At 45.2% G+C, this 68233-nt stretch overlaps 1 protein-coding gene across 1 annotated transcript; it reads right to left on the bottom strand.

Annotated features, from left to right (window-relative positions):
* Nucleotides 1–7700: 7700 nt before the first annotated feature.
* On the bottom strand, nucleotides 7701–45301 carry GALNT12 (polypeptide N-acetylgalactosaminyltransferase 12). Its single transcript, XM_049784146.1, has 10 exons — nucleotides 44916–45301; nucleotides 32355–32524; nucleotides 26860–27049; nucleotides 23633–23818; nucleotides 21467–21584; nucleotides 18871–19047; nucleotides 17383–17514; nucleotides 12361–12474; nucleotides 9701–9847; nucleotides 7701–8126 (listed from the first exon to the last, which is right to left on the bottom strand). The coding sequence occupies exons 1-10, from the start codon at nucleotides 45299–45301 to the stop codon at nucleotides 7989–7991; spliced, it is 1758 nt and encodes a 585-aa protein (XP_049640103.1). The 3' UTR covers nucleotides 7701–7988.
* Between the last annotated feature and the right edge of the window lie 22932 nt (nucleotides 45302–68233).

The raw sequence follows: 68233 nt of genomic DNA on the forward strand, positions 1-68233 counted from the left end.
GTGTGTGTGTGTGTGTGTGTGTGTGTGTGTGTGTGTGTGTGTGTGTGTGTGTGTGGTTTTTGGGTCAGACCCAGCAGTGCTCAGAGTTTATTCCTGGCTCCAGACTCAGAAATTGCTCCTGGCAGGCACGGGGGACCATATGGGACACCAGGATTCGAACCGATGACCTCCTGCATGAAAAGCAAACACCTTACCTCCATGCTATCTCTCTGGCCCCAAGGAAGTGTCTTTTTTGTTGGTTTCCTTTTGGGCCACACTTGGTGATGCTCAGGGTTTACTCCTGGTGCTGCACTTAGGAATCACTCCTGGCTGGCTCAGGGCACCATATGGGATACCAGGAATTGAGCCTGGGTTGGCTGCACATGCAAAGCAAATGCCCTCTCCTCTGTGCTATCTCTCCAGGACCTAAAGGGAGCATCTTCAATGAGTTGGGAAAAAAGAAAATAGATAGGGCCGGGCGGTGGCGCTGGAGGTAAGGTGCCTGCCTTACCTGCGCTAGCCTAGGAGACGGACCGCGGTTCGATCCCCCGGCGTCCCATATGGCCCCCCAAGCCAGGAGCGACTTCTGAGCGCATAGCCAGGAGTAACCCCTGAGCGTTACCGGGTGTGGCCAAAAAACAAAAAAAAAAAAAAAAAAAAAAAAAAAAAAAAAAGAAAATAGATCTATGTTTGGAGAACAAATTATAAACATGGGAAAAATAATATGTGGTACCAAATTTCAAAGTTATATATTTCACAAAATTAAATATAATTTGAGTGATTTCTGAGCACAGAGCCAGGAATAACCTCTGAGCATCACTGGTTATGGCCAAAATTATAAAAATAAATAAAAATTAAATAAATAGGGGCCGGGAAGGTGGCGCTAGAGCTAAGGTGTCTGCCTTACAAGCGCTAGCCAAGGAACGGACCGCGGTTCGATCCCCCGGCGTCCCATATGGTCCCCCCAAGCCAGGGGCGATTTCTGAGCACATAGCCAGGAGTAACCCCTGAGCGTCAAACGGGTGTGGCCCAAAAAAAAATTAAATAAATAAAACATTTTTTTTTTTGGTGTTTGGGCCACACCCGGCAGCGTTCAGGGGTTACTCCTGGCTCTATGCTCAGAAATCGCTCCTGGCAGGCTCAGGAGACCAGATGGGATGCCGGGATTCGAACCACCTTCCTTCTGCATGCAAGGCAAATGTCATACCTCCATGCTATCTCCCCGGCCCCTGGTGGCCAGCAACTTTATATATATATGTGTGTGTATATATATCTTTATTTAAACACCATGATTACAAATATGATTGTAGTTGTATAATTTCATGTCATGTGAAGAACACCCCCCTTCACCACTACAACATCCCCATGACCAATATCCCAAATCTCCCTCCTCCCCACTCCACCCCTGCCTGTACTCTAGACAGGCTTTCTACTTCCCTCATTCATTCACAATGTTAGGATAGTTCTCAATGTAGTTATTTCTCTAACAGCACTCATCACTCTTTGTGGTGAGCTTCATGTCATGAGCTGGACCTTCCAGCCCTCCTCTCTTTTGTCTCTGAAAATTATTGCAAAAATGTCTTTCATTTTTCTTAAAATCCATAGATGAATGAAACCATTCTGCATCTTTTTCTCTCCCTCTGACTTACTTCACTCAGCATAATAGATTCCATGTACATCCATCTATAGGAAAATTTCATGACTTCATCTCTCCTGATGGCTGCATAGTATTCCATTGTGTATATGTACTACAGTTTCTTTAGCCACTCATCTGTTGAAGGGCATCTTGGTTGTTTCCAGAGTCTTGCTATGGTAAATAGTGCTGCAATGAATATAGGTGTAAGGAAAGGGTTTTTGTATTGTATTATTGTGTTCCTAGGGTATATTCCTAGGAGTGGTATAGCTGGATCGTATGGGAGCTCGATTTCCAGTTTTTGGAGGAATCTCCATATCACTTTCCATAAAGGTTGAACTAGACGGCATTCCCACCAGCAGTGGATAAGAGTTTCTTTCTCTCCACATTCCCGCCAACACTGTTTATTCTCATTCTTTGTGTGCCAATCTCTGGGGTGTGAGGTGGTACCTCATAGCTGTTTAGATTTGCATCTCCCTGTGATTAGTGATGTGGAGCATTTTTTCATGTGTCTTTTGGCCATTTGTATTTCTTCTTTGTCTAAGTGTCTGTCCATTTCTTCTCCCCATTTTTCGATGGGATTAGATGTTTTTTTCTTGTAAATTTCTGTCAGTACCTTGTATATTTTGGAGATTAGCCCCTTATCTGATGGGTATTGGGTGAATAGTTTCTCCCACTCAGTGGGTGGCTCTTGTATCCTGGGCGCTATTTCCTATGAGGTGCAAAAGCTTCTCAGCTTAATATATTCCCATCTGTTAATCTCTGCTTTCACTTGCTTGAAGAGTGCAGTTTTCTTCTTGAATATGCCTGTAGTCTCAATGTCCTGAAGTGTTTTGCCTATGTGTTGTTCTATATATCTTATGGTTTCGGGTCTGATATCGAGGTCTTTAAGCCATTTGGATTTTATCTTCGTACATGATGTTAGCTGGGGGTCTAAGTTCAATTTTTTGCAAGTTGCTAGCCAGTTGTGCCAGCACCACTTGTTGAAGAGGCTTTCTTTGCTCCATTTAGGATTTCTTGCTTCTTTATCAAAAATTAGGTATTGTATGTCTGGGGAACATTTTCTAAGTATTCAAGCCTATTCCACTGATCTGAGGGTCTGTCCTTATTCCAATACCATGCTGTTTTGATAACTATTGCTTTGTAGTACAGTTTAAAGTTGGGGAAAGTAATTCCTCCCATATTCTTTTTCCCAATGATTGCTTTAGCTATTCTAGGGTGTTTATTGTTCCAAATGAATTTCAAAAGTGCCTGATCCACTTCTTTGAAGAATGTCATGGGTATCTTTAGAGGGATCTCATTAAATCTGTATAATGCCTTGGGGAGTATTGCCATTTTGATGATGTTAATCCTGCCAATCCATGAGCAGGGTATGTGTTTCCATTTCCGCGTGTCCTATCTTATTTCTTGGAGCAGAGTTTTTATAGTTTTCTTTGTATAGGTCCTTCACATTTTTAGTCAAGTTGATTCCAAGATATTTGAGTTTGTGTGGCACTATTGTGAATGGGGTTGTTTTCTTAATGTCCATTTCTTCCCTATCATTATTCTGACATCCCAAATGGTCCCCTAAGGTTCACCAAGAATGATTCCAGAGTACAAAGCCAGAAGAAACTCCTAAGCACACTGGGTGTAGTTCAAAACCAAACAGACAAAAGAGGTCTCTTCCCCAAGATGGATGCCAACAAGGACACAAAGCTTAAAAGGTGAAGCAGTCTGCCACCAGGCCTGGACCTGGACCCAACTCACCCCAGAGGATTGGGTTGTACTTAACTAAGGCTGACTCTGCCTATCAATAAAGGGAAAGGTTCTCAAAATACTGCTCATTGCTTTTCAGTTCATGAAAAAAGAAATAGAAGAAAAAAATAATAATGCATTTTAAAAAGGCATTAAAGAAAAATGCTGTTTACGAGGCTAACTTACTTTTGGGAATAAACAGACTAGGAGGTATTATTATGGAGGTATTAAACACATAAAGGAAATATAGGATTGAGTCTTTTGCAGGGGGTGAACTCCAGGGCAGTTTTTCATCACACATCATGTCTTGTTGAGTTTGAGGAATGTTTTGCAGCCATAAAGGATCAGGTAGTGTCCTTGGGCTGGGGGTCCTTCTGGGACTGGGTCAGTAGCATGCGACAGTTCACGATTAGGAGGGTAAGAAAAAGGGCCATAAAGCATGAGTCAGCAGGTGTGTTGACTGTAGTTTCTTGCCAAGGCATGTGATGTGGGGCTGGAAGGGTGTCCCTTAGGTTTGGGAGCTTGGTGGTAGTTTATTGGAGCAGGAGGTTGGTCTCGGTACCTGATGAGTTAATAACTGAGGGTAAAAAGCATTAAATAAGGAAGGATACTCTATCTGGATGGGGAATGAAAGGATAAAAGGATTTCTGAAAGGGGAAGGGGGATAATATATTAAGGACTATACACATTTTAGGCATGGCTTGTTTACATTTTAGGTTTGACAATCAGAGAGGAGTCCACTGTCTACAAACTCATGCCCACATAAAGACAGACATTAGTGTTCTATTCTTAGATTGCTGTTGGAGGTCTGACCCTCATAGGCTGGATCTGAGTTCTTAAGATATGACAGAGTTAAGAAAAGATAAATAGGGCTGGGCGGTGGCGCTAAAGGTAAGGTGCGCCTGCCTTGCCTGCGCTAGCCTTGGATGGACCGAGGTTCGATCCCCCAGTGTCCCATATGGTCCCCCAAGCCAGGAGCAACTTCTGAGCGCATAGCCAGGAGTAACCCCTGAGCGTTACCGGATGTGGCCCAAAAACCAAAAAAAAAAGAAAAGATAAATAGTTGGTTAAGATATGGCTTAGGAGAGAAAAGGAGGAGAAACAAAAAATAAGAGAGAAGAGAAAAGAAGAATAAGTAAATATGGTAAAAATAAGTTAAAGAGGATTGGGCTGGTGAGTCGATATTGAATGGTTTCCTCTTTTGAGGCTCTTCATCACTGAGGGGGGTGGTCTTTGCTAAATAAAGGTTTCAGGATTATATAGTGGCTGAAGCTTTTTAGGATAAGCACAGTTTTTGCATCTAGAGTACTAAGCAATGTGGTGGTGAGGACTATAATGTGGTTACCCTCTGTAGTGTTGTCCGCTGCATCTTAAATATAGAGGTACCTTTCTAAGGTGCAATAGACAGAGAGAGCTTTTTTTCGGTTTTTGGTTTTTGGTTTTTGGGCCACACCCAGCGATGCTCAGGGGTTACTCCTGGCTGTCTGCTCAGAAATAGCTCCTGGCAGGCACAGGGGACCATATGGGACACCAGGATTCGAACCAACCACCTTAGGTCCTGGATCGGCTGCTTGCAAGGCAAACACCACTGTGCTATCTCTCCGCCCCCCCTTTATTTTTTAATTAAATTGAATTGATGAAGAATAAAGAAGAGAGGGGAAAAAAGAAGTAGAAGGAAGAAGAGAGAAAGAGAAAAACGAAAAAATAAAAGGGAAGTAGTGATTTGCCAAAAACATGTTCTATGAGTAGGGCTGTAGCATAAGTCTGTGGTATGCCATTGAGTGTTCCAGTGGTTTGAATGGTCATATGCTCTGGGTCCGGGTTCAGCGGGCTGCTTTTTCCTTCTTACCGATAATTGCAAGTGGATGGTGGCAGAAATAGAAGTAATGAGCCCCAGAGCTTAGGGAAGTGGTCAGTGCAGAAACATACCCTGAAGATAGATTCCCAACAAAGGCCTCCTCTCAGCATGGAGAAGCAAATACCTCTCCTCCAGATCAGACATGGCTGCTACAGAAAGGGAGGATGGGCCCCAAAGGAACCCCAACTTCACACTCAGTCTGGCTTCACACCTGCTTTGTACAAACCTTAATGGGCAGAAAGGAGGGGGCTGGAATGGCCTAACACTTTGTCCCTGCCTACAGAGAAACTATTCAATCACACTAAGTAACTACATTACACACACACACACACACACACACACATACACACACACACACACACACACACATATGAAAATGGAAATTTTGTATACCCTTACTCTGTGCTGGAGACCCAAGTAAGCCCTCAACTGCTCTATGTCATTTAAGCCCCATAACTCTCCTCCCAGCTTGGTCATCAGAGTGGTTAAGGTAGCTCAAACTGACTCAGTCCAGAACACTTGAGTTCTTAGGATGATAAGGATCCCTCTGAGGCCATGATATCAAAAAGAGCCCGAAGCAAAATGAAACTTTTTTGTCATTTACACTCTAATCTTCTCGCACATCAGACTGTTTGTAGAAAACTTTTCTTTCTTCATGTTTTTTTTTTTTTTTGGTCTTTGGGTCACACCTGGTGTTGCTCAGGGGTTACTCCTGGATGTCTGCTCAGAAATAGCTCCTGGCAGGCACGGGGGACCATATGGGACACCGGGATTCAAACCAACCACCTTTGGTCTTGGATTGGCTGCTTGCAAGGCTATCTCTCTGGGCCCCAACCTTCATGTATATTGATTTTATCTGTTGATCAGATCTCAGAGTTGTCTCTGGACTCGTCACAAACCAAAGTTAATGTGAAAAACTTAGCAGCAGCTGCTTCAGACAAAACTTTTAAAAACTCAAATTATCTGGGCCCAGAGAGATAGCACAGCGGTGTTTGCCTTGCAAGCAGCCGATCCAGGACCAAAGGTGGTTGGTTCGAATCCCGGTGTCCCATATGGTCCCCCGTGCCTGCCAGGAGCTATTTCTGAGCAGACAGTCAGGAGTTACCCCTGAGCAATGCCGGGTGTGGCCCCAAAACCAAACCAAACCAAACCAAAACAAAACAAAACAAAAAACCCTAAAATTATCTATACTACATGTTACTAATGTACAAATTATAAAATAGAATTCATATAGAACATTGATTCGCCCCAACACTGTGACTAAAAACTAAAAATATTTTAAACCTGCTTTAAACTTATAGCAGAAATAACTATGTAAGGAATAAATAACTAAAATTACTGTGGGAGCTTAGAAAATTCATGCAGGGGTCTCAAACTCAATTTACCTGGGGGCCGCAAGAGGAAAAGTCGGGGTGATCCTTGAGTGCAAAGTCAGTAGTAAGCCTTAAACATTGGGGGTGTGTGACCTAAACAACTAAAAAACAAAACAAAAAAAGATTGCTCTAGGGCAGGGCCACAAAATGTTGTACAGAGGGCCACAAATAGTCTGCGGGCCACGAGTTTGAGACCCCTGATCTACAGCGAGGCATTGTCATAAGACTATCCCATGAGCTAGTTTAAAAATTATATGTATCCTTTGATCCAATATGTTTGGTTCACCATGGTTGGCTAACACAAACAATAAACAAGAATTTTAGGGAGAATAAACAAGAATTTTAGGCCAGAGAGATAGCATGGAGGTAGGGCATTTACCTTGCATGCAGAAGGACAGTGGTTTTAATCTCAGCATCCCATATGGTCCCCCGAGCCTGCCAGGAGCGATTTCTGAGCATAGAGCCAGGAGTAACCCCTGAGCATTGCTGGGTGTAAACACCCCACCCCCCAAAAAAAAAGAGTTTTAATTGTGTTGATGCCAGAGTGATAGTACAGTGAGTAAGGCAAATTGCCTTGAACACAGCTGACTTGGGTTCAATTCCTGGCATCTCATACAGTACCCTGAGCCTGCCAGATGTAATTCCTGAGTGCAGAGCCAACACCACTGGGTGTGGCCAAAATAAAAAAGTTTTGACTCTGATAGCAACATAAAAACAAATAGTAAGGCTGAAGAGCCAATATAGCAAGTAGGGCACTTGCCTTCATAGGAAAAACTTAGGTTTGATCTCTGGCACCTCATATGATACCCTGAGCACTGCCAGAAGTATGCACTAGTACAGTCAGGAGGAAGTCCTGAACACAGCTGGTTTTCCCCCACCAAAATAAATAGCCAAATAGAATTCATTGTTAAATATGCATATATGTAGTAATATCTCAATGGCCTGAGAAATTAAGGCCAGATACCTAGAGTCTATACTGAGGAAAAACATGCAAAGTATATGAGATGAGTCTAATTCCGCACATGGCACACGTTTATACTTGGGCACTGCTGCAAATATTAACGAAATGGTACCTTTTTTTTTTTTGAGAGAGAGAATAAGACGACACAATAGGAAATAAGTAAAAAAAATATGTAAAGATTTTAATTCCCTGATAATCACAAGTGAACATTTTATGGTTATCCTTTGAAAACTGGGTATTTGGGAACAATGGCAAATGTTTCAAAACCAGTACCAAATGGATTCACATTTTTGTAACCAAGTCCAAATCTACTTCCACCAAAGTCAGGTGATCTCCGCAGGACTCCTTGGGAGGAGAGCAGCTGAGTGGACACTCTGTTATTGCGCTCAGTTCATCTTCGCTGGGCCCAGGGGTCAGGGCCTCACTTCTGGTGTATCCCATCCCCCCCACTCACAATATGCGTTCCTTAAAGAACCACTGCTGACTGCTCGAGAGGGTGCAGTCCCGTAAGAGTGGAACGAACTTGTCACTGGCTGCCTTCTCTGCTTGAACACATTTCTTCGACTGTTCGTGAAACAAAGATCCATCCTAGGAAAGATCACAGGCACCAATGTTCCAGAGAATGACAAGAAATTTCTGAGAGGATTTTCCCTTAAAATATTATTTTTAGGCACATAGGGTAATTTTTTTTTCCTTTCAGAAATATTTCTAGAAGTGCCTGGTGAAGGCAATGCAGGAAGGTACAGAGACCAAGGCAGTCAAACAGGCCTCCCTTGGGAAGTGAGAATCATCACCCTTCCAGATGCCACTGTCAGGGCCAAGGGGATTATTGCCTGCTGGCAGCTCTGAGGCTCTGCTCTATCATGTCTTGTCCTTCCTGATATACTTACTTGAGGGCAATCAGGACCAAAAAGGTCTTCCTTACTTACTCATTTTTACTTTTCTTAGGTCAACTACTTCCATTTCTCGTGATGCCTATTAAGTTCCTAAAGGAAGTTTCAGGAAATTTGGCTTTAATCCCCTCTCAGTTCAGAACAGGAGGGTTGGGGGAGAGCACACTATCTGCCAATTCCCAATTCCCCAAAGGCAATGATTTTCTCCCTCTCTGCAAGTGATATTAATTTGAGAGTGAGAATGGGATGTTGGGGCATAATTGGTTACACAGAGGTCACTCCTGGAAGGACTTGGGGTACCATATGCAGTGTTGGGGATTAAACTAATATGGCCCTATGCAGGGCAAATACCTTAGTAAATCATGTCTTGGACCATAGCAATAGCACAATGAGGCCAATCCAGGTTTGATCCCTGGCACCCCAAATGGTCCCCCTCGTAAAAGAGGAGCAATCTCTGAGCACAGAGCCAGGAGTAACCCACTAAGCATCACAGGGTGTGACCCAAAAACAAAACAAAACAAAAATGAAAAGAAAAATGTGTCTTATCTTTCAGGCGTGTGCTAAAAATGGCTACCCAGATGTTACAGCTTGCAAGGAATACTTCCAATCATCCACCCAATCCTTCCTAGAGTTGGGGAAGGCTGTTGGCATTTTATTAATATAAGATTTTATATATTTATTGGAGGGGGACCTCTGGAGCAGTAATAGAATTTTGGGCCTGGGTTTTGGGCCAAGCGGGCCATCTGGCTAAATGCTAGGACCTAAGGATAGGATGCCGCTGCTGGTTCCCTGAAAAGTTGGGGGTGATGAGGGCCAACCCAGTGGCACTCAGAGACCTCCAGGGCAACACCTGCAGAAGCTTAGGAGGGCCATGTGCTACTGGTGATAAATCCAGGATTGAGTGCCTGCTTTAGTATCCCTATACCATCTCCCCTGATAGTCGTCTAATTTTAGAGTTGTGGAAAATGAGGTTTAGAGAAGTACAGTGACTTCCACCTGAATCTAACCTCATATCTGCTTTAATGAAACCCCATTTCATCTTCAACATCAGGTCTGCCGCTCTTCCAATCCCCACGTAACTCCAGATGAATGGAAGGAGACAGACAAAGCATTATCAACTCTGCAAGATGGGCTGTTCACAGTCATGTCCCTTGTCCCAGCCACCTCCCCAAGATACTCTGCAGAAAATGCTTTCCTTTCCAGCTCCTGGGCTGTGGCCCCCTCACATATCCCCAGGGACTGACAGCATGGACCACACTGCCCACTCACCGGCCGCAGGAGAAACTGATGATTCTCAGGGGTGAGATCCTGGCAGAGTTCCATCACCAAGATCTCTGCTCCTGCCTGAACAGCTACACAAGCTTCAGGTTGGTGGGTGTTATAGCGAATCTCCTTCTGGGATGTATATTCAAAAAACTGAAAAGAAGCCATCAATAGGTAGTGGTTACTGTCAGGCACAGAAGGATGAACAAAAACCATTTTGTGGTCAGATCACAGGTTCCAGAAGCATTGGCTTTCATGCACCAGACTGGCCTATCTGCTTGGTCATCCCAGTGTCCACACAGTATATGAAAGTATTTGACCAGAGGCATGGGGGCCCTTTTCCTGCCAGTCTTATTCCTAGGGGTATGTAGGGAGTATGGTGAGGCCCTACAATGGAGTCCACTGTCCCTCCCCTGAGCTGTCAGAAAAGCTGTCAGAACTATCTCAGTGCCAGAGTAAAGGACTCTGAGGCCTAGAGCTGTCCTTTTTCTCTGTTCTTCAGGCCTTTTCACCTATCCTGGAAAATCAAGGACAGAAACAGTACCTTAGAATTACAATGTGCTGTGTGCAGGCAGGAGCTGCTCTACAAGCAGGGAAACCTGGTTCACACACAGACCAAGAAAAATGTCAACTCCAGTCTCTCCCTGGAAACCAAGAGACTGGGCCCTAAGACTCCCTACCCAGATCTGTGTTTTTCCTTTTTCTTTTTTTCTCTGACCAAACTATTAGCACACTTTGTATTAGTATTTGTATTAGTATTAGTCATTACTGCACAAATGCCAAGACAGAAAATAATTCACCTTAACCACTCCAAAACTGCCAAAAAGCCAACAGGAATGATATTCCAAAAAGATGTCTGAGAATGTACAGATGATGATGCAAGAGGACATAATCAAACATAAGCTATATAAATATGATGATAGCAACTATTTAAAACACAGAGGTCAGGGCCGGAGAGATAGCATGGAGGCAAGGCATTTGCCTTGCATGCAGAAGGTTGGTAGTTCGAATCCCGATGTCCCATATGGTCCCCTGAGCCTGCCAGGGGCGATTTCTGAGTGTAGAGCCAAGAGTAACCCCTGAGCGCTGCCGGGTGTGACCAAAAAAATCCAAAAACAAACAAACCACAGAGGTCAGAGTCTGTGTATAAGTGAAAGATGAACAAGAAGTTCGTCTTGGGGCCGTAGCAATAGCATAGCAATAGGGCATTTGCCTTGCATGCGGACAATCTGGGAGAGAGAACCAGTTCGATTCCTGGCAATCCATATGGTCCCCCAGCCTGCCAGGGCCAATTTCTGAGTGCAAAGCCAGGAGTGACCCCTGAGCACTGCTAGGTGTGGCCCCAAAACCAATCAATCAATAATCAATCAATAAAATTAAAACAAAAAGAAATTCATCTTATTTATAAAGGGGGTTTACTGGGAGCTATTGGTTGCTACTTGCTTCTTTTTCTACCTCCCTAATATTCTACAATGAGTTTATATTACCTTTATAATTAGAAGAGGTCAAATATTCATTTAAAAAAACTCATCTATTTCCCTCTTTTTTTAAATTTTCCAATATTTAGGGACCAGAGAGATAGCATGGAGGTAGGGCGTTTGCCTTGCATACAGAAGGACAGTGGTTTTAATCCTGGCATCCCATATGATCCCCCAGCCTGCCAGGAGTGATTTCTTTTTTTGTTTTGTTTTGTTTTATTTTTGTTTTTGGGTCACACTCAGCAGTACTCATGGGTTACTCCTAGCTCTATGCTCAGAAATCGCTCCAGGCAGGCTCGGGAGACCATATGGGATGCTGGGATTTGAGCCACCGTCCTTCTGCATGCAAGGTAAACTCCCTACCTCCATGCTATCTCTCTGAGCCCCACTAGGAGTGATTTCTGAGCATAGAGCCAGGTTAAAAAAAAAAAAAGAAGGGGCCGGAGAGATAGCATGGAGGTAAGGCATTTACCTTTCATGCAGAAGGTCATCGGTTCGAATCCCGGCATCCCATATGGTCCCCCGTGCATGCCAGGAGCAATTTCTGATCCTGGAGCCAGGAAAAACCCCTGAGCACTGCCGGGTGTGACCCAAAAACCACAAAAAAAAAAAAAAAAAAAAAGAATTTAGGATCAACGACTTTTCAAGCTATCAATTAAAAGACTACTCCCAAGCTCTATTTACTGCCACTGTGTGATACTAAATAGAGTCTCAGTAGAGATGTCTAGAAAGGGATATTTAGGATATTTTTTTATTTTTTTCCTTTTTTTTTTTTTTTTTTTTTTTTGGTTTATCGGCTATACCCAGCAATTCTTAGGGATTACTCTTGGCTCTGCAGTCAGATATCACTCCTGGTAGTGCGTTTGCCTTGCAAGCAGCCGATCCAGGACCAAAGGTGGTTGGTTCGAATCCCGGTGTCCCATATGGTCCCCCGTGCCTGCCAGGAGCTATTTCTGAGCAGACAGCCAGGAGTAACCCCTGAGCATCGCCGGGTGTGGCCCAAAAACCAAAAAAAAAAAAAAAAAAAAAATCATGTGGGGTGACAGATATCGAATCCAAGTTGGCTAAATTCAAGGTAAGTGCCTGTGCTATCACTCCAGCCGCATATTTTCCTCTTTCAGGCTCCCAAGCCCTTGAGCCAGAACCTCATGCTGCCTTCTTCCCCCAAGAAGAAGAAATTTCACCTACCTGGTTCTGTCCCATGCCATGACAGGTATACAGAAGGACCTGGTGTCCCACAATCTGGCTTTCATCAGGAGGATTATAGTCAAAGCAGAAACCTTGTAGTCCTTTGTTCTGGAGCTAATGGGAAACAAAATGGGAATGTTCCTGTTCAGATATATACATAACAGATTCCACCCAAGGTTTTGAGGGAGATAAATGGCCATGAGAGAATGGCCTGGCTCAGGAACCGGGTCACCTAAAGTAAGAGTTTCTATGGTCAGAGAGATAGTACAGTGGGGAGGGTGCTTGCCTTGCACATGAGTTGGTACAGTTCAACGCCCCAGGTGTGGACCAAAATCAAAAGTAAATTCTTAAAACGTTTCTGATATTTTTTTTTTTTGAGGGGACACACACCCAGCGGTGCTCAGGGGTTACTCCTGGCTCTGCACTCAGAAACCACTCCTGGCAGACTCAGAGGACCGAGTCTTCCAGGGATGGAACCCAGGTCTGTTGCGGGTCGTCTGCATGCAAGGCAAACACCCTGCCATTAGCTATCACTCCAGCCTGAGTTTCTGATATTTCTAATTTTACTTTTTATTAATTCATTCAATTTGGGCTTTGGGGGTCACACACAGTGACACTCAGGGCTTACTCCCAACTCTGAACTCAGGGATAAGTTTTAGTGATGCTTAGAGGACCATGTGGGCACCAGGGATTGAAACCAATTTAGCCATGTGCAGGAAAAGCACCTTAACCAGTTGTATTATCTCTTTGATTTCGTTTCTACTTTTGAAAAGTGTTTCCATTCAACACTACAGGCACAAATTCTAAGACTCGTTTAAAAAAAAAGATAAATCTAAGAGCCAGAGAGATAGCACAGCAGTAAGGCATTTTCCTTGCATGTGACCTACCAAACAGACCCAGGTTTGATTCCCGGCATCCCATACGGTCTCCCAAGCCTGCCAGGAGCAATTACTGAGTGCAGAGCCAGGAATAAACCCTGACCTCCGCAGGGTGTGGCCCCTAAACCCTAAACAAACAAACAAATAAGATAAATCTAAGATACAGAAAGATGGAGATTTGAAACCAGAAAGTTCATGTTGCTTCATTTCTCATTAGCACAATCATTACCACACTAGTCCTGACATGGTTTTGCCTTGACTACATACCAAGGAGCTTTTGCTAGTTCATTAGTACCTCCAACAAACTCTTCAATAGAGAGACCTGACACCAAATGGATCACAGTCCCGACTCTGGTCGATGGTCACAGTAACCTTCAAAGAGCCAATGGTATGGCTGGTCCTATCACAAGCGGTTTCTGAGTCTTGAGTCTAGAACGCTAATGCTTTCTCCATCATGCATGATAGCTAATTTAACATCACCTCTTAGGTATCTTTGGCTTTGAGAACAAGTAACACAGAGGTTCATGTTCCCTTCTCCTTTTCAGGAGCCTATAGAGAAAGACTCAATCTCTTTCCAAATCTCACAGAACCCCCAACTGTTCCTCCTAAATCCTAGCCCATGCCTGTTTGGGCCTTTGTGCAATGTTACATGGTTCTGATAAATTCTCCCTGAAAAGGAAAGGATTCCTCAGTCCACTGGCTCATCCAGCAAAGATCTCTACCTTGATCTTGGAAAGGAAACTGGGAACAGGAGTGGGAGGAAACAATCTGAGCATCTTAGATTTGGTTGGGTTCACAAGTCATCCAGACAAATTAGCTTTGGTGGTCCTGACCCCCATTCCAAAATGAGCTGTGTATGTTCTGAAAGGGAACATAGTAAGGAAATGGCAAAAACACGAAAGAAAGAAAGAAAAAAAGAAGAAACCTCAGATATATTGTTAAGTCCAGGAGAACGATGCGCCGTTCAAAGACACCAAGACCACAGTCTCATGCAAAAACAGGGGGTTTTATTTTCTATTACAAGCATGCAGGGGCTGTCTAGAATCCAGCATAAGCCAGAAACTGCCAGCCCTGAGCCATGAGCTTACAAGCTGTATATAGTATTTCAAACAATAGAAAGGTACAGTAGATTGATTGGCTTTAGGAAGTACATGACATCTGGCATTTGCTCAATCACATTTTTGCAAGGTACAGGTGCAAGCTTACAGGGTTAACATGACCAGGTTAAAACCATGTAGGAACAGAAAGAAAGTTAAACTATAACTGGGTCTACACGTTCCCACAATTGTGAAGATAGGGGAATGATTTAAGGCGGTCAGGAAACTCAGGGGAAACTTAAGTTCCCAGAATTGTGAAGGGGGGTAGGTATCAGGGCAGTCAGCAAATCCAGGGGAAACTTTTCCTTTACAATATGTGTGCATCTTAAGTTAGTTATAAAGATATATATATATATATATATTAAAAGTTGATGATTTTTAGATAACTTTAGAATACAGAATGGTTAACCACATTTTATTGGTGAAATACATCCTATTTAACAAAGCTGCAAAGATATCTCCAACTTCATATAGTATAATGCTGGCAGTTGTAAAACCATTTTTGAAACTAATTAAAAATAAAAGCAAGGGGCCAGAGAGATAGCATGGAGATAGAATGTTTGCCTTGCATGCTGAAGGACGGTGGTTCGAATCCTGGCATCCCAAATGGTCCCCCGAGCCTGCCAGGAGCAATTTCTGAGCATAGAGCCAGGAGTAACCCCTGAGTGGTGCCAGGTGTGACCCAAAAACCAAAAACAAACAAACAAAAAAAAAACCAAAATAAGTGGCTGTATTAACATTTAACATTTGTTGATGTCGGGGCCGGGTGGTGGCGCTAGAGGTAACGTGCCTGCTTTGCTTGCGCTGGCCTTGGACGGACCGCAGTTCGATCCCCCAGCATCCCATATGGTCCCCCAAGCCAGGAGCGACTTCTGAGCGCATAGCCAGGAGTAACCCCTGAGCGTCACTGGGTGTGGTCCAAAAACAAAACAAAAAAACAAAACCCAAAACATTTGTTGATGTCAAGAAAAGAAACACAGTTTTAAATTACAATTGAATTTGCAATATCATATTTTAAATTTGTTTTAAAATATATATATACTTATGTGTGCATATGTATATGTGTATTTATGTATATATGTGTGTGTGTGTGTGTGTGTGTGTATTTCCTTTCTCTTTCCACTGAGTAAGCCCCACAGTACTGCCCCACATGGTATCCATAAGCAACAGGTGATTATTGAGCTCTTGACAAGTGACTAGTACAAATCAGATGTATTAAAAGTCTAAAATATATTCCAGAGTCCCAAGACTTAGGTAAAATAAAAAAGAACATAAACTTGCTCAATATATTAGTTTTTATATCTACTACGTGTTGAAATGGTAATATCTGGTACATATTGAAGTAAATATTTACTTGTGGGTTCACTAGATAGTTCAATGGGTAAGGTGCTTGCTTTGTATGCGGTGAACTTGGATTCAATCCTCAGCATCCCATATGGTCCCCTGAGCAAAACTAGAAGTAATTCCAGAGCGCAAAGTCAGGTGTAACCCCTGAGCATCTCTGGGTGTGGCCCGCAAAAACAAAAGTCAAATTGACTTGCTTCTTTTTTAAATACATCATCTAATACATTAGAATTCCTTGTGTGGCTTGATATGTTGGACAGGCTGGTCTAGATGACAGGACAGTGACTAGCAATGATCATCATTGGTGTCTGGACTGTGGACTCTAACTACTATTTTCTGCCTTTTCCCAGAAAGGGTTCTGGGAAGAAGATCAGCAAGAGTATGTGAGACACATAAAACATATGAAGTCATGAAAAATGACCAATTTAGGCAATCATCAAAGCCATTATCATGAGGTCTACGATACCAGAGGTAGATGCTCCCACCAGCCAAAAATGGGACAAGTGGGTCTTTAAAAAAAGTAAAACCTTGGAGGCCAAAGAGATAGCACAGCAGGTAGAGCATTTGCCCTGCATGCAGCCGACTCCAGCATCCCATATGGTCCCCTGAGCCTGCCAGGAGTAAATTCTGAGCTCAGAGCCAGGCATAACCACAAGTACCACTGGGTGTGACCTAAACACCCTATCCAAAAAAAAAAAAAAAAAGCAAAACCTCAGACTAAGTTGTCTGAAGCATACTAGTGCTACTTGCAAAAATGGTTTCTAAAGATCCATGAGGAAAAGAAAACAAGCCAAGAGACCAAAGCTCATCACCAGGATACACCTGAAGGAACTCAAGCATCAGTAAGGGACCACTGTATGGGATTTGCATGGGAAGACCACTCCACCACCCCAGGGGTGTGCTTGGAAAAAGATAAATGTAGCAGGGTGGAAGAGAGGATAGGGACAGGAAGAGAGGCAAGATCCTGATAACAAGTGTTCCATGGACAGCTTCCTTATCATCTCTGTGTTTTGGGATACCTGAACATTATTTAGTGGCCAAGGAAGTATCAAAAGCATTTCTATCTAAAGCAAATGGCACTGGGGATGGATTCAGCCAATCTCAGTTCAACCAATCTCAGCTCTAAAAGTACCACCAGAATGTTCCCCGAACACCACAGAGTGTGGCAAAACCCCTGTAGTCCAATGATTTCTTTTTTGTATGGGGGTTGGGGGCAGGTGGTTAGACAATACTAGCAGTGCTCAGAGGCCATTCCTAATGGTGTCCAGGGAACCATTTGCACACTGATGATAATACTGGGGTTGACAATTGGTCAGCACTTGAGGACCTTAGCCCCTATCTCTCTGGCCCCAGAAGCATTTCTTTTCACTGTCTTTTGGTAAACAAAACAAATGACTCTCCTTTTCCCTAACTCCAGTCCCTGAGGGCCCCTTCGTTGGCAGTGACTAACTGGTCTAGCCACAGAGACTAGAACTTAAGGTGATGTGAATCGAATGGACTATGGAAACAATCAAAGATGGAAACTTGTCCTGAACATGCTCCCAGCACCTACATGCTAGAGCTGAGGCCCATTCCCACCCAGGGGAGAAGAGTCAAAGGATGAAGCAGGGAATGGCCAGAGGCTGGAAGAGGCCAGGCAATAGGCCTGTCTCTAACTTGTGGAGGGTCTGATGATTCTGCCAGCCCCAGATCTGGCCACTCACCATTCCAAAGTAGCCAGGCCTATCCTCCGGCACATGCAGCTCAGGATACACATTCTCCAGGAACCACCTGAAGTCCTTACACTTGAGTTTCTCACGCAGCTGCCGCCTCTCGGTCACATCTCCAAAGGACTCCTGAGGAAGGATCCACACAGTCAGTCCTGTAGATCCTGCACATCTCCCCACTGTCCCCCTTCCCCATCCCCACAGGTAGATAGGCCTAGGGGTGCCCAGGAAAGGAGCTGTGGTAGTCTGGAGACAGCCTCACACACATACCCCCCTCCTGACCCTGCTGCCTAACTTTAGACAGGGACTCCCCAAGGCACTCCAATGGCTACAAAGCAACTAGAACAGGATGAGAGCTCGAGACCTCCAGGCACGCAGGTATCCCTAGATACACCACACTTTCTTAGTGGTTTGAGGACAGTGGCCTGAACAAACCTGCAAGCAAAGCCCAGAGATAGGGCTAGGATCTGGATGAGTGGCAAAGCACAAGTGTCACACTATCCTATCCCTGTACCACCCACACATAAAAAATGGCATATTATGTGCTTACAAGATAAGATAATTCAGTGGTCTGAAAAGCATGTAGGAAGCTCAGGTCTGAATCCTGGCACTGCAGGGTTTCCTGATCACTGCCAGGAGGAATCCCTAAGCACTGAGTCAGGGGTAGCCCCTAAACAACTCCAGGTATGGTTCAAAAGCAATCAGGGGCCAGAGAGTGGTACAGCAGGGGCATGCACTCACCTTATGTAGCCAACCCCAATTTGGCCCCTGGAACCACATATGATCCCCTGAGCACCACCAAGAGAGATCCTTGAGTGCAGAGCTAGGCAGAATCCCTAAGTATCACTGGGTGTGGCCCATACTAACATACAAAAATACCTATAATTTGAAGAATGTGTAGTGACTGGAGATCAGAGAAATCTCACTACTGATTTCCCTAGAAGCAACAAGCTCAGCATCCCCTAATTCAAGGTTTGCAGTAAATACATAGCATGTGTGTGACTCAAATCAACACAGGAATTACATTAACTATTAATATATCAGGTCAATATTGATTTTCTCTATTTATTGCCAAAATTGTTCACCATTACCAAATATACAACTAAAACATATTATATATTTATACATTTTATATAAGCAAGAATATTTAGATTTCTCCATTGAACTAGTCTAAGATTAAACTGATCTTTACTTTCTGTGGGGACTAATAGAAGTAAACATTATGATTACTGACCACAATACTTTCTTAAAACTGTATTTCTCAAAAACAGAAATAAAGAATGGGACTATAACAAACTAAAAAATGTCTGCATTGCAAAACAAAATAAAACCTGAATTAAAAAAAAATCAACACAGGGATAAAAATTTCCCATACTAGACTCATGAAGGCCCACTTCACCTTCTCTATTCAGAACAGGATGTGCTGGGAGAGGAAGGTAGTTTGTTCTCACTTGTCCACGCAGGGTGGGCGCAGGTGGGACTCACCAGGCGGGCATGAGGATTGCGATGGTAGAATAGATCTTTGAACTCATCCAGCCACACTTCAGCTGCACGGACGCTATTAGCCAGAGCCTTTTTGCGTGAATAGGGAGCTTGTTTGGGGAAGACATGGCCAACATGAGAGCAGGGATGAGTCTCTAGGGTTCCACCACACTGCCAGATCTGCAGAGCAAGGGAGCAAGGGAGAGGCTATAGAACACATTGGTTCTACACACCAGTCCCTGAGCATTAAAGAAGCTGGACACCCCAACAATAACAGGGACTCTGCCAAGATCTTACCCACTGGGAGGCAGGCACCCTCTATGCCCCCCCCCCATGCATACACGGGCTACAGATGCAGCCAACAAGCAGTCCCAAGGTCAAGTCACCAGAACCAAGACTACAGGCCCATGCACTACTGCACATGCATTGGACTCACAGGCCCTGAGCAGGCCTGGCCAGAAGCCCATTTATCAGAGATGGTAAATGCAGGCTGATTACCTGATCTCCTAGCCAGAGAAGAGAGGAAAGCAGCTAGTAAGGAGAGAAGTTTGGAAGGAAGAAAGAAGAGCTTCCAGACACAGGCAGAGCAGCCTGCCACCTGGGAGAGAGGCAGAAAGACTATTAAAAGCAGACCTCAAACCTCAAAAGGTTAAGTCATCCTGGCCCATACCATATTGGGGCACATGGGTGAGAACATCCACACCCTGCCATTGTTTATCAGGATGCACCACCAAGAAAATCCTTGATTGGCTAGAAATAGTAATGGGTAGGGCTCTTGTCTTGGACAAGCCCAACCTGGGTTTAGAAAGCCATGCCACATATGATCCCCAAGTCCCACTAGGAATGGCCCCTGAGCACAGAGTCAGGAGTAAGCTCTGAGTACCACTGAGTGAAACCCAAAGTCAAAGAAAGAAAAAAAGGGGAGAGGGCGAGCAATAACACAGTGGTAAAGTGTTTGAAAGTGTTCGTTTGCCTTGCACACAGCTGCCCAGGATGGACCTGGATTCAAGCCCCAGCATCCCATATGGTCCTCTGAGCCAGGAGTGATCTCTGACCCTGTAGCCTGGAGTAACCCCTGAGCATCACCGGGTGTGGCCCAAAAACCAAAATAAAAGAAAAAAGGGAAATAAAGAGAAAAATATCTAGGACTTATGATGAAGGAAGAAAAGCCTTGAGTGGAAGGCAAAAAAAAAAAAAATTCTTGTTCTTTAAACTCTTTAAACAAAGATAAGAATTTCTACTACTATTAAAAAAAACTCCTCGTGAGAGATTAGAGCAATAGCACAGCAGGCAGAGCATTTGCCTCGCATGCAGCTGACCTGGGTTCAACCCTGATATCCCATATGGTTCCCCAGGATGCCAGGAGTCATTTCTGAGCACAAAGCCAGGAGTAACCCCTAAGCTCCACCAGCTATGGCCCAATTCCCCCCAAAAAATTCCTCATGAAAAAAAGCAGTGAGGAAACAGCAATATTACAGCAGGTAATGTTGCTTCACATGCAACTGACCAGGGTTTGATCCCTGGTACCCCGTATGATCCTGAGCCCACCAGAAATAATTCCTGAGTGCAGAACTAGGAGTGAGTCCTCATGAGCACTGTCTGATATGCCCCCCCCAAAGAAAAGGAAAAAAATTAGCACTGAAATGTTCACAACTCATCAAAAAGCTTGATCAATGACATACGGTTTTGAAACATAAAATGCCAAACTCAAATTAACTGGAAACACATAGAAATGGTTGGCACTTTTCAAAGGCACACCTGTGGGTCACAGAATCTACACCAAGATGGTACAGTGACCACATGAGGGCGTACTTGATCAGGACTCAATTTTTGCTCCATGCAGCACACAGATCCAATGAACCTGACCTCTGGAAGACTGCCTGGAAACAGGCCTCTAATAATTTTCCTCAGTAAGTCGTTTCTGTCAGTCTGAAAGTCACTCTGCTAAATAAAACGGCAACTTCATAAGGAACTCAGCAAGCTTAGCCACTAAAACATGGGCTGGAAGGCAGGGAATGTGTTTTTAGTTCAGCCTATACCCATTTAGAGCAACCTTGAGTCCTCTTCAGCCCCCTATGCAGAGGGAGAGAAAAGAACCAGGTGCCTTGCAAGGCTCCTTCCCAGCCCACAATCTAGTTAAGAGCATATTTATTTATTTATTTATTTATTTATTAGTTGATTGATTGATTGATTTAGTTTGAGGGGCACACCCAGCAATGCTCAGGAGTTACTTCTGGCTCTGCACTCAGAAATTGCTCTTGGCAGGCTCAAGAGACCCTATGGGATGCTAAGGATCAAACCTGGGTCCGTTCTGGTTGGCCACGTGCAAGGCATATGCCCTACCACTGTGCTATCTGCCCCCCCCTTTTTTGAAGAGCATATTTTTTAGGTCAAGTGAGAGAAGCATATATGCAGGCTGCCCAAGTACCAACTCTCAGGACCATTGGACAAAATGCCACTATGGGAGAAAAGTCCATCAGGCTTTCATAAAATCCAGAGAAACAAAGACATGGAAAGATAGAAAGAGACAGAGAGACAAGCAGAGCTATGACAGTGACAGCAGAGGTTATAAAATGAACCAGCAGATAAGAATACTTACCCGAAAGGAGAATTCGAGGTTTTCTCCGCCCCAAACTTCCATTCCTGTATCATAAGACCCCAGATACTGAAAATATTTCTTACTCACAGCAAACAGCCCACCAGCCATTGTTGGAGACCTGGAAGAGTTCCAATTCCTGAGTTTCAATGCCAGTAGCAGGAAACCATCATAAAAGCCTTCATTAGTCCAAGAGCATAGTGGGTGTGGGCTCTGCTGGGGCATGTCACATAGCTCAGGGTTCTGGCCTGGACAAGCTCTCAGACCTCTCTGCAGATAATCAGAGAACTGTATGTGTAATGAGAGTGTTCACTGCGGCCACCCACAGCCCTGGGTGCACAGAGGAGACAGAGAAGAGGTCAAGGTAGGTTTATGTTTCCAACGTGGGGAGGGTATAGGACAAAGTCATGTTCTATACAGAGGAATGAAGAGTGGTGAGGAAGACATTTTAAGCATGAGAGTGCCCAGCAGCCGCGGACACACAGACAAGAAGATAAGGAGAGGACCGAAGCAATAGTACAACACTCAGGGCAGCCTTGCATGCATGCAGCCAATTCGATTTTGATCCCTGGCATCCCATAGGCTCCACAGCACTGACAGGAGTAATTGCTGATTATAAATAAACCAGGAATAACCTCTCAGCATTACCAGGTGTGGCCTCAAAAAAGAACAAACAGGGCCAGAGCAGTGGTGCAAGCAGTAAGGCATCTGCCTTGCACGCACTAGTCTAGGATGGGCTGCGGTTCAATCCCCCAGCATCCCTTATAGTTCCCCAAACCAGGAGTGATTTCTGAGTGCATAGTCAGAAGTAACCACTGAGCATCACCAGGTGTGGCCCAAACACACACACACACACACACACATACACACACACACACACACATACACACACACACAAAAGAAACAACAAAAATAGGCCAAGTCTACACAATGCAGTCAAACTATAAAAAGGTTACAAGGCAAAACATCACGTAACAGGCAAGCAAGAAGTCAGACATAAAAGCACAAAGGTCTGGTCCCATTCACTTGACATGTCTAGAAGGGGAAATTCATAGGGTTGGAAGGTGGAATGAAAATTACAAAGGCTGGGGCCGGTGAGATAGCATGGAGGTAAGGCATTTGCCTTCCATGCAGAAGGACAGTGGTTCGAATCCCGGTATCCCATATGGTCCTCCGATTTCTGAGTATAGAGCCAGGAGTAACCCCTAAGCGTGCTGGGTGTGACCCAAAAACCAAAAAAAAAAAAAAAAAAAAAAACATTACAAAGGCTGTGGAGGGGATAGATTGGGGAGGAGGGATGATACACGGCCTAATGGGTAAAGAGTTTCTACAAGGATGAGGAGAAAGTATGCTTGAGCCTCCTGAACTGTATATTAAAAACTAATTAAAGCATGGGGCCAGAGCAGTAACACTAGAGGTAAGGCATCTGCCTTGCAAGCACTAGCCTAGGACTGACCGAAATTCGATCCCTCGGCGTCCCATATGGTCCCCCCACGCCAGGAGTGATTTCTGAGCACAAAGCCAGGAATAACCCTTAAGCATCAAATGGGTGTGGTCCCCCCAAAAAGACATAAAACAATAATAATAATAATAATAATAATAATTAAAGCAGGGGCTGGAGTGGTGGTGCAAGCCGTAAGGCGTCTGCCTTGCACGCTAACCTAGGAAGGACCATGGTTTGATCCCCCCCACATCCCATATGGTCCCCCAAGCCAGGGGCAATTCTGAGTACATAGCCAGGAGTAACTTCTGAGCGTCACCAGGTGTGGCCCCAAAGAATCAAAAACAAACAAACAAACAAACAAATAAATAAAAAATAATTAAAGCAGTTAAATTTTATGGTGCACATTTTTAAAAGTTAAATAAATAAATGAGGCCAGTATAAACCCCACACTTACAACAGAATGGATGTTAAATAAAAAAATACAAACCAGTGAATGGGGGCTAGAGCAATAAGTGAGTAAGGCATAACTGATTCAGGATCGATCTCTGGCATCCCATAATATGTATATGTCTATATATGTGTGCATATAAATAAATATATATACACATATATATCAAGGGCAGGAAAAACAAGGCAGGACCACTGTTAACCACCACCCACCCACCCACCTCCACTGCACCCTGGGCCTCTCCTGACTACTCAGCATGCTCACAGTTGCTCCTGACCTGATGACATCAATAGGGGACCGCATCCGCTGCCGCTCCCGTTCAGGGACCACATGCCATGTGAACACCAGCCGCCAGTCAAAACCGCCAATCTGGGGCTCTCCGGAGTTGCCCAGGTACTCAAAGGTGTTCCAGTCAATCACATCGATCACGGGGCACACGACTGCCGTCTCTTCTTCATGGATCCTGTGGATACCCAAACATCACACCCAGATATGAAGGGGTGCGGCAAGAAGGAATTTCCCCAACCCTTTGGTCCTCTTTCTTCACTTGAGGAAGAGCACCAGACGGAGGCAGGTCTGCTCTTCTGCCTATGGGACTCTGCTCCTGGCCCCCCAGGAAAAACTATAGGAAACTATAGAAAACTGTGAATATGAAAAGAAAAACTATAACCAGCCTCTGAATTTTTGTTTTGTTTTGTTTTGTTTTTTGGGGGGGGCCCACACCCGGTGACACTCAGGGGTTACTCCTGGCTATGCACTCAGAAATCGCTCCTGGCTTGGGGGACCATATGGGATACCAGGGGATCAAACCTCGGTCTGTCCTAGGATAGCGTTTGCAAGGCAGATGCCTTACCTCTAGCACTACCACTCCGGTCCCTGAAAAAAATTTTGATGCATGTGTTTTGGAAAGTTTTCAAAAAAAATTTTTTTTTTGATACAGTAATTGCAGGATTATGTGTTGATGGGCATTGAATCAGGAACCCTTCAGGCAGAACAGGGTCTTGAGCTATTGCCCCAGTGATTCTTGGAACACTCTATTAAGAGTGAGAATGAAAAAAAAAAATAGAGAGTGAGAATGAGAGAGAATGATGGCTGGGTCGTCAGTCTATGCCTCTGGGAGTCCTGCTGCTGAAGGCCACTGTAGAACTGGGGAAGAAAAAGAAGCAGTGACAGGAGCCAGAGAACTAGCAAGGCTTTGCAGAGTGTGGGAGGAAGGTGCGGGGAGGCTGCCATCCTTACCTAGAGGGTCATAAGTAGGTCCCTGCTTTTCCAGAGAGAAGGTTGCAACCAAAGGTAGAGGCCAGTCCCAGAGGCCCTGATTCATCCCCCTTCTCTGTCCATTCTACATGGTGGAATAGACATCTTCTAACCTAGATCTGCCAGCCCACCCAGAGGAGCTTGGGGGTGGCAGCCCAGTGCTGACTTCAGTGTGATGCAGTGTGAGGAGAGTGGGGAGGAAATAGGCAGGTTTATGGGAAAAGCAGCTAGAGAGGATGTGAGTAAAAGCTGAGGAACAGCAGGGAGGCAACTTGCAGAATTTTCATGATGCCATCAAATGTTCTAAGAATCGCTGGGGAAATGGTTCAAGAGCCTGTTTTGCCTGAAGGGTTCTTGGTTCAATGCCCATAAACACATAATCCTGCATGTACTGTTCCAAAAATATTTTTTTGAAAAACTTTTCAAAACACATGCATAAAAATTTTTTTTCAGGGGCCGGAGAGATAGCATGGAGGTAAGACATTTGCCGCATACGGAAGGACGATGGTTTGAATCCCAGCATCCCATATGGTCCCTCGAGCCTGCTAGGGGCAATTTCTGAGCGTAGAGCCAGGAGTAGCCCCTGAGCACTGCTAGGTGTGACCCAAAAACCAAAAAACAATTTTTTATTTTCAAATAAACTTTATTTAAAAGCATATTTTATGACTATCGGTAGCAAGAACAAAAATAATTCAGGGGCTGGCCATAGTTTTTCTATTCACATTCACAGTTTTCTACAGTTTTAAAAGAAATTAGAGGCTAGAAAGATAGTACAGCAGGTAGTACAGCAGGTAAGTCTTCCATGCAGCTGAACCAGTTTGATCTCCAACACAACATAGAATCCCCTGGAAACAACCTTGAGTGATCCCTGAGCAACAAGCCAGAAGTAAGCCCTGAGTACTGTCAGGTATAGGCCCCCCAAAAAAACATTAAAAAATACATTATCGGCCGGAGAGATAGCACAGCGATGTTTGCCTCGCAAGCAACTGATCCAGGACCTAAGGTGGTTGGTTTGAATCCCGGTGTCCCATATGGTCCCCCGTGCCTGCCAGGCGCTATTTCTGAGCAGACAGCCAGGAATAACCTCTGAGCACCGCCAGGTGTGGCCCAAAAAATAAATAAATAAATAAAAATAAAATAAAATACATCATCATCTATGAAATTTAAGAAAAATAAAAGACATTATTATAATAATACTCAGAGACAATAGAGATGAGGGCTGGAAGGACCAGCCCACAATATGAAGCTTAACATAGAGTGGTGAGTGCAGTTAGAGAAATAACTTCACTAATAATTATCATGACAAAGTTAATGAGTGAGAGAAGTAGAATGCCTGTCTCAAATACCAGGAGGGGATGAGGGAGGAGAGAGATGGGGGCTTTGGTGGGAGGAACGTTGCACTGGTATTCTTTTTATAATTGAAACCTAACTACAAACATGTTTGTAATCATGGTGCTTAAATAAATACATTTAAAAAATACATCTGAAAAATTAACATCAAACATTTCTTTTGATGTTTGAACTACACCCAACAGTGCTCAGGGCTGACTCCTTACAGCGCTTAGGGACCATATAAGGTGCTAGGGATTGAATTTAGGTCAGCTGCATGCAAGGTAATTTCCCTACCCACTGTACAATCGCCCAACAGTCAAACCATTTTTTGTGGCTCCCTTAAAAGTTGCCAGAGCAATAGCACAGCGGTAAGGAGTTTGCCTCCCATGCGGCCAACACAAGATGAACCCCAGTTCAAATCCCAGCATTCCATATGGTCCCCCGAGCCTGCCAGGAGCGATTTCTGAGTACAGAGCCAGAAGTTACTCCTGAGCGCTGCCGGTGTGACCCAAAAACCCAAAAGAAAAAAAAAAGTTTCAGGCACTCCCAGTCAAGCATTGCAGATACTGGGTGTCCTGAGAAGGTCAGTCCAGCATGAAGGAAATACACTGAAATGGACTGTCTAGGAGTGTGATTTGATAAGATCAACAGTATGTTATTTTTGACTGATCCCTCTCAAGGAAGCTTTTTACAATAGCAACAGTCAAAGCACTCTCCCATGTCAGCAATCTGTGAGCACAGCAAGGGATGAGATCATTGAATGGCCTCACAGATCAGTGACTATGATCACAGGCCCAGGAACTCAGCATCGCCTGGGGTTGGGGGTAAAGGAGACACCTGGAAAACAGCCAAGTCTCATCTCGCTGCATCTCAGTTTGACTTCTGCCCCCTGTACCCTATGAGCTTTCCACGCACCTCTGTAGCAGCGGCTCCAGCCACCCCTCATGGCACTCGCAGTGGCAATCCAGGAAGGTCAGGATGTCGCCCTTGGCCCCTGAAGCCCCAAGCAGCCGGGCACGTACTAGGCCCTCCCTCTTGGTGGCACGGATCAGGCGCACCTTGGGCAGGCCAGCCAGCTCGGCTTCCAGGCGGTCCTTGAGGTGTTCTGGGGAAGCAAACAGGACAGCCAGGTCACTCCCACCCAAGTGAGGCTTCCCTGTGACCTGAGGGAGTCCTCGGACAGGCCCTCTCCTTGTTTTTTGTTTTGTTTTTTTTTGGTTTTTGGGCCACACCCGGCGTTGCTCTGGGGTTACTCCTGGCTGTCTGCTCAGAAATAGTTCCTGGCAGGCACAGGGGACCATATGGGACACCGGGATTCGAACCAACCACCTTTGGTCCTGGATCGGCTGCTTGCAAGGCAAATGCCGCTGTGCTATCTTTCCGGGCCCTGGGCCCTCTCCTTAACCAGAGTGCAGGCTGTAAGGGGAGGCCGAGGTGGGCAGTTCCTGAACCACCAGTGACTTAATGAAGTGTTCCCAGGTTTGGGACAGGGCTCCCCTCAGGCCCAGATGCCCTGATCCCAGAACTCAGAGCCATGGTAGCTATATCATCAATACCTCTACCCCCCATCTACCTTGCATGCTGTCATGAACAATGCCAAATTTCCCCTAATACTCTCTTCATAGTTTCTTGCTGACCACTAGCAGGGTGCAGGGCCACCCATCTATAGTTATAGCACTTTGGTTACAGTACTTGCCTTGCATGTGGCTGACCTGTGTTTGATTTCCAGTACCTCCATGGCCCCCCAATCACACCAAGAATGATCCCTGAGCACAGAAACAGGAACGAGCCCTGAGCACCACCAAGTGTGTCCCCCAAACAAAGAAGACTACGGTTCTAAGTCAGCCTTGCAGCTAGGAAGGCCAACTAACTCTGCTCTGCAGTGTGGGAGGTGAGGCTATATCTAGGTGCTGTTCTAAATCTCCTGGACACCCTTCAGGTCTGTTGGGATGAGCAGAGAGAGGGAAAGGGCCCATCTGGATTAGCACAGCCTGGTTGGGAAGGCAGAGTGTCTGGGCAGGAGCCAGGGTCCTCCACACCTGCACCACAATGGCAGAAGAAGATGTTCCTTTTGATCTCCCAATAATCACTATTATTTGGAGCCTGGGGAAGTAGAACAGCTAGCTTTCAATTAGGACGAGTTTACCAGCCCTGAAGTCAGACACAGCTCAGAGGCCAGAAAAGTAGACGCTGTTCCCCCTAGAGGCAGCCCGGAGCTGGTCACATGCTTTCAAACAGGCTCTGGCAACTCCAGTCAAGGCTTGGCAACAACTCCAGCCTTGACATTTCCCAGAGGCTGAATGTCACACATTCACTGGTGACACCTGCTCAGGCCACAAGGCCAGCCCTGGCAATACTGGGCTGAGATCAGGGTGACAATCACAGTCCCACCCCATCCTCATCTGCCTACAGCCTGCCATGGGCCAGGTTCTCTCCCCAGCTCCCTGAGCTCCTGCTCCCCTGAACCTCAGCCAGCTCTTTCCCACGGGGCTCCCACTTAAGCCTAAGCCCTCTGTGGGCCTCTTGGGTCCAGTCTGTCCCTACCCCACCTGGCAGCCCCTTTTCCCACTATACCAGCTGCTGGCTGGAGATCTGTCTTCAAGAAGAGTCACAGAGAGACAGCATATCAGTAAGGTGCTTGCCTTCCACATGGCAAGACAGACTAGACTAGGGTTTGATTCCCAGCAGACCCCCCCAAATCTGCCAGGAGCGATTTCTGAGTGCAGAGCCAGGAGTAACCCCCTGCGCACCTCTGTGTGGCTCAAAAATAAAAAGAACTTATTTTTAAAAAGGCCACTTATGGGGGCCAGAGAGATATGGAGGTAGGGCATTTACCTTGCATGCAGAAGGACAGTGGTTCAAATCCTGGCATCCCATATGGTCCCCTGAGCCTGCCAGGAGCGATTTCTGAGCATAGAGCCAGGAATAACCCCTGAGCACTGCTGGGTGTGACCCAAAAACAAAAAAAAAAAACAAAAAAAAAAAGGGAGGGAGCCACTCATATGCATAATACCCCTTCAGTATCAGTATTACAAATCAAAGTGCCTAAAAGAAAAAAGAGAGGGGGCCGGGCGGTGGCGCTAGAGATAAGGTGCCTGCCTTGCCTGCGCTAGCCTTGGATGGACCGCGGTTCGATCCCCCGGTGTCCCATATGGTCCCCCAAGCCAGGAGCGACTTCTGAGCGCATAGCCAGGAGTAACCCCTGAGTGTCACCGGGTGTGGCCCAAAAAAAAAAAAAAAAAAAAAAAAAAAAGAAAAGAAAAAAGAGAGAGAGAAAGAGAACAAAGAAAAGTATCTGCTATAAAGGCAGGTTGATGGAAATGAGGGGACAGGAGGGTAACTGGGGGAAATTGATGGTCAGAAATGAACAATGGTGAAGGAATGGGTAGTAGAACACTTTATGGAGGAAACTCAACTATCAACAACTTTTTAACTGTATCTAACAGTGATTCAGCTTATAATTTTTTCTTTTTAAATAAAATCATTTTAAAAAAGAAGGTCACTGATGGGATCAGAGAGATAGTGCAGTGTCAGGTGCCTCCCTTACATTCAATCCCTACATCCATATAGTTTCCTGAGAACTACTAGGATGACCCCTGAACATATCCAGGTATGCTCCTTCTCAACAAAAATAAAAAAAAAAAAAAAAGAATTACTCATGGTGATGAGGCTCTAAAGACCACATGCAGTGTCAGGAATTGAACCCAGGTCAGGCATGTGTAGGCAAGGTCCCTATCAGCTCCCCTATTTCCAGCCCAACATCACCACTGGGCTTCCTCCTCCACTATATTCCTTTTTTTTTTTTTCCTTTTTGGGCCACACCTAGTGACGCTCAGGGGTAAGTCTTGGCTATGCACTCAAAAATTACTCCTGGCTTGGGGGACTATATGGGACACTGGGGGATTGAACTGCAGTCCGTCCTAGGTTAGCCGCATACAAGGCAAACAAAACACCCTACCACTTGTGCCACCACTTTGGCCCTCCACTACATTCTTGCTAGAAAGGCCCAGGCCCTGCCCAGGCCACTCCCACTTCCTCCATTTTCTACCTCTCCTTCACTCTCTTATGTTATGTACAGTGTCTTGCTGCCTTTTTTTTTTTTTTTTTTTGGGTCACACCCGGCAGTGCTCAGAGGCTACTCCTGGCTCTACACTCAGAAATCACCCCCGGCAGGCTTGGGAGACCATATGGGATGCTGGGATTCTAATCACCGTCTTTTTGCATGCAAGGCAAACGCCCTACTGCTGTGCTCTCTCCGGCTCATCTTGCTGCTTTCTGAGCACATTTGGGACAGTATTGTTGCCATTGTGTCTTAAGGTGCTAACACACTATTATGTGAGGTCAGATTCTTTACTTGCTTCCTGAAACAATGCCCTCAAATGTGAGTTATGGGATGAGAGCAGGGAACTGTCTTGTTACCTATAGACTTTTCAGTGCCTGCAACAGTGCTGGGCAGAGTCAAAACATGAAACATGGGCTGGAGAGATACCGTATTTCCCGGCATATAAGACAACTAGGCGTATAAGACGACCCCCTAATTTTGCAGTTAAAACATAGGTTTAGGGCCCGGAGAGATAGCACAGCGGCGTTTGCCTTGCAAGCAGCCGATCCAGGACCAAAGGTGGTTGGTTTGAATCCCGGTGTCCTATATGGTCCCCCGTGCCTGCCAGGAGCTATTTCTGAGCAGACAGCCAGGAGTAACCCCTGAGCACCGCCGGGTGTGGCCCAAAAACCAAAAAAAACCCCAACAAAACAAAAACAAAAATAGGTTTAGGCCTATATTCGCTGCATCAGACAGAATGTTCCTGTGCTGCAACTGTATGTACCACAGTGAGCCAATCACAACAAGCAAAGGTTCAAAGGTTCTACTGTCATAGACTTCCTCTCTGACTCTGGCCAATCTGAGCAGGCTTTTGACAGTGTAGATTCGGGTCCAGAACACTGTCTAATTTGCATGCATCAAAAGTCTGCTTGGATTGGCTCAGGGAGGCGGTCCGAGCAGCCTTGCAGTGATTGGTCCCTTATCATAGGCACCTTTTCTGGCAATTCCCTTGTGGCGTCAGTTAATCTCCCCCACTACAGGCACCAAACAATACCCCATCCTCGGACCCTAGCACTGAACCACCAACGCGGTTAGCTGGGTTTTGCCAGAAGTGGCCCCCAGATCTCCTGAGTACTGTTTGGGAGCCCCCAAGAAAGAGATTTGGAAACTCTGTGGCCTGATTTTTTTCTTTTGTTGTTTCGTTTAGCGGCATATTTAAACATTTTTCGGGATATACTCGGCGTATAAGACGATCCCCGATTTTTGGTTGACTTTTTTTCTTTCAAAAGTCGTCTTATACGCCGGAAAATATGGTAGTATAGAAGTTAAGATGCTTGTCTGGACACAGGTAGCCCAGGTTCCACCCCTGGCTTACATATGATCCCCTGAGCATTGTCAGAAGTGATCCCTGAGAGTAGAGCCAGGAGTAAGCTCTGAGCAATACCAGGTGTGCACCTCCAAAAACAAACAACCCTAAAAACAACAACAATAACAAAACCCCCACTAAAATCTACACTCACTGAAGAAGAGCTTTGGATGTCCTGGCTGGCTAGGTCTCAGTCTCCAGGTCAGGTCCTATTCTCCTCTGCACTCCCAAGCTTTAGTCCCTCCCTTTCCTATGAGGACCCCCTTTCAAGGCATTTCAAATCCAACCAGTCCAAAGCCAAATGTTCCCTTCTTCTCCAGGCCCATCTTTGCTGCTCTACTGGCTTCTCCTGCCCCAGGAAGGCACCCAGGCTTACCCAGAGAAGTATCAGCTCAACTTGGGGACCCTCTCCTATGCCCATTCTCCATCCCTCACTCCTCCAGGTTCCCAGATCTCTCTGGGCCACCTCATCCAGTTCCCCTGGTCACCATCTATTGCATACAAGACCAAAGGGATTCCTAAGGGTACCTGCTCTCCTGTGTGGATCAGGTGACTCCCCTGCCCTCTCATTTGATGGCAAAGCACCACTTCCTCAGGATAGCATCTGATACCTATGTCTTCTCCTCTTCCCCTTCCAGCTCTCCTCTCCAGAGACCCACTAGCAGCTGGCCCTAATCTCTTTCCCAATCCTTGCCTCCCACCTCAGTGCCCACTTCTCAGCACTGCTTTATCTCCATAGTCATCTGTAGACCAAGTTTACTTCCCTCCTGAGCTCTAGGGCCAAGTGTGTGTCCCCCAACCCAATCTCTTCTGCTGACCTCTTATCTCTGCCATCACACCAGACCCTCTGCCAGGTTCTGGGCTTCTGGAGGGAAGGGCTAAAACACAAGTGGATGCAGGAAGCCTGTCTCTACTGGGCAGATCCACATCTTCTCTCACTCCAAGAACTGCCTCCTAGAGAGAGACTTTGTGGGAATATATGGGGAGGGGGTCTAGAGTCACCTCTATCGCTGTAGTCATCCACCAGGATGACCTCTTCCAACAAGATGTCTGGGGATGTCTCGAGGACACTATAAACAGTCCGAAGGAGGGTTGACCAGGCTTCATTATAAAACGCGATGATCACTGATGTCGTAGGCAGGGCTTCGTAATTGTATTTTTGCTCTCTACACCTGTAAACACAACACGGCTTCAAGAACAGAAAAACTACTGACCCCAGAGTGTTGCAGGCCTGGCATGTAACTGGATCTATGTAGGGGACATTCATCATGGGGCCTGCTATAAAATCTGGCAGTATCTTCAAGAGGTCCCCTGACATAGTGTCACCTAGAAGATTCAGTAGCTCCTATGGTGAAAAGGAGAGATGGTGAGGGTCACCCATTCAGTTCTCAAGGGGTCCCAGGACCCTCCTGGTGACATAACCACCAGGGCGAGATGGTTCAATGATGAACACTGGTTCAGACCCAACAATATAGGGTTGCTTGGACCACCATGTCACAGGGGCCTCCAGAGCTACATCTGAGAGTGCCCAGAGAGCCAAGCAGTGTCCAGGATGGGGCTCGGGCCTTTGTACATACACCCCCAATCCTAAGATCTTACCCTAGAGTCATGTATTTAAGCTGAAAAACAATTTTCAGAGTTGAGCCACACACAAATGAGGCAGATTCCAAAGGCAGGAAGATAATCCCATTGTTCTGCCACCAGCATTTGTGTCTGCTCCATGAAACTCCCTGCCTGGCTTCCTTCAGTGCCATCTCTCCTTCAAGATCAACCTGAGAAAAGCCCTGAGATCATCTACCTGGGCAACCACTCCTTCTTGGTATAACTCTTTTCTGCATACCATGACTCATGCGCCCTTCAGCCCCACTCCATCCCCACACACTGTATTTCACCCCAGAATCATGTCTGCTCACAGCAGATGCAGGATTGGGGCACAGAAACACTCTAGGTACTGATCTGCAGCAGCCTTGTGCAACAGACACAAATGAGCCCCCTTTGTTGAGAATGAGCCCTGAAAATAGGGATGGGAATAGCCTGTTTTCTGTGAATCTGCCCGAATAGTTCCCTGACCCACAGAATTCTCTTCCCATATAAATTGACAGCTGAATAACCAGTCTCAAGTCCCAGGAATTGAGCCTTGCCTAGAAATCACCCATAAATAGACAGCAGCAAGACAGAAGAGCCCAAAAGGGTACCAGGGAGACCTATGTTTGAATGCATGCAGGACTAACCCACCGAGAAGAGACTGGAAGTAGATGAGGGAAAACATCCAAAGACTACCTGCAGCAGAAGGCCTGGCAGGTGAAAAATAAGTCATGGAGATAGCACCATTACCTGTTGATTGCTCATGCCAGGCACCCTCCCAACAGGCCCCAAATCAAACCAAAACCCAGTGTTTTCTCATGGCATACAGTATTCCAGATAGTCAAAGTAACTCTCTCTTCCATAGGCCTTACATTCAAGGGGCCAGTGATCTACAAAAAGACATCATCAATTCAGAAAGTGATCATGCCAAAAAGAAAATGAGGATGATAAGGGAAGAAGGGTGGGGAAAGGAGATTAATCACAGGCTGGAAGTCAGGGAAAGTGGGCTAGAGCGATAATATAAAGGGTATTATCAGGTAAGGCATTTGCATTGCACATGGCCAACCTGGGTTCAGTCCCTGGCATTCTATATGGTCCCCCACGCACTGCTAGGAGTAATTCCTGAGTGTCCAGCCAGGAATAATCTTTAAACATTACAGAAGTACCCCTTCCCCCCCCAAAAATTAAAAAAAATAAAATCAAGACTAGAGCAATAGCACAGTGGCAAGGCATTTGCCTTGCAAGCTGCTGACCCAGGTTCAATTCCTGGCATCGTATATGGTCCCCTGAGCCTCCCAGGAGTGATTTCTGAGCGCAGAGCCAGGAGTAAACCCTGAGCACAGCCAAGTGTGGCCTAAAACAAACAAAAAAAAATCAGTGTTATATAAATTTCCTGGATTTGATAACTATGTCATAATATTACAAAAGAATACTTTTGTTTGTAAAAGAAAAAAATAGTTGGAACTGAAGCAGGTAGGGCATTTGCCTTGCACGTGGCCAACCCAGGTTCAATCTCCAGCATCCCATATGGTCCTCCAAGCCTGCCAGTAGTGATTTCTGAGTGCCATCATGTTTGGTCCCCCCCCCAAAAAAAAGAGGTATTTTTGAAACAATAACAGATAAAGAAGGATTATCTTTAATATTCCTTTTGCCACTCTGTCTTAAAGGTATAGGTATATGATATTACAGCAGCCACAGAGAAAGAAAAATTTAAGTAGATGTGTAAATATAAACATGTTAATCTCAACATGTGAATCCATGGGAATAACATATAGATGCTTTGGGGTCAGAGAGATAGTACAGCAAGTAAGGTACTTGCCTTTTATAGCCAATCTGGATTTGATCCTTGGATCCTGTAAGGTTCCCCAAGCATCACCAGGAGTAATTCCTGAGAGCAGAGGATGAAAGGATGGAAGGATGGATGGATGGAAGGCTGGATGGATGGAAGGCTGGATGGATGGATGGATGGATGGATGGATGGATGGAAGGATGGAAGGATGGAAGGATGGAAGGATGGAAGGATGGAAGGAAGGATGGATGGATGGATGGATGGATGGATGGATGGATGGATGATGGATGGATGGTTGGATGGATGGATGGATGGATGGATGGATGGAAGTAAGGATGGATGGATGGATGGAAGGATGGATGGATGGATGGATGGATGGATGATGGATGGATGGATGGATAGATGGATGGAAGGACGGAAGGGTGAATGGATGGAAGGATGGATGGATGGAAGGATGGAAGGATGGATGGATGGAAGGATGGAAGGATGGATGGATGGATGGATGGGTGAGTAGATGGATGGTTGAATAGTAGATTCTAGATACTAGATTAAATAGATCATCACTATAATATTCTTGCGAGTTTCCACCATGTTTACATTTTCTGAATTTAAAGGTTTAATATGAAAGAAAGGGAGAGAATATAATGCTGTATATAGCAATTCCAAACATTAAGCTGATCTGATCTCTAATTCTCTCAGCCTAGTGACCTGACAATGGCCCCTCCATACTTTGTTCTTCCACTTTCACCCAAGTAGCTGCCCTCCTCCAAAAACATGTCACAGCAAATGGAAAACATCTACATATTACGCACAAAATAATAACATGCGTCTTGATTAAATAAGCCCTTTAGTCCTAGCCAGACATTACAGAAAAGCTAGGTAGTGCTGACTTGAAGAAACGGAATGGATTCATGCTTGCACTACACGGAAAAGAATGTTTTTGAGGAACGTAAGAAGAGACAACAACAAAAAAAAAGGCTGGAGCAATACACAGCAGTAAGGCATTTGACTTGCACACAGCCACCCTGGGACAGACCCAGGTTTGATCCCCAGCATCCCATATGGTTCCCCAAGACTGCCAGAAGTAATTTCTGAGTGCAGAGCCAGAAGTAAACCCAGAGCACCACCGGATGAGGCCCCAAAACCAAAAATAAACAAACAAGTAAAAAAGTTAAAAAATAAAATGCAGTTTTAGAGGATTCTAGGAGAAATGAGTAAAAAGAAAATGAAATGAGGTTCTCAAAATAAAGTGTGTTCTTCTTTTTGTTTGTTTATTTTTGGGGGGGGGGCATACCCAATACTACTCAGGGCTTCCTCCTGCCCATGCCCTCAGGTATCACTCCTGGTGTACTTGGGGGACCATATGGAATGCCAGATATTGAACCTGAATTGGCCATGTGAAAGACAAATGCCCTACCTCACAGTATTATCTCTCTGGTTCCTAAAGTTCACTCATCTTATAAAACTGTCCTTTAGTCTGAAATCATATCCTTACAGTTTTGATTTTTTTTTTCAAAAGTTTTTTTAGGGGCCAGAGGGATAGCACAGCAGGTGGGGCATTTGGCTTGCACACAGCCAACCTGGGTTCGATATCCAGCATCCCATATAGTCCCCTAGACCTACCAAGAGTGATTTCAAACCACAGAGCCAGGAGTAAGCTAGTCAAGTGTGGCCATAAAAAAGGGGGGGGGCGATTTTTGAGTGCAGAGCCAGGAGTAACCCCCTGAGCATCACCGGAAATGGCTCAAAAACCAAAAATAAATACATACATACATACATACATACATACATAAATAAATAAATAAAAGTTTCATGTAACCAGAGTTGGGACTATATGGTCAGCCCCTTCTTCATTGTTTTTCTTTGCCTTTTTACTCCAAAACCCTAAGGGACTTCTTTGAGAACATCCAGGGAGGCCTGATTTCCATCTCCTTAAATCACAATTCTGTATACTGACTTGGCAACAATCTAAACAGAGCTCTAAGGTGTACTTTTTCTTTTTGCTCTTTTTTTTTTTTTTTTTTTTTTTTTTTTGGTTTTTTTTTTGGGGCCACACCCGGTAACGCTCAGGGGTTACTCCTGGCTATGCGCTCAGAAGTTGCTCCTGGCTTGGGGGACCATATGGGACACCGGGGGATCGAACCGCGGTCCGTCCAAGGCTAGCGCAAGCAAGGCAGGCGCACCTTACCTTTAGCGCCACCGCCCGGCCCCTTCTTTTTGCTCTTATACCTTTTGAAGTTTCTTTATTTTTCCTTAAGAAGTAATCAGAGCGGGCCGGCAAGGTGGCACTAGAGGTAAGGTGTCTGCCTTGCAAGCGCTAGCCAAGGAAGGACCATGGTTCGATCCCCTGGTGTCCCATATGGTCCCCCAAGCCAGGGGCAATTTCTGAGCGCTCAGCCAGGAGTAACCCCTGAGCATCAAACGGTGTGGCCCAAAAAACCAAAACAAAAAAAAAATTAATTAGAGATATACTGAAAGTGCTTGCTATAAAAAATTTTCCTTTATTACAAGATTTACAACAGCAAAAAGTTGTTATCAATATCCATCCCCAGTAGAAAGAAGGCAACAGAGGCTTTTTAACCACCCATTCACAAGGCCACATGAAGAAATGGTGCCATGTCTTCCAAAGTCCACACAGAGAAATCAGAGCGGGGTCCAAAATTAGTTCAAGATTTGATTGCTGGCACTGTTTATACTCCTCCTGAGTACTGTCAGAAGTAACCCCCAGTACAGAGCCAGAAGTAAGCCCTGAGCCACTTGTGGCCCTAAAACTAAAGATAATAAGGAATAATAATAATTGAGGGGCCGGAGTTAGTGCAGTATTAAGGTCCATGCTTAGTACGTGCCAGCCCACGTTCAATTCTTGGCACCATATGTACTCTTAAAAACAACAGGGGAGGGCCCGGAGAGATAGCACATTGGCGTTTGCCTCGCAAGCAGCCGATCCTGGACCAAAGGTGGTTGGTTCGAATCCCGGTGTCCCATATGGTCCCCCGTGCCTGCCAGGAGCTATTTCTGAGCAGACAGCCAGGAGTAACCCCTGAGCAACGCCGGGTGTGGCCAAAAAAAAACAGGGGGGGAGGGGCCGGAGAGATAGCATGGAGGTAAGGCATTTGACGTGCATGCAGAAGGCCATTGGTTCAAATCCCGGCATCCCATATGTCCCCTGAGCCTGCCAGGAGCAATTTCTGAGCATAGAGCCAGGAGTAACCCCTGAGCACTGCCAGGTGTGACTCAAAAACAAAAAACAAACAAACAAAAAAATAACAGGGGAGACACCTCACACCAATGGGGTATCTGAGAGCATCACATAATCCTGGGATTCTTGCTTTGAATTCCTGGCCTGGTTGTTAGAAAATCAGCAGAGTACCACTGGGCCACCTGAACACCACTTGAGAACCGCCCCTCATTACTGGAAAAAAAAAAAAAAGCAATAATAAAAGAGGATAATTGTGATGCAGCCTCACAGAGAATGGGGCCCAAACTAGGAACAGCAAGAGGCCCATTCTAGAATCAATTCTAGGGCGTGGGTGCAGCTCACCCAACCACAATAAACAAGGGACAAAACCATGCCAACAATGTGAACATCGGTCAGTTCTGAGCAGTGGGATTATGGTTGGCTCTGCCTTCTTCAAGTTTTCAGAATTCTCAAATGGTTTACAGCAAACATGTACCACTTTTCTAATTGCAAAGAAAAAATACCTTTTGGGACTTGATTTTTTTCTTTGAGGGGAGGGGAACACCTGGCCTTATTTCTGGTTCTGTACTCAGAAATCACTTTTGGCAAGCTCGGAGGACCACTGGAGTGCTGGGAACTGAACCCAGGTCAGCTGCATGCAAGGCAAGTACCCAACCCACTGTATTATTGTTCCAGCCCCAATCACTTTTTTTTTTTTTTTTTTGGTTTTTGGGCCACACCCAGCGTTGCTCAGGGGTTACTCCTGGCTGTCTGCTCAGAAATAGCTCCTGGCAGGCACGGGGGACCATATGGGACACCGGGATTCGAACCAACCACCTTTGGTCCTGGATCGGCCCCCAATCACTTATTAAAAGCTGGACCTTATTTCTTTAGCAGACCATTGCCAATGACTTCACTGAACAGTAATTCTTTGTTCTGCCCTTTCGTTTTTCTCTCTTGGCCTGCAAGTTTCTGTTTGTTTCTTTTTTTAATTTTTGGGGCACACCCGGTAACTCAGGGGTTACTCCTGACTTTGCACTCAGAAATTGCTCCTGGTTTAGGGGATCATATGGGATGCCAGGGGATCGAACATCGGTCCATCCTGGGTCAGCCGCGTATCAGGTAAAGGCTCTATCACTACACCATTGCTCTGGCCCCTATTTGTTTCTTTTAAAAATCTGTTAAAGGCCTCCTACATGAAGGCAATTATATATAAAAATGTCTCCAATTTGCCTCCAAGAAAAACACCTTCCACTTGTTCTGACTGATAATAATAATCCGTGTGCCCTTTCCAGTAGATGAGGACAGCTAGATTTCATGTCACGGTTCGACTTCTGCCTTAGGAACAACAGAAAGTTCAGAACCAATTACATAGCTAAAGCATAAGAGCAAGCCACATTTTCTTTTCCTTCTTTTAAATTTTTTTTGGTTTAGTTTTTCTTTGGGGGGCACTCTATGCTTAGGGATCAATACTGGTAGAACTCAGGGGACAACACAAGGTGCTGGGATCAAACAAGGGATAGCTGCATACGATTTGTTTTTGTACCACATTCAGCAGTGGTAAGGACTATTCCTGAAACTATGCTCAGAAGTGCCATATGGATATGAACCATGGTGCCAATCAGTTGGCCACAGGCAAGGTCAGGCCTTACCTCATATACTATCTCTCAGTCCCAAGCTATGCTTTTTTTGGTTTTGCTTTGTTTTGTTTTTTGTTTTTTTTTGGGGGGGGGTTTGGGCCACACCTGTTTAATGCTCAGGGGTTACTCCTGGCTATGCGCTCAGAAATTGCCCCTGGTTTGGGGGGACCATATGGGACGCTGGGAGATTGAACCGTGGTCCATCCTATGCTAGCGCTTGCAAGGCAGACACCTTACCTCTAGCACCACCTTCCTGGCCCCATGTTATGCTTTAACTTGCTGATGCTTCTTGAGGCCAGGAGTCAACCAAAATTCTGGTCTGTGTTCTCAGCAACTATCAAGTATTTACAGAAGTGACACCACTGATAGCTGTTTGCTGAGCATTTAACCAACACTAATCCACTGAGTCTTTCTAAAAGTCTTTGTAGGGCAGGAGAGATAGCATGGAGGTAGGGTGTTTGCCTTGCATGCAGAAGGACAGTGGTTCGAATCCCAGCATCCCATAGGGTCCCCCAAGCCTGCCAGGAGTGATTTCTGAGCATAGAGCCAGGAGTAACCCCCTGAGCACTGCTGGGTGTGACCCAAAAAACATAAAAACAACAAGAACAAAAAAGATTTACCAGTACTGGAATGATCCAGAGCCAAACTGTTCCTAGCTGTTCATAACTCCGTGTCTGTGGGATACAGTATGTTCATATACATGGTTCAAAGGCCAGTGTAAGTAGGAGGAGGAGGTGTGTAAAAAGCTAGTTCAAAATGGTCTAGTAAAGGGCACGCTTTGCAAGAGGAAACCTGCGTTTCATCTTTCTGTGGTTCTCTGAGCATTGCCAAGCATAGCTCAAAAACTTACATATGCACACACACACACACACACACACACACAGTATGTGGGCCTACATATATATAGATGTGTGTTTGAGTATGTTCTCACCCATGGGCTCATATGGTAGAATTTCTTTTTCGGGGTGTCAGTCCTGGTGGTGCTCAGGGGTTAGTCCTGGCTCCATGCTCAGAAGTCGCTTCTGGCAGATACCTAGGTTCAATTCCCAGCACTACATGTGTGGACCCCAAACAACAACAAAAACATCCACAACGAAATGGGTTTTTTGTTTTGTTTTTATTTTATTTTATTTTAGGGCCACACTCTGCGAAGCTCAGAGGTTACTTCTGACTCTGCACTCAGGAATTACTCCTGACAGGCTCAGGGGATCATATGGGATGCCGGGAATCGAACCACCATCAGTCCTGGGTCGGCCGCATGCAAGGCAAACGCCCTATCACTGTGCTATCTCTTCAGCCCCATATGGTAGAACTTTTAAAAAATTTATTTCCCTATCTGGGAATATCCCTAAAGATCCATAGTAAACAGTAGGGGAAATAGCTCAACAGGCTAAAGCATATGCTTTGCATACAGATATCAAGATTCAATTCCCAGCACCACAAGTATGGATCCCAAACAACAACAAAAAACATCCACAACAAAATGTTTTTTCTTTTTTTGTTTGTTTTATTTTTCTTTGTTTTAGGCCACATCCAGCAAAGCTCAGAGGTTACTTCTGACTCTACACTCAAGAATTACTCCTGGGAGACTATATAGGATGTCGGGATCAAGCCCAAGTCTACCACATATGAGATCATTGCCCTAGTTGCCATACCATCTCTCCAGTCCTCAGCACAGCAAAATGTTAAAGATGGTTCTTCCTGGGGGTAGAATGGTAGGCTAGAAGTGTTAGCTTTTTTTTGTTCTTGTTTCTCTAAATGTTTAATATGAGCATGCACACACTGCTTTTATATCTAAAACAAAGAAAGAATATTCTCCATGCCAAGGAGGAAAAGATGAGGTGATGAGCACCGTTAGGAGTAAGCCTTGAGTACATCAGGTGTGACTCCTGAGCACATAGGAATAAACCCTGAGCATAGTTAAGTGTGCTCCCCTCCCCCCACATACACACATACAAAATAAAAAAAACCCACATTCAGGGTTCTAAGCCAACCTGGGGTGAGGGGCATGGCTTTTCTTCTCACCATATTCCTTTCCACCATATTTTTCATCTCTGACCCACCAACTCCTTGTCCACTTCCAAGGCACACACCTGTCCCAGCCCACACCCCACAAGTGAACTCATAATCTGCTGTTCCAGTTTTTCAGGCTCCATCTCAAGAATAGTAGCAACAGGGGCCAGCGAGGTGGCGCTAAAGGTAAGGTGTCTGCTTTGCAAGCGCTAGCCAAGGATCAGGACCGAGGTTCGATCCCCCGGTGTCCCAAAAGGTCCCCACAAGCCAGGGGCGATTTCTGAGCGCTTAGCCAGGAGTAACCCCTGAGCATTAAACGGGTGTGGCCCGAAAAACCAAAAAAAAAAAAAAAAGAATAGTAGCAACTATGATCAAAATGAATCTCCATGAAAGGTCCAACTCACAAGGAGGCTGAATCAGGAGACCTGGCCTGGTGAAGCCCAGCTCTGATGGGGCTCATCTCCGCTGGACAAGCGCAAGCCAAGAGGCCCTGCTGAAGCATTAAAGGCTGCAGACACATTCCTTATCCTGCTGGGTCCGGATTAACTTTCCCCAGTAAATACAACAGCAGGATCTACCCACAATTCCTGATAGGACCCATGGCAGCACATCACCATGGAGACGAGATACCATAAGGCCCATAGGTCATCAAATGCCTTTCAGAGAGTCACAACTGGAACCATTCAGGAAGTTGGGACCCGGAAAAGAAAAACTTTATAAATGATCTTTGGCTCACATTTAAAAAGCAGCCTCCAAAGGATATCACTGGATATATAAAGGAGGAAAAAAAGGAAAACTAATAAGCTCTGGCAAAACTCAGCGCACACCCATATGTTGGGTGCTTTATTCGTTCCTAAAATGTATTCTTTTCCACTTGCTCCTTATTTTGCGAACAAGGGAAACTGAGGCTCAAAGAGGCTAAACAGTAGACTCATGAACACAGAGGGAACAATGAGCCAGGATCTGCTCTCCTCCAGGATGGGATTGAGCCCTGGGTCTGACTTTCAAGCTTCCCTTGGCCCTTGCTGCAGAGACCAACGAGGTAGTTTCAGAAAAATAAACAAGCCTTTTTGGTGACTTGGCTGGTAAGGGCTCTGCTACTAGGCCCAGCCAATAAAATTCTACTCCCAAAAATGGACAAGGGAGCATCTCACACAAATGAATGGAGGCTCAGGGCTAGACTGACATACAGCATGCAGGGTGCTTGCCTTGTACACAGCCCACCCGGGTTCAATCCCAGCTCCACATATGATCCCTGGAGCCTGCCAGGAGTAATTCCTGAGTGCAAAGCCAGCATTAAGCCCTGAGTACAACCAGTTATAGCTCAAAAACATAAACAAGAAACAAATGGAAGCTCTCTTGGCATAAAGAAATTCCCCTAAATAGGGAGGCCATCCTCAAATAAGCATTCTCTCTCTCTCTCTCTCTCTCTCTCTCTCTCTCTCTCTCTCTCTCTCTCTCTCTCTCTCTCTCTCTCTCTCTCTCTCTCTCTCTCTCTCTCTCTCCACCCCCCACCCTTTCTCATCAGCACCAGTCCTTAAATCTGCACAGTAACACAGAGGCTGCGAGGGCAGAGTCCCCCAAAGCTACTATCCCCATGTTCCTGCTGTTGGTCTGTGCTTGGTAGTCTTTTAATACCATTGTAAAGCAGGAATGATCCAGAACTTTTCCTCAAAGTCTATAAAAAGGGACTCCAGGGATTGGAGAGATACTACAGAGCCTGTCTCTAAACCCAGATCGACAAACACAGCCAGGGGTCAAGAGTGATCTGTGAACACGGAACCAGGAATGAACCTGGATGGGTAGAAAGGTAGTGGCTCACACCCCAAACTAACAAAGGAACAAGGGGGTATGTGTGTGTGGATGGGTAGAAAGTGGCTCAAACCCCAAACTAACAAAGGAACAATGGTGTGTGTGTGTGTGTGTGTGTGTGTGTGTGTGTGTATGTGTGATGGGTAGAAAGTTCAAACCCCAAACTAACAAAGGAACAAGGGTGTGTGTGTGTGTGTGTGTGTGTGTGTGTGTGTGTGTGTATGTGTGATGGGTAGAAAGTTCAAACCCCAAACTAACAAAGGAACAAGGGTGTGTGTGTGTGTGTGTGTGTGTGTGTGTGTGTGTGTGTGTGTGTGTGTCTGGAAGACCCCTGGGAAAGATCTGGGCCCCAGTTGGGAGTCAACGCCACCTGCTCCCTCCAGCCTTTCTTATTCCTTCCAGAGAGAAGTCAGTTACCAGAGGCCCAGGGACTTTCCTTGCCCATGCCCCCTCTTTTCTTGGACACTGGCAATACACACAGAAATGAACTTAGCGTCGTCCTCATGTCTCAAAGCGTACTCCTTAGTTCCAGACAGTCAAGCTAAGGAGAGTAAGGAGAGGCATCCTTGGCTTCGTAGTCTGAATTGGGACTCGGAAAGTGGGGGGGTTTTCCTGCCTTAATTAAATCTGAATAAGCTCAACTCACTTCCAGAATTAATGCAACCTCCCAATTTTTGCCAGGGGGTGGTAGGGGGGTGTGCCCAAGAGACCACCGAGTAAGTAACAAACAGGTTCATTTTGGAGCTTTTCCTGTATTGATTCTGAACTTTCCTCCCCAACCCACCCACTCACAGTTGAACTCTTGGGATTGGAGATGGGGGGGGCGGATGTTCACACACACACACACACACACAACACACACACACACGAACTTTTCTCCCAACCCACCCACTCACAGCTGAACCCTTGGAATTGGAGATGAGGGGGGCCAGACGTTCACACACACAAAGACACACACATAGGCAGACACACACACATAGGCAGAACACACAGTCAGACACACACACAGACACACACACACACACACACCGAACTTTCCTCCCAACCCACCCATTCACAGCTGAACATTGGAATTGGAGATGAGGGGGGCCGGACGTTCACACACACAGACACACACATAGGCAGACACACACACATAGGCAGACACACACACACACACACACACACCGAACTTTCCTCCCAACCCACCCACTCACAGCTGAACCCTTGGAGTTGGAGATGAGGGAGCTGGACGTTCACACACACAGACAGACACACACACAGACAGACACACACACAGACACACACAGAGACAGACACACACACACAGACACACACAGAGACAGACACACACACAGACACACACCGCAGCTCGACTCACAGCGGGACGTTCACACAAACAGTCAGACACACACACACACACACACACACACACGCAACACCCGCAGCTCGACTCACAGTGGGACGTTCACACAGACAGACAGACAGACAGACAGTCACACACACACACACACACACACACACACACACACGCACGCACACGCACACGCACCCGCAGCTGGACTCACAACGGGTTCCAGCGCTCGGGCAGGCGGCGGTGCAGCGAGATGCGGTCGCTGAGGTAGATGTTGATCTGGTGGCGCCGCACGCTCTCCTCCTGCAGCCGCAGCTCGTCGCCCGCCAGCCGCAGCCGCACCGCCTCGCCCCGGGAGCCCAGCGCGCGCTCGGGCTGCGGCGGCCGCGCCAGGGCCGGGGCGGGGGCCGGGGCTCTGCCCGGGGCGGCGGGGCGCCGAGGGCTCGGGGCTGCGGGCTCGGCCGCCCCGGGGCCGCGCCGCGTCCGCACGAGCGAGGCGAGCCCGGCCAGCGCCAGCAGCGCCAGCAGCAGCGGCCACAGCGCGCCCCGGCCGCGCCGCAGCCCCCGCGGGCAGCGCCGCCACGCCGTGCGCCCCGACATGCGCCCGCCCGCCAGCTGCGGCCAGCGGTCGGCGAGGCGCCGCGCGACCCGGATCCCGGAACCGCACGCCGCGCCGCGCCCCGCCCCGGCCCGGCCCACCTGCGCGGGGGCCGCCGACGACTCGAACTCCCTCCCCGCCGCCGCGCCTCTGGACCCTGAACCCCAGAGACTCCGGGACTTTCGCAAGAAGGCTCAGGAAACACTTGCTGTGCTCACCCTGTTGGGTGCTAGGAATTTGGGGGGCTGGGAGCTTTGGGGGCACACCCGGTGAGGCTATGCGCTCAGAAATCGCCCCTGGCTTCGGGGGACCCTCTGGGACGCCCGGGGATCGAACCCACGTTTGTCCTAGACTAGCGCGCGCAAGGCACACGCCCTACCGCTTGCGCCACCGCTCTGCTCCGGCCCCTTTTGCTTTCGTTTTGAGACCACGCCCTGAAGTCACTCCTGGCTTTTTGCACTTCTCCATTGATTCCTGACGTTCTGTGCGATCCAGTGGGGGTGCTGGGGATTCATTGATTGAGGCGGGGTCGACCCCATGCAAGGGAAACGCCCGACCTGCAGAGGTAGCTTCTCGGACCCTAGGACTTGGAATGTCAGGGCCTCTGATAATGGCCCTCACTCACACTGGCCACTAAGACCTCTTAGACCCTCTTAGACAGGGTCGCATAAGAAAGATGAGAAAACTGCAGCCGGAGAGAATAGCATGGAGGTAGGCCGTTTGTCTTGCATGCAGAAGGACAGGACGGTGGTTAGAATCCCAGCATCCTATATGGTTCCCTGAGCCTGCCAGGAGCGATTTCTGAGCGTAGAGCCAGGAGGGACCCCTGCACGATGCCGGGTATAACCCAAAAACCAAAAGGGAGGGAGGGAGGGAGGGAGGGAGGGAGGGAGGGAGGGAGGAAGGAAGGAAGGAAGGAAGGAAGGAAGGAAGGAAGGAAGGAAGGAAGGAAGGAAGGAAGGAAGGAAGGAAGGAAGGAAGGAAGGAAGGAAGGAAGATGAGAAAACTGAAGCACAACCAGCGGAATGGACACTGGAAGTATGGTTTGGACTCTAAATCACAAACCCCTCTCTTGGCTCCCCTCTGTGTATCTGTTTCCTCACTTTATATTATATATATATATACATATATATATACATATATTTAAGAAAACTGAAGAGGGACTGAAAATGCAGATATACACCCATAATTCGAGGCTATACACATAGCACTGGTCACCCATTCGTTTTAAGAAAAAAAAAATTCTGGCCTTGGTTAGGGTGTTTGTTGGAGGAGACTGTTAGGGAACATGGAATACTAGAAAGATTTAACAGGGTGAAGATTAGAGACTACACTTTCTCCAAGAGAGACAAAGAAACTCAGTGATCAAAATAAATAATATTTTTTCATCAAAATGAATGCCAAATATTCCATGATGAACGAAATATCAAAATATTAAGTAACCGTGTACTTACATGATTTTCTAATCCCGTACAGGTTCTGTGTCTTGATTTTGGTGAGTTTACAAGGCTTTATATGATATGTAAGTCTTCATATTCTGGTTTAAAGCCATATCAGTTGAGGGACCAGATCAGAACAGTGGGTATGGTGCTTGCCTTGCATAGAGCTGACCCGGGTTCAATCCCTAGCATCACACATGGTCCCCTAAGCATCTCCAGGAATAATTCCTGAGCACAGGGCCATGAGTTGTTCCTTAGAACTGCTGGGTGTGTCAAAACAAACAAACAAACAAAAATATAGGGGCTAGAGGAAATAAAAACATATAAGGGCTGGAGGGTGGCTTAGTGGTAGGGCATTTATTTGCCTTGCACGTGGCTGACCCAGGATGGACCAGAGTTCCATCACCTGGCATCCCATATGGTCCCCCAAGCCAGGAGCAATTTCTGATAACATAGCCAGGAGTAACTCCTAAGCATCGCCAGGTGTGGCCCAAAAACAAACAAAAAAACCTGCTGGGTGTGGCCAAAAAATAAAAAATAAATAAAGCATATCAGGGCACAGCAGGGAAGGTATATGCCTTACCTGTATTCCACACAGCTGACTGGGGTTCAATCCCTGACATCCCATACATCCCTGACAGCGGAGCGGTAAGGTGTTTGCCTTGCACAGGGCCAAAACAGGACAGACCCTGGTTCAAACCTGGGCATTTCATATGGTCCCCCAAGCCTGCCAGGAGCAATTTCTGAGCACAGAACCAGAAGTAATCCCTGAGCATTTCTGGGTGTGACCCCCCAAAAAAAAAAACCATAGATAAGTGAGACTATTCTGTGTCTATCTCGTACATTCATGTATAGGAAAATGTCATGACTTCATCTCTACTGATGGCTGCATAATATTCCATTGTGTATATGTACCACAGTTTCTTTAGCCATTCATGTGTTGAAGGGCATCTTGGTTGTTTCCAGAGTCTGGCTATTGTATATAGTGCTGCAATGAACATAGGTGTGAAAAAGGGATTTGGGGCGTTTTTGTTTGTTCTTGGCCACACCTCGTGAAGTTCAGGGGTTACTCCTGGCTATGTGCTCAGAAATAGCTCCTGGCTTGGGGGATTATATAGGACGCCGGGGATTGAACTGAGGTCCATCCTAGGCTAGTGCAGGCAAGGCAGACGCCTTACCACTTGCTCCACCACTCCGGCCTCAGGAAGGGATTTTTGAATTGTATGTTTGTGTTCCTAGGATCCCTAGGAATGGTATAGCTCAATTTCCAGTTTTTTGAGGAATCTCCATATTGTTTTCCATAAAGGCTGGACTAGACAGCATTCCCACCAGCAGTGAATAAGAGTTTTGTTCTTTTCACATCCCACCAGCACTGATTATTCTTGTGCTTTGTGATGTGTGTGTGTGTGGGGGGGGGGGGGCTCTGTGGTTGTAGATGGTACCTCATTATTGTTTTGATTTGCATCTCCCTGATAATTAGTGACATGGAACATTTTTTCATGTGTCTTTTGGCCATTTGTATTTCACTTTTCTTTTTCATTTTTATTTCTTCTTTGAGGAATTGTCCATTTCTTCTCTTCATTTTGTGATAGGGTTAGATTTTTTTTTTCTTGTTAAGTTCTGTCAGAACCTTGTATATTTTTGATATTAGCCCCTTGTCTGATGGGTATTGGGTGAAAAGTTTCTCCCATTCTGTGGTGGCTTTTGTATCTTATGCACTATTTCCTTTGAGGTGCAGAAGCTTCTCTGCTTAATATAGTCCCATCTGTTTATCTCTACTTCCACTTGTTTGGAGAGTGCAGTTTCCTCTTTGAAGATTCCTTTAGTCTCAATGTCATGGAGTGTTTTACTTATCTGTTGTTCTATGTAACTTTTGGTTTCAGACCTGATATGAAGGTCTTTAATCCATTTGGATTTGACCTTTGTGCATGGTGTTAGATGGGAGTCTGAGTTTGCTTTTTTGCAAGTGGCTAACTGGTTGTGCCAACACCACTTGTTGAAGAGGCTTTCCTTGCTCCATTTTGGATTTCTTGCCCCTTTGTAAAAGATTAGTTGATTGTATGTCGGGGAACATTCTCTGAATATTCAAGTCTATTCCACTGATCTGAGAATCTGTCTTTATTCCAATATCATTATGTTTTAATAACTATTGCTTTGAATACAATTTAAAATTGGGGAAAGTAATGCCTCAATGCCTCCCATATTCCTTTTCCTATTCAGGGTGTTATTTGTTTGAAATGAATTTCAGGAGTGTTTGATCCACTTCTTTGAAGGATGTATCTTTAGAGGGATCCTAAAAAATATAAAATGAGGGCCCGGAGAGATAGCACAGCGGTGTTGCCTTGCAAGCAGCCGATCCAGGACCAAAGGTGGTTGGTTCGAATCCCGGTGTCCCATATGGTCCCCCGTGCCTGCCAGGAGCTATTTCTGAGCAGACAGCCAGGAGTGACCCCTGAGCACCGCCGGGTGTGACCCAAAAACAAAAAAAAAAAAAAAAAAAAAAGATAAATAAATAAAATAAAACATATCACTTAAATTCTCAAAGTAGTGTTCCTATTTAAAAAGAAAAAGAGAAACAATTTAAAAAAAAAAAAGAAGAAGAATTGGGGGAGGCTGTGGTGGCCACATCTGGTAATGCACAGGGATTATTTTCCAGCCCCAGATTTTTGGGGTGATACTCAGGGCCAACTCCTGGCTCTGCACTCAGGAACCACTCCTGGTGGTACTTGAAGGAACTTATGGGATGCCAAGGATCAAGCCCAGGTCAGTTGTGTGCAAGGCAATCACCCTACCCACTATATGAGTACTCCATTCCAGATTTTTATTAAAAAATTATCTCATTCAGGCTGTTGAGATAGTTCAGGGGGTAAGGCCCTTTACTTGGATGCAGCCAACCTTAGTTCAATTCCCAGCACTGCAAAAATCTCCAGAAGTAATCTTAAGCACAAAACCAGAAGTAAGCCCTGAGCACAGCTAAGTGTGAGCTCTGAGCCTAAATAAATAAATAAATAAATAAATAAATAAATAAATAAATAAATAAATAAATGGAGACCCTTGCCACCTTCAGAAGTGCTGAAGTCCTCAACGCAATACAAAAGCCTTTTGAAAACTCCTTGCAAACTCTGAAAGGTGGTTCTTTAGCACTGAAAATGGAGGGAGGCCAGGCGTACCCTATTCCAGACCTTGTAATATCCTTCCACTTCTGAAAAACCTCTGCCCATCTTTTAAAGCCCAACATAATACCGCCTCTTCTGTGATGCCTTCTGTGTTTTTACAACCATGACAGGCAGATTTATTTTATGTTCACATCAATTTTTTGTGTCGTGCTCAGGGTTCTGCTGAACAAGGAACCAGCTGGGGCTAGATTATGAGATTTAGTGTAAGAAAGTGGCTTTCCAAATGATGGGGACTGGTTAAACCTGTCCAAATCTTTAGGGCAGGGCCAGAAGGAACAGCAAACTAAGCCTTTGCAGCAGGTGACTTGGCCATCCATAGGCATGAGATATTTTGTAGATCAACCTTTGTTCTTCTCTCCAGGACTTTAGTGATTGAATTAATTTTATCCTTCCCTAAAGATTGTAGAGCAGGGGCCAGAGAGATAGCATGGAGGTCAGGCGTTTGCCTTTCAGCAGAAGGTCATCGGTTCGAATCTCGGCATCCCATATGGTCCCCCGTGCCTGCCAGGAGCAATTTCTGAGCATGGAGCCAGGAGTAACCCCTGAGCACTGTCGGGTGTGACCCAAAAACCACGGGGAAAAAAAAAGATTGTAGAGCAGTAAAATCTAGTTAATAATTTGTTTGTTTATTTTTGGGCCACACCCAGAGGTGATCTGGGGTCACTCCTGGCTCTGCGCTCAGAAATTGCCCTTGGCAGGCTAGGGGGACCATATGGGATGCTGGGAATCAAATCCAGGTTCGTCCCAGATAGGCTGCATGAAAGGCAAACGCCCTACCCACTGTGCTATCTCTCTGGCCCCTTAGTTAATGATTGTTATAATTTTTTTCTTGTTTTTTGGGGGCCACACCCGGTGGCACTCAGAGGTTACTCCTGGCTCTCTCTGCTCTGAGAAATTGCTCCTGGAGCAATAGCACAGCAGTAGGGTATTTGCCTTGTATGTGGCCAACACAGGATGGACCCCGGTTCAATTCCCAGCATCCCATATGGTCCCTGAGCCATGAATGCAGAGCCAGGAACAATCCCTGAGCACAGTCAGGTGTGGCCCCCAGAAAACAAAACAAAACAGAACAAAACAAAGAAATCACTCCTGGCAGGCTCAGGGGATCATCTGGGATGCCTGAAATCAGTCAGGGGCGATTTCTGAGCACAGAGTTCAGGAGTAACCCCTGAGTGCCGCTGGGTATGTCCCAAAACCCAAATACATACATACATACATACATACATACATACATACATACATACATACATACATGAGAGAGAGGAGAGAGAGAGAGAGAGAGAGAGAGAGAGAGAGAGAGAGAGAGAGAGAGAGAGAGAGAGAGAGAGAGATGGGTTCCTTCTCAATCCTGGAGGCTGGAAGTCCAAAGTCAAGTAATTCTATCCAGGAGCTATGCACTTTTTCTCTCTGATTCTATGTGTCTCTGTCTCTCTGTCTTTCTCTGTCTCTCTATATCTCTCTCATTCTCTCAAGAGAATCTAAATCAGTTCTGTACTTTTCTCAGAGTTTCTGTTGTTACTGTCAATCTTTGTTTTCTTGATTTGGGATGCATCATTATAATCTTTGCCTCCACAGCATGTGTGTCTATCCCTATTGCCCTTCTCTATAGAAGTTGGTTAATTACATAGGATTGGGCCTCCTCTAATGACCTCACCTTAATTTCTTTTTTGTTTTGTTTTTGAGCCACACCCAGTGGCACTCAGGGGTTACTCCTGACTGCATTCAGAAATCTTCCCTGGCAGGCTCTGGGACCATATGGGATGCCAGGGATTGAATCCAGATCAGTCCGGGGTTGGCCACATGCAAGGCAAATGCCCTACCACTGTGCTATCTCTCCAGCCCTGACCTCACCTTAATTTTAAGACAATAGAAAGAATTTATGTCTGAGTAAATCACATCTGTACGATTAGAACTTCACCATATATGACATCACTTTATTGTGAGGGAACACAATTCAATCTTTAACACTATCCTAAGTTGTTACTTTGGATAGAATTTATTTCAACTCTGGCCTTCCAAGCAAAATATAAATAAATAAGGGAGATAGAGTATGAGCTGTGGATATTTTATGACACTGGTCCTTGGTAAAAAAACATCAGACACAGGGCAAATGCTCAGTGGCTCTCTGGCTCTGTGTCTCATGTTCATTCATGTCTGTTTGAACTCCCAGGAGAGTTAAACCATAGGAGGGCCCATAGTGAAGAACACAGAAATAAATTCCTTACAAATGTAGCAGCACAAATTATTCTTCCAAGTCTCCTAGATGGCAGGGCTTAAGTAATTGTTAAATCTTAAGTGTTCAAACACAAAAATGCCTTCTGCACACCTATATTTATTGCAGCATTTACAATAGCCAAAATCTGGAAACAACCCAGATGCCCAACAACAGATGAGTGGCTAAAGAAACTGTGGTGCATAGACACAATGGAATATTATACAGCCATCAGGAGAGATAAAGTCATGAAATAACTATACTGACAGTTATCATGACAATGATAGTGAGAGAAATAGAATGCTTGTCTTGAATACAGGCAGGGGGTGGCAGAAGGAGGGAGTTGGAGGGCATTGGTGGTGGGAATGTTGCACTGGTGAAGGGGGTGTTCTTTTTTGTTTTTGTTTTTGTTTTTTTTTTGTGTGTGTGTGTTTTTTTTTGTGGTTTTTGGGTCACACCTGGCAGTGCTCAGGGGTTATTTCTGGCTCCAGGCTCAGAAATTGCTCCTGGCAGGCACAGGGGACCATATGGGGCGCCGGGATTCGAACTGATGACCTCCTGCATGAAAGGCAAATGCCTTACCTCCATGCTATCTCTCCGGCCCCAGGGGGTGTTCTTTTTTTTTTTTTTTTTGGTTTTTGGGCCACACCCGGTGACGCTCAGGGGTTACTCCTGGCTATGCGCTCAGAAGTCGCTCCTGGCTTGGGGGACCATATGGGACGCCGGGGGATCGAACCACGGTCCGTCTCCTAGGCTAGCGCAGGTAAGGCAGGCACCTTACCTCCAGCGCCACCGCCCGGCCCCTGGGGGTGTTCTTTTTTATAACTAAAACCGAACTACAAACATGTTTGTAATCATGGTGCTTAAATAAAGATAAATTAAAAAACAAATACATGAATTAGCAATATTTTTTGTTTTTGTTTTTGTGTCACACCCGGCAGCACTTAGGGGTTACTCCTGGCTCTATGCTCAGAAATTGCTCCTGGCAGGCTTGGAAAACCATATGGGATGCCGGGATTCGAACCACCGTCCTTATGCAAGCAAGGTAATTGCTTTACCTCCATGCTATCTCTCTGGCCCCATGAATTAGCAATTTATTTGTATTAAAAAAAATCTTAAGTGTTCTAAATGTGCTTCCAGAAACCCCAGGTAACATCCAAGGAAAATGTAAAGAGATTGATTGGGTGGTACCCATTCTTCTTTCTGAAATCAGAGCATGTTGACAAGTTTATCTGTTTTATACTTTAAACTTCCTTATTAGATTGCAGCCCACTCCTCCCTCCTTACAAAGAAATTGGAACAAAGACAAGGCAGAGAATTCTCTGAGCCCTCCCACAACCACAGAACAGGAAATAAAACAAAATAAGGAGACTTAAAACCAGAGTGACAGTACTGAGGTACTTCACTTCCCATGCACTCAACCAACTCAAGTTTAGTCCCTAGCACCTCCTTCGACAGAAGGAGCCAGAAGAAGTTAGCTCTGAGCACCGTGTGTAAGACCCAAAAATCACACAAGAACAAAAAAGAAGAAATGGCAGAAACTGTCATCTGTTTGCCAATATCCATTCTCCTCTTTCTGAACAGTAGAATCCTTGATTTTTTTTTTTTTTTTTTGCTTGCATATGGGTTTGTTTCTCTGGACACTTGGTCAGAATAAAGCTTTGTTTTTAGCCTCCCTTGTAGGAATGAACAATCATGTGATCAAGTACGCAGACAATGAACCAGCTAAGCTGTGATGTCTTGTAGGGCTTTTGAATAATGCCCTTAAAGAAATCTTCCTTCCTTTGTCTTAGTGGCTGGTGTGTGGCTATAAAGGCTGGAGCCCAAGCAACCATACTGGATCATGAAGAAAAGGTCATACACTACACATAAAGAAACATGGCAAAAGGAGCCCATACCCCTAACAGTATGGGCACTGCTCTGTCCACTTCCCTCCAGGCTTTGTTATGTAAGAGAGACATAAAATGCTGTTTCAGTTAAATCAGTATTTCTATGGATTTTCTGTCTTATACACCCAAATCTCACTTTCATTGACACAAGGAATTCATTGTAAGGGGATTCCCCATGTGACCTATGATAGCAGGATGCTTTTAAAATGAAGCCTGGAAAGTCTTCAGTACTTTCTTACTTTGAATCAGGAAGGCAATCGTTTAACTATTTCAACACATAAGATGCAATAGGTGCGGAAGTCTGTGGCTTTTCAGGCCAAAGAGCTATTTGTTCATAGGATCACTATAGTCTTGAGATGCCAAGGAAAGAATCTAACGTGGTATCATTATGATAGAGAGGTCACAAGTAGACTCTCCAGTCAACAGCTAAGCCCAACAATTTTCCAGCTTTTCTGACAACCCAGGCATCAGAAGGCTGAGTGAAAGAGCTTCTGGGATCTATCTTCTCCCTCACCATTCTGGTCACTCAGATCTTCAAGTAATTTTAGCTCTGAGCCAAAATATTTTTTTCATATTTTTTTCTTTATTTAAACATCTTGATTACATAAATGATTGTGATTAGGTTTCAGTCATGTAAAGAACACCCCTTCACCAGTGCAACATTCCCACCACCAATGTCCCAAATCTCCCTCCATCTCACCCCACCCCCACCTGTACTCCAGACAGGCTTTTCAGTTCCCTCATTCATTCACATGATTATGGTAGTTCTCTGTGTAGTTATTTCTTTATTGTTTGTTTGTTTGTTTGTTTGTTTTGTTTTTGGGCCACATCCGTTTGATGCTCAGGGGTTACTCCTGGCTATGCGCTCAGAAATCGCCCCTGGCTTGGGGGGACCATATGGGACACCGGGGGATTGAACCGCGGTCCGTCCGTCCTATGGTAGCGCTTGCAAGGCAGACACCTTACCTCTAGCGCCACCTTCCCGGCCTTGTGTAGTTATTTATATAGCTGCAAAATTTTTTTTAAATTCCTTATCATAATGGTTGTTTTATACCATTAAATTTTGAGATGGTTTATTTGACAGCAATAGATAAGTGGGACAAATTATTTCATCTCATTTTATTTCTAATTGTACAGTCAGGCAAGAAGTCAAAGAGAAGGAAGGGGCTAGATTAATCAAAACCACTCATTGACTCTCAATTTACATATTCATTCTGATTGGCTGTGCCACAAACCTTCATCTTCATAGAAAATTCACAATCCAATTGGTTGGCCCCCCCAAATTCTCATTAACTTAAGACATAACAGATTAGAAACCGCTAAAGAAAAGACATAAAAATAAATTTAGCTCTCTGTGTAAGGTTAGTGTATTGGGTTGCTATCAGCATTTGTGGTGATTGCTGTTATTGGAGTCTATTACTGGGCCCATTACTGCCACTACTGATTAGACAATCAGTCTGCAAAAATGTACCTGCGTGTATAAAGTCACCCATGAGTCCTATTTCCAACCTAAGGTGAATGAGTATAAAGCAGGGTCATGGTAAGAAATAATCCAAACCAGGCTGAGGGTGAAACACAGGTATTCTAGCAACCTTCTACCTTGTATCCAGAGCACGTTGCCCGCCAGAACTGTTTTTACTGAGTACAGAGACCAAGCCCAGTTGGGGGAGTAAGAATAGAATAAGGGCAGATAGCTCAGGCTATCCTGAGCCTGTCTCACACAGGTTTAAGACCATCTCTGTTTTGGGTGAAACCAAGTTGTAAACAGATACAAAGAAACCAGGGATGATCTTTGTTTTGGGTAAAACAAGGCATAATCTAACATATGTATGCTCTAAATAAAGAGCTATAAAACTGAAGACTTCTGTGGCCAATATATTTTCACTTGCTGTCCACAAAACCTGAAGGTAGTCAAATCTGCTACACTAAGACCACCTCCAGTGGTACTCAGCAAAGTGTGTGTGTGTGTGTGTGTGTGTGTGTGTGTGAGAGAGAGAGAGAGAGAGAGAGAGAGAGAGAGAGAGAGAGAGAGAGAGAGAGAGAGAGAGAGAGAGAGAGACTATTTTCTCACTGATTCTCTACTTTATGGTAAGCAACTTGCTAGGGTCTAAGCACACCATACTGGGCAAATATCAGAAATAAACTCAACACAGTTGAAGTACATTTAGATTTTAATAAGCAATATATGATTACAATAAGTTCAGTGGAAGCAGATTCAATTTTGATTTGCATAAAGGCTATTGTTTTAAGAAGTGTCCAGGGATAGGGAAAGGAGTGAAAACTATCCAGGGTGGTGAAGAGGATTTGTTGGCATAAAACTGATTAGGCCAACTGTGTCTGTAACTGGAAAATTTAAATATGAGGATTATGTCCTCCTACAGATAATGGAGACATATCATATTCTTTTGATGATAATAATTTAGAAAAGTGTCATTATAACTTTACAATGACACAGCTGGGTTATAGGAAATAGACGGACATGACTAAGGGACAAAGAAAGGCTTGTAATTGTACTCCTTAAAAGTGAACATTCTGGGGCCAGAGAGAGAGCATGGAGGTAAGGCGTTTGCCTTACACGCAGAAGGTCGGTGGTTCGAATCTCGGCATCCCATATGGTTCCCTGAGCCTGCCAGGAGCAATTTCTGAGCATAGAGTCAGGAGTAACCCCTGAGTGTTGCTGGGTGTGACCCAAAAACCCAAAAAAAAAAAAAAAAAAAAGTGAACATTCTTCTTTTGTTTTGTTTTTGTTTCTGGGCCACACCTGGCAGCATTCAGGGGTTACTCCTGGCTCTGTGCTCAAAAATTGCTCCTGGCAGGCATGGGGACCATATGGGATGCTGGGGATCAAACCAGAGTGAACATTCTATGGAGAGATGGTCAGAAACTCATTCTTTGTATATGTTGAGCTTTCCCAAGCAGGCCCTTGAGAGGGACAAGGAGTCTCCTAGCAATTTAGCCTTGTGCTATTAGTAAATGTTTAAGGCTTTAAGGCTTTAATATGGAGAAAGAGGCAGCTGAGTCAAGTTACTGCCATGAAGAATTTGGAGTTTTTATTTGCCAAGGTTGAGGTCTAACTGATAAAAGGGTCCAGAGAAACCTGACTAAAGCTTGCCCAAAGAGAGACTCCATGAAAGGACATATATGGTTGACATAATGCTGCTGTAAGCTTAATAGGACAGTTATTAAAAAAGAGCCTGGGGGCCGGAGCAATAGCTCAGCAGTAGGGCATTTGCCTTGCATGCAGCTGACCCAGGACAGACAGTGGTTCAAATCCTGACATCCCATATGGTCCCCCATGCCTGCCAGGAGTGATTTCTGAGCACAGTCAAGAGTAACCCCTAAGGACTGGGTGTGACCCAAAAACCAAAAAAATAAATTAATAAAAAATAAGAGAACCTGAGACCAGGGAGACACTGCATGGGTTAAAGCACTTGCCTTGCACATAGCTGCCCCAGTACCATTTTTGGTCCCTGGAGCACTCACTGCCAAAAGTGATCCCTGAACCATAAGCCTTAAGTACCACATACTGGGTATGTCCCCAAAAACAGACAAAAAAGAAGCCAATAGCAAGCAAAAAACAGAAAGGAAGCTTATGTTAGTTATGAGAAGTATTTTGAAGAACTGCAGGATGCTATTAAATTGGTAATAATAGACACTTTTTGCGACCCCTGATGGGGGACCCCTGACCCTCGGGGGTGTGGGAATGAAGGTCACTAGTAATTTGTGGGTTCTCCCGAGCAGAACCGATCTGTGAAGTAAACTTGAGAGGTTAGTAAAAAGAGAGCTTAAGACAACTCATGCTGTTCAAAAGGATTTATTGCCCGGGGAGACTAGTATTTAAAGGCAAAATACGTCATGGGAGGTGTTACAAGTACGTCACTCAATTTTCCACCAATTACAGCTTGCAAGCGCTTATCAGCATAAGCTGGGGGCAGGAAATAGGGAGGGATAAAGAGGTAGACCTGAGCACATGTAAAACATCTTGTTTGTACTGAAAGCACAAGTCATGTAAAACGTTACCAAACAGGATCTTATAAATTTTACTCAGCAAGCATAAATAAAACATCAGCTGTAAACACATTAATCTTTTGCTAACACAAAGGCAAGTTGTTCTATATGTGTAACTTCCCTCTGGCTCGGTGGATGGCTGCTTTGAATATACTTTAGAGTTTAGCTATTTCCTTTGTCCTCAGGGCATGAGTGCCTCTGGGTGTATGTAGAGTCTGAAGTTTCAGAGGTTCCGGTTATGCTCAGGGTTCAAGCAGCCCCCAACAACTTTTCTAGGATCTAGGTTAGTGGATTAGAAAATTTCTTTGTTAAAATTGTTCGTGCAGATATCTGAATTTTAGTGTTATTAGAGTTAGATCTTATTTTAGGTTAATCTATAATTCCCTCGACTAGGGAATAGCTTTGAAAAAAGAATGGTTGTGAATGTCTGGTAGAAGGATAGACTGTGGGAGCTATAATTTTTCCTTTTTAAACAATGTAGGGGGAGCTAGAGAGATAGAACAGTGGTAGGGTGTTTGCCTTGCACACCGCCAATCCTGCACAGTTCGAATCCCACCATCCCATATGGTCACCCAGGCCTCCCAGGAGCGATTTCTGAGCACAGAGCCAGAAGTAACCCCTGAGCACTGCCAGGTGTGACCCAAAAACCAAAATAAATAAATAAACAACATAGGAATATAGATTTAAAGAGGGATGTAGAGAAGTGTTTTTTTTTTTTAGTCCGTTTCTTTTTTTTTTTTTTTGGTTTTTGGGCCACACCCGTTTGACGCTCAGGGGTTACTCCTGGCTATGTGCTCAGAAATCGCCCCTGGCTTGGGGGGACCATATGGGACGCCTGGGGATTGAACCGCGGTCCTTCCTTGGCTAGCGCTTGTAAGGCAGACACCTTACCTCTAGCGCCACCTTCCCGGCCCCTTTTTTCTTTTTTTTTTTAAATTTTTATTTTGACCAAAGTGGATTACAAATCTTTCACAGTAATATTTTAGGTACATAGTGACATTGAATCAAGGGCATTCCCACCACCAATGTTGTCCTCCCTCCACCCCTGTTCCCAGCATGCATCCCATATCCTCCTCTTTTACCCCCCCCCCCCGGGCTGTTGGTATAAGTGGTCTCCTCTGTGTCTAGCATGTTTTGTTGTTGTTGTTTTGGGACCACACCTGGCTGTGCTCAGGGATTACTCCTGGTTCTGTGCTCAGGAATCCTGGCAGGCTAAGAGGAACCATATGGGATGCTGCAGATAGAACCCAGGTCAGTCGTATGGAAAGCAAATGTACTGTACAATGGCTCCAGCCAGTTTCTTTGTTTTCTATTAAATCGTCTCAATTCTGGTTTTTTTTTTTGTTTGTTTGTTTTTGGTTTTTGGGTCACACCCGGCAGCACTCAGGGGTTCTGGTTCTATGCTCAGAAATAACTCCTGACAGGCTTGGGGGACCATATGGGATGCCAGATTTGAACCACCGTCCTTCTGCATGCAAGGCAAATGCCTTACCTCCATGCTATTTCTCTGGACCCAATCATCTCAATTCTTAAACAGACTCTATATAAAAACATTATAAAGTTCAAATCAGGGGCCGGAGAGATAGCATGGAGGTAAGGCGTTTGCCTTGCATGCAGAAGGACTGTGGTTCTAATCCTGGCATCCCCTATGGTCCCCGAGCCTGCCAGGAGCCATTTCTGAGTGTAGAGCCAAGAGTAACCCCTGAACAGCAACTGCTGGGTGTGGCCCAAAGACCAAAAAAAAAAAAAAAAAAAAGTTCAAATCTGACTCTCGACTCAGAAAGGAAGCTTGGCCACAGAGCAGAGAGAGGATGTAAGACACTTGCTTATTCTAGCTCACTCTCCAGTTCTATCATTACCTGGGCAGAGAACATTTTAGATATTATTCTGGTCTTTCTGGAGGACAAGACTGCTTACTCAGAGCTTCCTTCAAATCCAGGAGGGATTTTGTGTGCATGCAAAACAGCTCCCACCCAGGATAATCTACTACTGATGAATAATCAGAGAAAAGGTCTCCACCCACAGCTCAGTCCACTGCTGGTGTCGAAACAGGTATAAAAGAAAACGCCTTGAGCTGTGTATTCTGGTAGTTCTCCAAATACACAAGAGAAGTAAATTCTGCGGTTAGATTAAAAAGTAGACAAGGCACATAACTCATGAAGTTTTGGATGAGTTTACCAACCTGGAATGCATCCCAACAGAGGCTCCACTGAGAGGAGAGAGAAGGAGCCAGGTTATATAGGACATGATAAGGTCCCAAGTAATGAGTTGAAGCTGCCATTTATTGAGTAGCTATTTTTTTGTTTGTTTGTTTTTGGGTCACACCCGGCAGCACTCAGGGGTTCCTCCTGGCTCTACACTCAGAAATCGCTCCTCGCAGGCTCGGAGGACCATATGGGATGCCAAGATTCAAACCACCATCCTTCTGCATGCAAGGCAAATGGCCTACCTCCATGCTATCTCTCTGGCCCCTTGAGTAGCTATTATATACATCAGAAGCTACTTTATTTTTCACCTACCTGCTTATATCATCCTCATGACAACTTTGCTGGCTAGACAGATGAAGATATATGACATGAAGGTGATGAAAGAACTTAGCCAAAATCACACATACTACAAAGAGAGGTTCTGTGAGATCAGATCTTCAAGAGCTTAGTTCAGGATTTCTCACCTTCAGCACGCTGCAAGTGGAACACCGAAGAACAGTTGAGCTTAATGGGTGAAGAGAAGATTAGAGCTAATTTGTCTGAGCCCAAATTCCAGTTCATCTTGTCAGAAATTGGTCAATTCGATCAATGATTGAGACAACTAAAACCATTTGGGAAACATGTTAAATTCCAACTTCACACCTAACACCAAAATACATTTCAATTTATCTAAAAATGTCAACATCAAAAAAAAGTGATAAAAGATTTAGATAAAAATAGGGGCCGGAGAGATAGCATGGAGGTAGGGCGTTTGCCTCTCATGCAAAAGGTCATCGGTTCGAATCCCGGCGTCCCATATGGTCCCCCGTGCTCGCCAGGAGCGACTTCTGAGCATGGAGCCAGGAGTAACTCCTGAGCACTGCCGGGTGAGACCCAAAAACCAAAAAAAAAAAAAAAAAAATACAAACTAAGGGCTGGAGAAATAGTACAATGGTAGGGCAATGACCTTGCATACGGCCAACCCAGGACAGATGGTTCGATTCCCAGTATCCCATGTGGTCCTCCAAGCCTGCCAGGGGTGATTTCTGAGCACAGAGCCAGGAGTAACCCCTGAGTGCTTCCAGGTGTGACCCAAAAAACAAAAACAAACAACTAAACTATTATGGAAAGGATTTACAAATTTGACTACAAAAAATTATAAATCATAATACATCCAAATTATACAAAGTCAATTGGAAGAAACAAAATAAAAAGATGTATTTGCAGATGACAGTTATCTAGTTTGTGGATCAAAGGGGAAAACAAAACAACAAAAATTAAAATCAGGGGCTGGAAAGATATTACAGTGGTAGCGCATTTGCCTTACATGCAACACATCCAGGACGGACTGTGGTTTAAATCCCAGTATTCTATATGGTCCCCCATGCCTTCCAGGAGCAATATCTGAGCACAGAGCTGGAAGTAACCCTTTTTTTGTTTTGTTTTGTTTTGTTTTTGTTTTTATTTTGTTTTGTTTTTGGGCCACACCGTTTGACGCTCAGGGGTTACTCCTGGCTATGCGCTCAGAAATTACCCCTGGCTTGGGGGGACCATATGGGATGCCGGGGGATAGAACCACAGTCCTTCCTTGGCTAGCGCTTGCAAGGCAGACACCTTACCTCTAGCGCCACCTCACTGGCCCCTGGAAGTAACCCTTGAGCGCCACCATGTGTGACCCAAAACCAGACAAATAAAATTAAAATAATTAAATGATAAATCAGTAATATAAATGTTCTATAAATGTAGTGGGGCCGGCGAGGTGATGCTAGAGGTAAGGTGTCTGCCTGGCAAGCAAGCGCTAGCCAAGGAAGGACCGAGGTTCAATCCCCCGGCGTCCCATATGGTCCCCCCAAGCCAGAGGCAATTTCTGAGTGCTTAGCCAGGAGTAAGCCCTGAGCATCAAACGGGTGTGGCCCGAAAAACCAAAAAAAAAAAAAAAAAGCTATTTTTTCATTATATTGACAGAGATTAAAATTAAAATTATTATTAATCCTGAGTTGGCAAAGAATAAAAATAAAAAAAAGGCATTCAGCCACTGTTGATGAGAATGCTGCAAGCTGGTATAACTTTTTTGGAGAGCAATTAGGTAACACTTATTAGGAATGTTCACTATTAGTTCCTTGGTTTGTTTTGGGGCCACACCTGGCAGTTGCCAGGAGTTACTCCTGGCAGGCACGGGGGACTATATGGGAGGCCGGAATATGAACCACCGTTGGTCCTAGTCTGCTTCTTGAAAGGCAAACGCCCTACCGCTGTGCTATCTCTCTGGCCCCCATTATTAGATCTTTTTAGTTTGGCAACTTCTCATCCAGGAATTTATCCAATAAGTCACCAAGTGCTGTAGAGATAAGCATACAGGAAGCTTATTGTATTGTTGAATATAAAAGCAAAAAGCTGGAAATGGCCCAGATATTTATTAATAGGAGATTGATTGTGAAACAAAATATTACACAATGAATATACCACAGTAGTGTCCTTTGCAAGAGTCACAATCACTTTTGGATGCTTAGTAGACAAATGTGCTTGTAATAAATTAAATCAATAAAAGGACATTGTAGGCTTGTGCAAAGAACATGGTAAAATATCTGCAAGGAAAAAACTCTAAAGAATTGTTCACCAGAGGGCCAGGTTTGTGGCGCAAGTGGTAGAGCGTTTGCCTTACACGTGCTAACATAGGACAGACTATGGTTTGATCCATAAGGTCCCCCAATTAAGGAGCAATTTCTGAGCTCATAGCCAGGAGTAACCCCTGAGTCACTGGGTGTGGCCCAAAAGGCAAAAAAAAAAAAAAAAAAAAAACAAAGTTCACCAGATCATAGATTTCATTCTCTTTTTCTAATAAATGAGATTCTGTGGTTGTTTCATTTTCAATTTTTTGTTTTGTTTTGGTTTGGTTTTTGGGCTACACCAGGCAATGCTCAGAGGTTATTCCTGAATCTGCGCTTAGAAATTGCTCCTGGCAGGCTCGGGGGACCATATGGGATGCTGGAGATTGAACCCCGGGTTAGCAACGTGCAAGGCAAATGCCCTACCCGCTTTGCTATCTCTTCGGCTCCATTTCATTTTTTTTTTTGTTTGTTTTTCAGGCCACACCCGTTTGATGCTCAGGGGTTACTCCTGGCTAAGCGCTCAGAAATTGCCCCTGGCTTGGGGGGACCATATGGGACGCCGGGGGATCGAACCGTGGTCCTTCCTTGGCTAGCGCTTGCAAGGCAGACACCTTACCTCTAGTGCCACCTCGCCGGCCCCTTCATTTTTATTTAACTCATTTCTCCCACATATTGATTCCCTATTTTGACCAGCAGTGTGCGAGATTATGGTGTTCTTGCTCAAAGTGACTGAGCTCCAGGAACCCTCACTGGAACTTGTTACAACAAACATTATCTTGTTAGGAAAAAGAGTTAATCCCATAAAAGTAGATAACTACTCTTCAGGTTCTGTTTAACTTCATGCCTGCCTTTTCTCTCTCTCTCTCTTTTTTTTTTTTTTTTTTTTTTTGTTTTTTGGGCCACACCTGGCGGTGCTCAAGGGTTACTTCTAGCTGTCTGCTCAGAAATAGGTCCTGGCAGGCACGGGGGACCATATGGGACACCGGGATTTGAACCAACCACCTTTGGTTCTGGATCGGCTGCTTGCAAGGCAAACACCGCTGTGCTATCTCTCCGGGCCCCACCTTTTCTCTTTCTAATCTGTTGTATTAGCTTCTGATCTTCCTATTATCTGCACTCTTTTCTTATAGCTTTCCAGATTATACCCAATATCTCTGCCTAATGTGTGACCAGGTTCTTCCATGAAGGTGTCAGTGATCAAAGGCAATACCTTCCTCTGAAATGACCATGAAAGCTCACAGACCACTAAATTTGACATCTGTGTAGAGTCTCTGGAAGCCAGAGATGTGTCTCTTTTACATATTCCTATCAAAACACATGACAGTAGCACACAGAAGGTCAGCAATCAATGCTGGTTCAATGGGGAACATGTCTTAATTAATCACTGCCCAGATTACTTTCAAAAGAACCTGTGGGGCCAGAGAGATAGCATGGAGATAAGGCATTTACCTTGCATGCAGAGGGTCTGTGGTTCAAATCCTGGCATCCCATATGGTCCCCTGAGCCTGGCAGGAGCGATTTCTGAGCATAGAGCCAGGAGTAATCCCTGAGTGCTGCTGGGTGTGACCCAAACCCCTCTCCCCCCAAAAGAGAACCTTCGAGGGAACGCAACTTGGCAGAGTGCCTCCAGCTGCCGTTTCCTATGCTTTACACTCAGGTATCACGCCGGTTGGTTTGGGGATCATTTGGGATGCTGATGATTCAGCCTGGATCAGCCATGTGCAAGACAAATGCCCAACCATCTATACTATTGCTTCAGTCCCATTAACCCAACCTTTTTTAAATTTTATTTTATTTTTAGTTTTTTTGGGTCACACCCGGTAGCGCTCTAGGGTCACTCCTGGCTCTATGATCAGTAATTGCTCCTGGCAGGCTCGGGGGACCATAAGGGATACCGGGAATTCAAACCACCATCCTTCTGCATGCAAGGCAAACACCCTATCTCCATGCTATCTCTCGGCCCCTCAACCCAGCCTTTCTATGTGGTACAGGATACCTTTGATCAAGAACTCTGTTTGGGGGCTGGAGTGATAGCATACCAGTAGGGCGTTTGCCTTGCATGCAGTTGATCCAGGTTCAATCCCCGGCACCCCATATGGTCCCCAATCCTGCCAGGAGTAACCCCTGAGGGCTACCGGTGTGACCCAAAAACAAACAAACGAAAACCATCACCAACAACAAAAATAACTCTGCTTGATTTTCAGCAAACCTTTCCCAGAATGGCAGATTAAAGCTCTTTCTACCCTGCCCCCTTCTTTTCATCCTTCCTTCCAGGGCATGTATCAGGGTCTCTTTTCCTTTCAGTTCCCTCTTTTTTTTTTTTTTTCTCCCTTTGACCTATACAGTATTCCTCCAACAAACAAAACCAACTTGAAACCTGATCCTCAGAGGACCCAGAGCAATATGGAGATCAAGGAAAACAAATTTTGGAAGACGACTCCTAAATAGCAAGTCTCTAGGGACACTTACATATGACTTTTATGGACACTGATGTGCATGGTCCAGGTTTCAGAGACAGAGTGTACCTGAGTTACAGGCCCAGCTGCTTTATCTTTACCTATCTCCCTGGGATGATCCAATCCCAAAACGTATTTGGAGCAGCAAGTCTTTCTTTGCCCCGATTATCTCCTTCCTTGCTCAAATCTGGGAGACTGACTGTGAGGATAAGATCAGCAGAAGGATTCACTGCAGCATTGACCAAAGAAGGCAGAAGGATGGTTCAGAGGTCAGAGCTCTGTGTTTCTATTGGGAATACTACTCTTTTCAGGGGTGCTGTGTGGGAGGTGGTGCTGGCTATGTCCCCTTTTTAATGGAGAGATTTTTTTTGTTGTTGTTTGTTTGTTTTTGGGCCACACCGGCTGTGCTCAGGGGTTACTCCTGGCTGTCTGCTCAGAAATAGCTCCTGGCAGGCACGGGGGACCATATGGGACACCGGGATTCGAACCAACCACCTTTGGTCTTGGATCAGCTGCTTGCAAGGCAAACGCCGCTGTGCTATTTCTCCGGGCCCTCCATTTTTCTTTTTCTTTCTTTTCCTTTCTTTTTTCTTTCTTTTTCTTCCTTCCTTCCTTCCTTCCTTCCTTCCTTCCTTCCTTCCTCCCTCCCTCCCTCTTTCCCTTCCTTCCTTCCTTTCTTCTTCCTTCCTTCCTTTCTTCCTTCCTTCCTTCCTTCCTTCCTTCCTTCCTTCCTTCCTTCCTTCCTTCCTTCCTTCCTTCCTTCCTTCTTTCCTTCCTTCCTTCCTTCCTTCCTTCCTTCCTTCCTTCCTTCCTTCCTTCCTTCCTTCCTTCCTTCCTTCCTTCCTTCCTTCCTTCCTTCCTTCCTTCCTCTCTCTCTCTCTCTCTCTCTCTCTCTTTCTTTCTTTCTTTCTTTCTTTCTTTCTTTCTTTCTTTCTTTCTTTCTTTCTTTCTTTTCTTTCTTTCCTTCATTTTTTTTTTTTTGGTGTTTGCTTTTTTGGGTCACACCTGGTGGTACTCAGGAGTTACTCCTGGCTATGTGCTTAGAAACTGCTCCTGGCTCAGAGGACCATATGGGATGCTGGGAATAGAACCCAGTCTGTCCTGGATCAGCTGCATGCAAGGCAAATGCCCTACTGCTATCAGTATCAAATACCCTATGCTATCTCTCCGGTCCCTTCCTTTTTCTTTCTTACATAAGAAAGGCAATAAACTGCCTCTTGTTTAGGCCATGGACCCTATTATGATGGCCCCCAGTAACTCCTTTTCATACTTCTGTAATCAGCATATTTTTCATTTTCTCCATCAACACAAGACTTTTTATAATAGCAAGAGAGTGAAACCAAACTAATTGCAGCATTAAAACATGACTAAATGATCTGCTTAATGGTGTTACATGAGCCAGTGGAGCTATATTCACCTACCTGGAAAGATGCCCAAGCCATTGGCTGAGTAAGAAAAAAGAACAAGAAAATTCAGAAACATATGCACAGTATTTAAAAAGAAAAATATGCATTTGTTTAGGTTTGTGTTGCAAGAGAGAACCATATCAAAACAAATCTAACCAAAAGGAGTGATGGTGTGTATGTGCATATGTGTACGTATACGTATATATACATATATATATACATATACATATATATACATATACATATACATATATATACATATATATATATATATCTGTTTCTTTCTCTTCATTGTTTGTTTGCTAGTGCAAGTACCTCATTCTTGGGCAGGAGTCTCCAACATCCTATCTTGGCAGATAGGCCTCGCTCCTAGTTCTTTACTGGAAAATCCAAGAGTGAGGTTTGATTCACTCTAACCACTGAACCAAATAGTTTGCCAATAGGCACTTGTCATTCACTGCTCAAACATTATCCATGGCTCCCCTTTATTCCCAGAATAAGTCCAACAGCTGGGGCCAGAGAGATAGCACAATGATATGACGTGTTTGCCTGTTGGTGGTTCGAATCCCAGCATCCCACATGGTCTTTCGTGCCTGCCAGGAGTGATTTCTGAGCGCAGAGCCAGGAGTAACCCCTGAGCATCACCGGGTATGCCCCCCCCCTCCAAAAAAAAAAAAGTCCAACAGCCTTCATCTTCCCTCCCAGCTCTTTGAGGCCTGTGTGCTCTCAAAACTTTGTGGCATCTTCCCACTTTGCTTGAAGACCTTTCCCTCTAGCCTAACAAGTACAGATCTAAGGGCACTCACTGCCTTCTTGGATCTGCAACACCAAGCCTCTCTTCCTTCCTCATATGCTCATCAAGTTAGTTATTTATCAAATTCCTACATATTTGAGGGACATAGTCATTCAACAGTCATCACTGCACATGGACAGAATTGCTAGCTGTTTGCTAGGTTTGGGGACTGCTATTGCATGGTCTATGGAAGTCCATCCTCCCTAGATCAGACAGTTCATAATATTACAGAGTAGGTGTCCCCTGCTCTTTCCTTCTGCAGGGGCTGTTCTTTCTCCAGATGTGTGTATGATTGGGGTTTCCTCGCCACTCTGTGCAAAAGTCACATTCTCAGTGTCTCTTCTCTACTCTGATTTAAAATAGCATCTCATGGGGCCGAAGGGATGGCACAGCGGTGGAGCATTTGCCTTGCATGCAGCTGACCCAGGACGGACAGCAGTTCGATCCCCAGCGCTCCATATGGTCTTCCAAGCCCGGAGCAATTTCTGAGCGCATAGCCCGGAGTAACTCCTCAGTGTCAAGGGGTGTGGCCCAAAAATCCAAAAAAATAAGTAAATAAATAAAATAAAATAGCATCTCACTCTGTCAGATTTATTTTAATTGGCTTAAGAGCACTGCTCACCATTTGCCATACAAATTACTTACTTGCTAAGGCATTTAAAGCCTGCCTCTTTCCACCATCAGGATTTTTATTGGCTGCTTGCTCCTTCCACAGCACCAGAGCACTACCTGTTGGTGGAGCATAGTAGACGCTCAGCAA

This window comes from Suncus etruscus, chromosome 1, assembly GCF_024139225.1.
Source record: "Suncus etruscus isolate mSunEtr1 chromosome 1, mSunEtr1.pri.cur, whole genome shotgun sequence".
NCBI lineage: Eukaryota > Metazoa > Chordata > Mammalia > Eulipotyphla > Soricidae > Suncus > Suncus etruscus.

Excerpts from the sequence above, each read along its gene's own strand:
- GALNT12 (XM_049784146.1), bottom strand. The coding sequence starts at position 45,301 with ATGTCGGGGCGCACGGCGTGGCGGCGCTGCCCGCGGGGGCTGCGGCGC. Across the intron at positions 32,525-44,915 it reads CCCGAGCGCTGGAACCCGTT|GTGTAGAGAGCAAAAATACA; the intron begins GTGAGTCCAGCT and ends TTGTGTTTACAG. Across the intron at positions 27,050-32,354 it reads GGATGACTACAGCGATAGAG|AACACCTCAAGGACCGCCTG; the intron begins GTGACTCTAGAC and ends TTGCTTCCCCAG.